Source organism: Salvelinus sp. IW2-2015, linkage group LG18, assembly GCF_002910315.2.
Source record: "Salvelinus sp. IW2-2015 linkage group LG18, ASM291031v2, whole genome shotgun sequence".
Taxonomy (NCBI): domain Eukaryota; kingdom Metazoa; phylum Chordata; class Actinopteri; order Salmoniformes; family Salmonidae; genus Salvelinus; species Salvelinus sp. IW2-2015.
This window is the reverse complement of record NC_036858.1, coordinates 22,453,142-22,525,230: the sequence shown is the minus strand read 5'-3', so window position 1 is coordinate 22,525,230 and position 72,089 is coordinate 22,453,142. Positions and strand designations below refer to the sequence as shown.

Below are 72,089 nucleotides of genomic sequence, written 5' to 3'. Positions count from 1 at the left end.
AACGCAACTCAGAGAGATTGTCAGAGATAGAGAGTTGGTCAACGTGCCTTTGCAAGATAATCCTGCATTAAATAAAATTGAACATCATGCACTCCCAATAATTTACTTTGTCCACATGCTGATTTCGCAGTGAAGGTCCAACATCTGTAATCGTGCGAGAAAAGTCTCTTAAATTAAACGGAATGCGTCTGCACAAAGAAATAAAAACATGCACATTAAGCGATACATTGGTTGGTTTTGTCATTAATTTCTTCTACTCACCTGGCCATAGATCCATCACTTAGGTTGTGAAAAAAACAGCTGCACTGTGGCGGGCACGCGCTCGCCGAGGAGGGTAGCGCACCTGTCGCCAGGTAGAGTCCCAAGACGAATGCGAGGAACATTTTGGCCCACTTTTATGCGTGCACTGCACAGCTAGCCTGCATGCACCCAGTCAGCACCCACTGAAGCCAAACAGACCTGCGTTTGTCATTTACCGAAATATCATCTGCACGGTTTTGTCCCACGGCTTCGCTGTCCCATAACGATCAGACTGCTATGAGTCCCGAGATAAGAAGGATAGACAAGGATTAGCGAAAGGACTGCAGTCTTTTCATCTGGATGCATATTTCATCCTGGAATCCGATAGGCTGCGCAGAGACGTCCCTATTTATTATCACACAAAATACTTCCGAAATTGTCATAATCCACTGTGATGTTGTTTGTCTTTTTTTCTCCCCCACAAATTCAGTTTGTTAATTTGAACCCTGCCGTGACTGGTAAACTATTGTTGGGCTGCGCTGGTTTTGTGCGGTACCAAGGTGTGGCACCGTGGTAAAATTGGTTTGAGATTCGATGTTGGCCAGACATTCGGACCTTTAAACTTCAATAGCTCGCAAACGACTTGACCTACATAACTCAGGTTAGGCTCTTTATGAAAGAAAAAAGGTGTACAGCATTGCACAGGTTTTATTTGACCGATTCCGACCCTAGTTTCACAATCAAAAGGCAGCGGTGTTTACTACACCGCTGCGGTTGGATTATGAAACTAGGCTCGGATTTGACGGGAATGCTAATAGTTAGGGACCATCAACAAAGTGCATGATCACAATATTCAAATTGCAATAGCTCCTCAACCGCGTCATTTAGCAACCTCATTTCAACTGTCAATTATTCCTCACATAGAGCGGCATGTTGCACAATCTTTGGTTTTCTCATAAAATGATTAAATTAAATATATATTTATAAAAAACACTTACAATTAAATATCCGGTTGATCACATGACCTAGGCACCTCAAAACAACTTTGTATTGTTCAAAGAGACACACAAAGTACGCCCTTTGGTCTCATTAAGTGCTTACACGGTTTTATGAATCTTTAGAAGTCCAATGGCTCACGTGACTTAGCAACCTCATTTAACTGCCTATTATTCCTTGTATAGAGAGACATTTTGCACTCCCTTTAGTTCTCATAAAATTATAAATTGTATTTATATATACATACAGTTGAGGTCGGAAGTTTACATACACTTAGGTTGGAGTCATTAAAACTCATTTTTCAACCACCCCACAAATTTCTTGTTAACAAACTAGTTTTGGCAAGTCGGTTAGGACATCTACTTTGTGCATGACACAAGAAATTTTTACAACAATTGTTTACAGACAGATTATTTCACTTGTAATTCATTGTATCACAATTCCAGTGGGTCAGAAGTTAACATACACTAAATTGAGTGTGCCTTTAAACAGCTTGAAAAATTTCAGAAAATGATGTCATGGCTTTAGAAGCTTCTGATAGGCTAATTGACATCATTTGAATTAATTGGAGGTGTACCTGTGGATGTATTTCAAAGCCTACCTTCAAACTCAGTGCCTCTTTGCTTGACATCAAAGGCAAATCAAAAGAAATCAGCCCAAAAATTGTAGACCTCCACAAGTCTGGTTCATCCTTGGGAGCAATTTCCAAACACCTGAAGGTATTACGTTCATCTGTACAAACAATAGTACGCAAGTGTAAACACCATTGGGACCACGCAGCCGTCATACCGCTCAGGAAGGAGATGCGTTCTGTCTCCTAGAGATTAAGGTACTTTGGTGCGAAAAGTGCAAATCAATCCCAGAACAACAGCAACGGCCTTGTGAAGATGCTGGAGGAAACAGGTACAAAAGTACCTATATCCACAGTAAAACGAGTCCTATATCGACATAACCTGAAAGGCTGTTCAGCAATGAAGAAGCCACTTCTCCAAATCCGCCATAAAAAAGCCAGACTAAGGTTTGCAACTGCACATGGGGACAAAGATTGTACTTTCAGGATAAATTACCTCTGGTCTGATGAAACAAAAATAAAACTGTTTGCCCATAACGACCATCGTTATGTTTGGAGGAAAAAGGGGGATGCTTGCAAGCCGAAGAACACCATCCCAACCATGAAGCACGGGGGTGGCAGCATTTTGTTGTGGGGGTGCTTTGCTGCAGAAGAGGCTGGTGCACTTCACAAAATAGATGGCATGATGAGGGAGGAAAATTATGTGGATATATTGAAGCAACATCTCAAGACATCAGTCAGGAAGTTAAAGCTTGGTCACAAATGGGTCTTCCAAATGGACAATGACCCCAAGCATACTTCCAAAGTTGTGACAAAATGGCTTAAGGACAACAAAGTCAAGGTATTTGAGTGGCCACCACAAAGCCGTGACCTCAATCCCAAAGAAAATTTGTGGGCAGAACTGAAAAAGTGTTTGCGATCAAGGAGGCCTAAAACCTGACTCAGTTACATCAGCTCTGTCAGGAGGAATAGGCCAAAATTCACCCAACTTATTGTGGGAAGCTTGTGGAAGGCTACCCGAAACGTTTGACCCAAGTTGAACAATTTAGAGGCAATGCTACCAAATACCAATTGAGTGTATGTGATGAAAGAAATAAAGATGAAATAAATCACTCTACTATTATTCTGACATTTCACATTTTTWAAATAAAGTGGTGATCCTAACTGACCTAAGACAGGGACTTTTTACTAGGATTAAATGTCAGGAATTGTGAAAAACTGAGTTTAAATGTATTTGGCTAAGGTGTATGTAAACTTCCAACTTCAACCGTACTCATTCCATGGTTTTTCTATATTTGAACTATTTTCTAATAGTGAAGACATAGAAATAACACATATGGAAACAAGTAGTAACCAAAACAAATTAGCCACCCTTTGCCTTGATGACAGCATTGCACACTCTTGGCATTCTCTCAACCAGCTTCATTAGGACGTCAATGACCCAACACATGTCCCGGCTGTTTAAGGGCTATTTCATCAAGAAGGAGAGTGATGGAGTGCTGCATCAGATGACCTGGCCTCCACAATCACCCGACCTCAACCTAATTTAGATGGTTTGGGATGAGTTAAACTGCAGAGGGAAAGAAAAGCAGCCAACAGGTGCTCAGCATATGTGGGAACTCCTTCAAGACTGTTGGAAAAGCATTCCAGGTGAAGCTGGTTGAAGAATGCCAAGAGTGTGCAAAGCTGTCATCATGGCAAAGGGTGGCTACTTTGAAGAATCCAAAATAACATTTTGATATGTTTAACACTTTTTTGGTCACTAAATGTTATTTCATAGTTTTGATGTCTTCACTATTGTTCTATCATGTAGGAAATAGTAAAAATAAAGAAAAACTCTTGAATGAGTAGGTGTGTCCAAAATTTTGACTGATACTGTACAGTGCATTCAGAAACTATTCAGACCCCTTGACTTTTCCACATTTTGTTACATTACAGCCTTATTCTAAAATGGATTAAATTCTCATCAATCTACACATAATACCCCATACTGACAAAGCAAAAATATCACATTTACATAGTGGTAAGAAAAAGTATGTGAACCCTTTGGAATTACCTGGTTGTCTGCATAAATTGGTCACACAATTTGATTTGATCTTCATCTAAGTCATAACAATAGACAAACGCAGTGTGCTTAAACTAATAACACACAAATTGTTGTATTTTTCTTGTCTATATTGAATACATAATTTAAACATTCACAGTATAGGTTGGGAAAAGTATGTGAAAATCTCGGCTAATGACTTCTCCAAAAGCTAACCTGGAGTCCAATCAATGAGGGCTGCAGGTAACCTAGTGGTTAGAGCATTGGACTAGTAACCAGAAGGTTGCAAGATCGAATCCCTGAGCTGATAAGGAAAAATCTGTCCTTCTGCCACAGAACAAGGCAGTTAACCCACTGTTCCTAGGCTGTCATTGAATATAAGAAATTGTTCTTACCTGATTTACCTGACTAAATAAAGGTAAAATAAAATAAATGTGACTAGAGCTGCCTAGCCCTATAAAAAACAAATTGTGAATTTGCTATTCACAAGAAGCATTGCCTGATGTGAACCATGCCTTGAACAAAAAAGAGCTCAGAAGACCTAAGATTAAGAATTGTTGACTTGCATAAAGCTGGAAAGGGTTACCAAAGTATCTCTAAAAACCTTGATATTCATCAGTCACGGTAGGACACATTGTCTATAAATGGAGAAAGTTCAGCACTGTTGCTACTCTCCCTAGTGGTGGCTGTAAGGGAAAAATGACTGCAAGAGCACAGTGCAGAATGCTCAATGAGGTTAAGAAGAATCCGAGAGTGTCAGCTAAAGACTTACAGAACACGCTATTATCTCTGTTGATGAGTCTATGATACATAAACACTAAACAAGAATGGTGTTCATGGGAGGACACCAAGGAAGAAGCCAGTGCTGCACATCTGCATTTTGCAAAAGTGCACCTGGATTGTTGGGTTGAGAGCCCTGACACAAAGAACACAAATTTATTTTATAGCAAAGATAGTCTACATGACAAACAACAGATGTGTGGAATGGGTCACAAGGTGAGACTCGATATACGGGAAAGGAGTATCCCCCAGCATTTGCCGTGAAGACTGTTCTTATTGTACAGAAACTAGAGTTTGGCACCTAAGACAAGGTTCCTCTCATCATTATCCATACCCGAGCCATCTCTAGCCTGGTACCTTACAATAAACAAACACCAACTCATTCTATGAAATGCATGCTGTTGGTTTTGTCACCAACCCATTCATAAATCAATTATCAGCTTTTAATAATTAATAATTAATCAATAATTAATCAATAATAATTAATCAATTATCAACTATCTCGAGTAAAACCCATGTTCTTGACCACACGCCTAGACTAGCTGCAGGGAGCTGGAGTACTTTGCAAAAACACAGCATTAGTAGAACAGTGTCTTACTATTTGTTAAGTATATATAATTGTTAACTATTAATATTAAACAAAGCAGGTAAACATATTCATTTTCCTCTCACATCAGTCAACACATATTTAAAAATAAATAATGGAATATAACAGAACATTTTCGTTTCTCTTAGATTAAAAACCTTACAGTGTTACAACAGTTTTAGTACGTAATAGGCTACAGGCCAGTTACAGCTTCTTCGGAAAAAATAGAAACAATAAAACGTTTAGTTTTTTTGAGTGTGTAAAAAAGGAGGAAAAGCAATTCTTACACTATTGTTCTAAATTCAACACCCTTCTTCATCCTCATCATTCAGTTAATTCAAATTCAATTGCAATATATTTAGTACCTCCAGTTCAACAACTCCAAATTGCTTTTGCATGCGCTCCAAAGTAATAACTTGAAATAACATGATATAGTTTAATTATATAACCGAAAATAACAATTGTATTATTTATTAGCCTATTGGTTGTATCATGCTAATTAGACCTTGTAAAATTTTTGTCAAAAGCGGAAGAGATACTGTTACATGACAAACGTGCTGTTAGATTACAATATTATATTTCTGCCCGTTTGGAACAATGTAAACACTAAATAAATTATAAGTAACACCAGAGAATCTGTCCTAATGAAAAACTAATTGTGTCATTCGAAAGGATAAAGCCTCACCTAGAAATGGATTTGTGGTTTCAGAGAGAAGCCAACTGCGAGCCTGCAACCAGTCACTGTGGATGACATTCTTTTCCTGCACAGCAATTTGAAGAAATCGAGTAATGAATGGAATGCTTTCGAAGATACTGTTTTAGTATATTTATTTGCTGTCTAATATTAGAATTTGAGTTGTCAGCAATTTGAGTTGTCAATATGCCGCATTGCATTGTGAAAAAAATCTTTCGAAATTCATGGTATGGTTTATTTTTTAGCCAAATGCTGAATAGACATGCAGACAAATTAATAAATGCAGGAAATTAGGAATAATAGTCTGTCGTCATACAATTAGACTAAATAAATGTGTATTATTTTCTTGGGTAACTGACCGGGTCTCGGCGGCTTCTATCTTTAATATAATCATTAATTCAGAAGGTTAACTTCTAATTGGTCCCAATCCCGGATCCGGGAGCACCCCCCACAGTAAAAAAGCTGACTAGCATAGCCTAGCATAGCGTCACAAGTAAATACTAGCATCTAAATATCATTAAATCACAAGTCCAAGACACCAGATGAAAGATACACATCTTGTGAATCCAGCCATCATTTCTGATTTTTAAAATGTTTTACAGGGAAGACACAATATGTAAATCTATTAGCTAACCACGATAGCAAAAGACAACTTTTTTCCCCCACCATTATTTTCCTGCATAGGTAGCTATCACAATTTAGACCAAATAAAGATATATATAGCCACTAACCAAGAAACAACTTCATAAGATGACAGTCTGATAACATATTTATTGTATAGCATATGTTTTTTTAGAAAAATGTGCATATTTCATGTATAAATCACAGTTCTACATTGCAGCTGCAATCTGAAATAGTGCCGAAGCAGCCAGAATAATTACAGAGACCAACGTCAAATACCGAAATACTCATCATAAAACATTTCTGAAAAATACACAGCGTACAGCAAATGAAAGACCAACATCTTGTGAATCCAGCCAATATTTCAGATTTTTTAAGTGTTTTACAGCGAAAACACAATTAAGCATTATATTAGCTTACCACAATAGCCGGAAACACAAGCCGTTTACCAGTAGCAAAGGTTAGCGATCGTAACAATCCAGCAAAAGATATATAATTTTTGACTAACCTTGATATACTTCATCAGATGACAGTCCTGTAACATCATATTACACAATGCATATAGGTTTTGTTCGAAAATGTGCATATTTAGCAGCACAAATCGTGGTTATACAATCTGGCCGGCGCCATCTTGGAGAGGCACCTAATCTAATCGATAACTAATCGTAAACTTGACAAAAAAATACAGGTTGGACAGCAAATGAAAGACACATTAGTTCTTAATGCAACCGCTGTGTTAGATTTTTAAAATGAACGTTACTCGACATTCAGCGTGCGTTACAGYGAGACCATGCCTAAATCAATGGCGGACTAATAATTTKACATCTTTCCACAGATATACGAATTAACATCATAAATAGCTCTTACTTTTGGATGATCTTCCATCAGAATCTTGGGCAAGTGGTCCTTTGTCCAGAACAATCGTMTTTTGGTTGAAAGATGTCCTCTACTCCTGTAGAAATTAGCTGCTAAYGCCGATGTACCGGAGAGGTGCCCAACTCGTGATAACGCCTGACAAAGAAACTCCAGAAAATCGCAATAAACTGCTATAAACTGCTATAAGTCGGTTTAAATTAACTACCTTATGAAGTTTTTAAGACAAAAAACAAATTAAATCAGAGCCGGAGATATAGAACTGCTAAACCGAAAGCTTTTCAGGAAGCCATGCTTGGTGTCCCTCCTGCGTCAGGCCCCGCGTCGAAAAGGTCGGTACTTCCGTTCCAAGAGGTTTTATACTCCCCCAGATGGTGCTATCCACTCCATTCAAAGTCTCACCGCTTACTGACATCTAGGGGAAGGCGGATGCAATGCATGTAGCCCCATAGCTTATAAGGGAATTTATAAACTGACCCTGGAACAGAGACCTCAATTTCAGAAATCTCACTTCTTGACAGGAAGTGTGCTGTAGAATGAGTTCTGTTTCACTCAGAGAAATAATTCAAACGGTTTTAGAAACTAGAGAGTGTTTTCTATCCAATAGTAATAATAATATGCATATTGTACGAGCAAGAATTGAGTACGAGGCAGTTTAATCTGGGAACGAAAAATCTTCAAAGTGTAAACAGCACCCCCTATTGAGAAAAGGTTTAAACCCATAGGTCTAGGCCTGCAGTAAATTAAATTAGGTTACAAGGTTCATTTTTCATTAGGTTAAAATAATCCATGCCTTCTGGGAATGTTATATAGTCCAAACCTTATGGGCAGATAGAAAGTTGGCTGTCAGAAGTATTACAATGGAAATAAACTTTTAATCTGTCTGTCTGCATATTTCAAGACATTTCATATAAGGGTTCAGTGATATCCTATAGGTTGGATGATACTTTTCTTGTCAAACATGTTGACAAACTGTATTCTTAAAAACAGGATATCAACCAATGTCCCCCTTTAAATGCTTTATTATCCAAATGTTGAATGTGCGTGGGCGACAGAGAAACAGTTGTCGTTTCTATGTGTGTTTTGTATTGTCTAAAAAATAAATAAATACAAAGGAAAAATGGCAAGCTTGCAACATCTGATTATTCATTATGAATAGGATTTATTTTGTTTAAATTCTTCATTGTAACTATAATGTCACAAATAATTGAACAAACACACAACATGAACAGATTCACTTGGTTAAGACATTTCTTTGTTAAAGATGATCAGAAAGATTGTTGGTACTTACTTATTTTAATCCAAAGCCACGAATGAGTAAGTCACTCAGCTTTATGATGACACATCAAATCAAACTTTATTTGTCACATGCGCGGAATACAATAATTGTAGACCTTACTTACAAGCCCTTAACCAACAGTGCAGTTCAAGAAGAGTTAAGAAAATATTTACCAAATAAACTAAAGTAAAAATAATAAAAAGTAACACAATAACGAGGCTATATATACAGGGGGTACCGGTACCGAGTCAGTGTGCGGGTACAGGTTAGTTGAGGTAATTTGTACATGTAAGTAGGAGTGTAGTGACTATGCCTAGATAATAAACAGCGAGTAGCAGCGGTATACAAAACAAATGGAGGGGGAGGGGGGGGGTGGCAATGTAAATAGTCCGGTGGCCATTTGATTAATTGTTCAGCAGTCTTATGGCTTGGGGGTAGAAGTTGTTAAGGAGCCTTTTGGTCCTAGACTTGGCGCTCCGGTACCGCTTGCCGTGCAGAGAAAACAGAGAAGCAGAGAAAACAGTCTATGACTTGGGTGACTGGAAACTCTGACAATTTTATGGGCTTTCCTCCAACACCGCCTATTATATAGGTCCCGGATGGCAGGAAGCTTGGCCCCAGTGATGTACTGGGCCATACGCACTACCCTCTGTAGCGCCTTACGGTCAGAAGCCGAGCAGTTGCCATACCAGGCGGTGATGCAACCGATCAGGATGCTCTCGATGGTGCAGCTGTAGAACTTTTTGAGCATCTGGGGACCCATGCCAAATCTTTTCAGGCTCCTGAGGGGGAAAAGGTTTAGTTATGCACTCTTCACGACTGTTTTGGTGTGTTTGGACCATGATAGTTCATTGGTGATGTGGACACCAAGGAACTTGAAACTCTCGACCCGCTCCACTACAGCCCCGTTGATGTTAATGGGGGCCTTTTTCGGCCCATCTTTTCCTGTAGTCCACAATCAGCTCCTTTGTCTTGCTCACATTGAGGGAGAGGTTGTTGTCCTGGCACCACACTACCAGTTCTCTGACCTCCTCCCTTTAGGCTGTCTCATCGTTGCCGGTGATCAGGCCTACCTCTGTTGTGTCGTCAGCAAACTTAATGATGGTGTTGGAGTCGTGTTTGGCCACGCAGTCGTGTGTGAACAGGGAGTACAGGAGGGGACTAAGTACACACCCCTGAGGGGCCCGAGTGTTGAGGATCAACGTGGTAGACGGGTTGTTGCCTACCCTTACCACTTGGGGGCGGCCCGTCAGGAAGTCTAGGATCCAGGTGCAGGGGGAGGTGTTTAGTCCCAGGGTCCTTAGCTTAGTGATGAGCTTTGTGGGCACTATGGTGTTGAACGCTGTAGTCAATGAACAGCATTCTCACATAGGTGTTCCTTTTGTCCAGGTGGGAAAGGGCAGTGTGGAGTGCAATTGAGATTGCGTCATCTGTGGATCTGTTGGGGCGGTATGCGAATTGGAGTGGGTCTAGGGTATCCGGGAGGATGCTGTTGATGTGAGCCATGACCAGCCTTTCAAAGCACTTCATGGCTACTGACGTAATCATTTAGACAGGTTACCTTCGCTTCCTTGGTTACAGAGACTATGATGGTCTGCTTGACACATGTAGGTATTACAGACTCGTGAGGGAGAGGTTGAAAATGTTAGTGAAGACTCTTGCCAGTTGGTCCATGCATGGATTGAGTACACGTCCTGCTAATCCATCTGGCCCCGCAGTTTTGTGAATGTTGAACTGTTTAAAGGTCTTGCTCACATCAGCTACCGAGAGCGTTATCACACATTCATCCAGAACAGCTGGTGCTCTCGTGCATGCTCCAGTGTTGCTTGCCTTGAAGCGAGCATAAAAGGCATTTAGCTCATCTGGAAGGCTCACGTCACTGGGAGTCTCGTGTCTGGGTTTCCCTTTGTAGTCCGTAATAGTTTTCAAGCCCTGCCACATCCGACGAGCGTCAGAGCCAGCGTAGTAGGATTCAATCTTAATTCTGTATTGACACAGCTTGTTTGATGGTTTGTCTGAGAGCATAGCGGGATTTCTTATAAGCGTCCGGTTTAGTGTCCTGCTCCTTGAAAGAGGCAGCTCTAGCCTTTAGCTCGATGCAGATGTTGCCTGTAATCCATGGCTTCTGATTGTTGCAAATATAATTCTCAATGCCTTTGGGTGAATCCCGGAACATATTACAGTCTGTGCTAGCAAAACAGTCCTGTAGCGTAGCATCCGTGTCATCTGACCACTTCCGTATTGAGCAAGTCACTGGCACTTCCTGCTTTTGTTTTTCTTGTAACCAGGTCAGATCTGCCAAATGGAGGGCGGGCGAGAGCTTTGTATGCATCTCTGTGTGTGGAGTGAAGGTGGTCTAGATTTTTTTTCCAATGGTTGCACATGTGACATGCTGGTAAAAATGTGGTAAAACTGATTTAAGATTGCCTGCATTAAATTCCCCGTCCACTAGGAGCGCCGCTTCTGGATGAGCATTTTCTTGTTTGCTTATGGCCTTATAGAGTTGGTTGAGTGCGGTCTTAGTGCCAACATCAGTCTGTGGTGGTAAATAGACGGCTACGAATAATATAGATGAGAACACTCTTGGTAGGTAGTGTGGTCTACAGGTTATCATAAGGTACTCAAATCAAATCAAAATCAAATCAAATTTTATTTGTCACATACACATGGTTAGCAGATGTTAATGCGAGTGTAGCGAAATGCTTGTGCTTTTAGTTCCGACAATGCAGTAATAACCAACAAGTAATCTAACCTAACAAATCCACAACTACTACCTTATACACACAAGTGTAAAGGGATAAAGAATATGTGCATAAAGATATATGAATGAGTGATGGTACAGAACGGCATAGGCAAGATGCAGTAGATGGTCTAGAGTCAGTATATACATATGAGATGAGTAATGTAGGGTATGTAAACATAAAGTGGCATAGTTTAAAGTGGCTAGTGATACATGTATTACATAAAGATGGCAAGATGCAGTAGATGATATAGAGTACAGTATATACATATACATTGAGATGAGTAATGTAGGGTATGTAAACATTATATTAAGTGGCATTGTTTAAAGTGGCTAGTGGTACATTTCTACATAATTTCCATCAATTCCCATTATTAAAGTGGCTGGAGTTGAGTCAGTATGTTGGCAGCGGCCACTAAATGTTAGTGGTGGCTGTTTAAACAGTCTGATGGCCTTGAGATAGAAGCTGTTTTTCAGTCTCTCGGTCCCTGCTTTGATGCACCTGTACTGACCTCGCCTTCTGGATGATAGCGGGGTGAACAGGCAGTGGCTTGGTGGTTTGTTGTCCTTGATGAACTTTATGGCTCTTCCTGTGACATCGGGTGGTGTAGGTGTCCTGGAGGGCAGGTAGTTTGCCCCGGTGATGCGTTGTGCAGACCTCACTACCCTCTGGAGAGCCTTACGGTTGTGGGCGGAGCAGTTGCCGTACCAGGTGGTGATACAGCCCGACAGGATGCTCTCGATTGTGCATCTGTAGAAGTTTGTGAGTGCTTTTGGTGACAAGCCGAATTTCTTCAGCCTCCTGAGGTTGAAGAGGCGCTGCTGCGCCTTCTTCACAACGCTGTGGGACCAATTCAGTTTGTCCGTGATGTGTACACCGAGGAACTTAAAACTTTCCACCTTCTCCACTACTGTCCTGTCGATGTGGATAGGGGGGTGCTCCCTCTGCTGTTTCCTGAAGTCCACAATCATCTCCTTTGTTTTGTTGACGTTGAGTGTGAGGTTTTTTTCCTGACACCACACTCCGAGGGCCCTCACCTCCTCCTGTAGGCCGTCTCGTCGTTGTTGGTATTCAAGCCTACCACTGTAGTGTCGTCCGCAACTTGATGATTGAGTTGGAGGCGTGCATGGCCACGCAGTCGTGGGTGAACAGGGAGTACAGGAGAGGGCTCAGAACGCACCCTTGTGGGCCAGTGTTGAGGATCAGCGGGGTGGAGATGTTGTTACCTACCCTCCACACCTGGGGGCGGCCCGTCAGGAAGTCCAGGACCAGTTGCACAGGGCGGGGTCGAGACCCAGGGTCTCGAGCTTGATGACGAGTTTGGAGGGTACTATGGTGTTAAATGCTGAGCTGTAGTCGATGAACAGCATTCTCACATAGGTATTCCTCTTGTCCAGATGGGTTAGGGCAGTGTGCAGTGTGGTTGCGATTGCGTCGTCTGTGGACCTATTGGGTCGGTAAGCAAATTGGAGTGGGTCTAGGGTGTCAGGTAGGGTGGAGGTGATATGGTCCTTGACTAGTCTCTCAAAGCACTTCATGATGACGGAAGTGAGTGCTACGGGGCGGTAGTCGTTTAGCTCAGTTACTTACTTTCTTGGGAACAGGAACAATGGTGGCCCTCTTCAGGCATGTGGGAACAGCAGACTGGGATAAGGTTTGATTGAATATGTCCTTAAACACACCAGCCAGCTGGTCTGCGCATGCTCTGAGGACGCGGCTGGGAATGCCGTCTGGGCCTGCAGCCTTGCGAGGGTTAACACGTTTAAATGTTTTACTCACCTCGGCTGCAGTGAAGGAGAGCCCGCAGGTTTTGGTAGCGTGCCGTGTCAGTGGCACTGTATTGTCCTCCTATTTAGCCTGTCTGGGAGCAAGACATCCTGGTCCGCGACAGGGCTGGTTTTCTTTTTGTAATCCGTGATTGACTGTAGACCCTGCCACACACCTCTTGTGTCTGAGCTGTTGAATTGCGACTCTACTTTGTCTCTATACTGGGACTTAGCTTGTTTGATTGCCTTGCGGAGAAAATAGCTACACTGTTTGTATTCGGTCATGTTTCCGGTCACCTTGCCCTGGTTAAAAGCAGCGCTTTCAGTTTCACGCGAATGCTGCCATCAATCCACGGTTTCTGGTTTGGGAATGTTTTAATCGTTGCTGTGGGTACGACATCGTCAATGCACTTTCTAATGAACTCGCTCAACGAATCAGCGTATTCGTCAATATTGTTGTTGGACGCAATGCGGAACATATCCMAATCCACGTGATCGAAGCAGTCTTGAASCRTGGAATCAGATTGGTCGGACCAGCGTTGAACAGACCTGAGCGAGGGAGCTTGTTGTTTTAGTTTCTGTTTGTAGGCTGGAAGCAACAAAATGGAGTCGTGGTCAGCTTTTCCGAAAGGAGGGCGGGGGAGGGCCTTAAATGCGTCGCGGAAGTTAGTATAACAATGATCCAAGGTTTTACCAGCCCTGGTAGCACAATCGATATGCTGATAGAATTTAGGGAGTTTTGTTTTCAGATTAGCCTTGTTAAAATCCCCAGCTACGATGAATGCAGCCTCAGGGTGTGTGGTTTCCAGTTTACAAAGTGTCAGATAAAGTTCGTTCAGGGCCATCGATGTGTCTGCTTGGGGGGGAATATATACGGCTGTAATTATAATCGAAGAGAATTCCCTTGGTAGATAATGCGGTCGACATTTGATTGTGAGGAATTCTAGATCAGGTGAACAGAATGACTTGAGTTCCTGTATGTTGTTATGATCACACCACGTCTCGTTAATCATAAGGCATACACCCCCGCCCCTCTTCTTACCAGAAAGATGTTTGTTTCTGTCGGCGCGATGCGTGAAGAAACCAGCTGGCTGCTGGCTGGCTACTCTACCTCAGGCGAACAATACCTTGAGACTTCTTTGGTATTAGACATCGCTCACCAGCTGTTATTGACAAAAAGACACACACCCTCACCCCTCAACTTACCAGACGTAGCTTCTTCTCTGTTCTGCCGGTGCATGGAAAATCCCACAGCTCTAAATGATCCGTGTCGTCGTTCAGCCACGACTCGGTGAAATATAAGATTTTACAGTTTTTAATGTCCCGTTGGTAGGATAATCGTGATCGTAGGTCATCAATTTTATTTTCCAATGATTGCATGTTAGCCAGTAGAACAGATGGCAGTGGGAGTTTACTCGCTCGCCTACGGATTCTCAGAAGGCAGCACAACCTGCACCCCCTTTTCCTTTGTCTTTTCTTCACGCAAATGATGGGGATTTGGGCCTGTTCTCAGGAAAGCAGTACATCCTTCTCATCTGACTCGTTAAAGGAAAAAGCTTCTTCCAGTGAGTGATCGCTGTTCTGATGTCCATTAGTTATTTTCGGTCATAAGAGATGGTAGCAGCAACATTATGTACAAAATAGGTTAAAAAAATAAGTTACCAACAACGCAGAAAAACTAACAAAATAATACAGTTGGTTTGGAGCATGTAAAACGTCAGCCATCCTTTTCTGCGCCATATAGCTTTATGCTGCAAAATAGACTACTAAATAGGACAAGTCTAAACAAATATATTAAATTGCCTAAATAAAGTAGTACATTTCATAAATAAAATACATTAATTAAGTAGCTCAGGTCTTGAAAATATGGGCAACCTTCTTCCCTTTCGCATCCTCGCTGGACTCGCTTTCATTCAGTTTCTTCTTCACATCAGCAAAGAAGCACTTCGTGTTCCAGAAACTCACTTTATATAGAGGGGCTATCACTCTTTCACACTGTGGCCAATAAAGACAGTTTGTTATATACATATTTATTCATTTCTGCTTTTATAGGGAGAAACCAAAAGCATAATCAGCATTCTAACTCCCCCTTGTGATAGTGTGGCGAATGACAGAATGACTCAATTTACCACAATCTGCCACCATCTACACAAACTATTGCGGCATAAGCTTGAAACTTTTAATTGAGTAACCACTGTACACTGGACACACCTTCAAATTAGTGGATTCGGCTATTTCAGCCACACCCGTTGCTGACAGATATATTATATATCTAGATAGCCCGTACTGAAGAGCTCAGTGTCTTTCAACGTGGTACCGTCATAGGATGCCACCTTTCCAACGAGCCAGTTTGTCAAATTTCTGCCCAATTACAGCTGCCCGGTCAACTGTAAGAGCTGTTATTGTGAAGTGGAAATGTCTAGGAGCAATAACGGCTCCGCCGTGAAGTGGTAGGCCACACAAGCTTGCAGAGTGCTGAAGCGCGTACAAATCGTCTGCCCTCGGTTGCAGGACTCACTACCGAGTTCTAAACTGCCTCTGAAAGCAATGTCAGAACAAGAACTGTTCGTCGAGAGCTTCATTAAATGGATTTCCATGGCCGAGTGTGTTCTTATACACTTGTATAAGATCATCAATGCTAAGCGTTTGCTGGAGTGGTGTAAAGCTCTCCGTCATTGGACTCTTGAGCAGTGGAAACGAGTTCTCTGGAGTGATGAATGACGATTCACCATCTGGCAGTCCGACGGACGAATCTGGGTTTGGCGGATGCCAGGAGAACACTAACTCCCCGAATTTCATAGTGCCAACTGTAAATCTAGTTGGGGGAGCAATAATGGTCTGGGGCTGTTTTTCATGGTTCGGCTAGGCCCCTTATTTCCAGTGAAGGAAAATCTTAACGCTGCAGCATACAACTTTGTGGCAACAGTTTGGGGAAGACCTGAGCTACTTCATTTATTTATGAAATGTACTAGTTTATTTAGGCCTTTTAATATATTTGTTTAGGCTTGGCCTATTTTGTAGGCTAATTCTCAGCATAAAGCTATATTTGTCAGCATAAAGCTGAGTGACTCACTCATTCGTGGCTTTGGATCAAAATAAACAAGTACCAACATTCTTTCTGATAGTCTTTAATAAAGAAATTATTTGACCAAGTTAATCTGCTCATGTTGTGTGTGTTCAATTATCAAATCAAATCAAATTTTATTTGATGACAATTATTTGTGACATTGTGGTTACAATGAAGAATGTAAATGACATACACTACCAATCAAAAGTTTTAGAACACCTACTCATTCAAGGGTTTTTCTTTTTTTTTTCTCGATTTTCTACATTGTAGAATAATAGTGAAGACATCAACACTATGAAAGAACACATATGGAATCATATAGTAACCAAAAAAGTGTTAAACAAATCAGAATATATTTAACATTTGAGAATCTTCAAATAGCCACCCTTTGCCTTGATGGCAGCTTTGAACACTCTTGGCATTCTCTCAACCAGCTTCATAAGGTACTAACCTGGAATGCATTTCAATTAACTTCTTTGGGACAGGGGGCAGTATTTTCACGTCCGGAAGAAAAGTAAACGTGTCCAAAGTAAACGGCCTGCTACTCAGACCCAGAAGCTAAGATATGCATATTATTTGGATAGAAAACACTCTGGAGTTTCTAAAACTGTTTGAATCATGTCTGTGAGTATAACAGAACGTATTTGGCAGGCGAAACCCCGAGGACAAACCGTTCAGATTTTTTTTTTTTAGGTCACTTTCTTTTCAATGCGATTTCATTGGGAATCCAGAATTCTAAAAAACTTTCCTGCAGTTCCTATTGCTTCCACTGGATGTCAACAGTCTTTAGAAATTGGTTGAGGTTTTTCCTTTGAGAAATTAAGAAGTAACACTGTTCAGAATGAGGATATAGGGAAGTGTACTCTTTGTTAGAGGCTCGTGACCTGAAAGCACGCTCCACTTTGTTTTCCTCCGGTATTGAACACAGTATATCCCGTCTTCAATTTTATCGATTATTTACGTAAAAAAATACCTAAAGTTGTAATACAAAAGTCATTTGAAATGTTTGGACAATGCTTCCAGGTAACTTTTGAGATATTTTGTAGTCATGTCGCGCAAGTTGGAACCAGTGTTTTTCTGGATCAAACGCGCCAAATAAATTGACATTTTGGATATATATCGACGGAGTTAATCGAACAAAAGGACCATTTGTGATGTTTATGGGACATATTGGAGTGCCAACAGAAGAAGCTCGTCAAAGGTAAGGCATGAATTTTATTTTTATTTCTGCGTTTTGTGTCGCGCCTGGAAGGTTGAAATATGATGGTCTGTGTTTGTTTACTGGGGTGCTATGCTCAGATAATAGCATTGTTTGTTTTTCGCCGTAAAGCATTTTTGAAATCTGACACATTGGCTGGATTCACAACAAGTGTAGCTTTAATTTGGTGTATTGAATGTATGATTTCATCAAAGTTGAATTTTTATAGTAATTTATTTGACTTTGGCGCTCTGCATTTTCACTGGATGTTGGCCAGTTGGGACGCTACCGTCCCACATATCCCAGTGAGGTTAACAGGTGTGTCTTCTTAACTTAATTTGTGGATTTTCTTTCCTTCCTAATGCGTTTGAGCCAATCAGTTGTGTTGTGACAAGGTAGTCGCAAAAACCATCCAGCGCTATGATGAAACTGGCTCTCATGAGGATCGCCACAGGAATGGAAGACTCAGAGTTACCTCTGCTGCAGAGCATAAGTTCATTAGAGTTACCAGCCTCAGAAATTGCAGCCCAAATAAATGCTTCACAGAGTTCAAGTAACAGACACATCTCAATATCAACTGTTCAGAGGTGACTTTGTGAATCAGCCCTCATGGTCGAATTTCTGCAAAGAAGCCACTACTAAAAGACACCAATAAGAAGAATAGACTTGCTTGGGCCAAAACTCGACCAATGGACATTAGACCGGTGGAACTTTGGCCTTTGGTCTGGAGTCCAAATTGGAGATTTTTGGTTCCAACTGCTGTGTCTTTGTAAGACGCGGTGTGGGTGAACAGATGATCTTTGCATGTGTAATTCCCAACGTAAAGCATGGAGGAGGAGGTGTTATGGTGTGGGGGTGCTTTTCTGGTGACACTGTCAGTGATTTATTTAGAATTCAAGGCGCCCTTAACAGCTTGGCTACCACAGCAGTCTGCAGCGATATGCCATCCCATCTGGTTTTGGTTTAGTCTGACTATCATTTGTTTTTCAACAGGACAATGACCCAACACACCTCAAGGCTGTGTAAGGGCTATTTGACCAAGAAGGAGAGTGGTGGAGTGCTGCATCAGATGACCTGGCCTCCACAATCCCGTGACCTCAACCAAATTGAGACGGTTTGGGATGAGTTGGACCGCAGAGTGAAGGAAAAGCAGCCAACAAATGCTCAGCATATGTGGGAACTTCTTCAAGACTGTTGGAAAAGCCTTCCAGTTTTATTTGATATTTTTAGACAATACAAAACATACACATACAAATGAAAACTACATCACACCTGCCCAGACCCACCTGTTCAAACCCCCATCTCCAGCGCCTGCATCCCGCCACATGGCCTCAAACTGCACCATTTTGTTTCTCTCTGTCATCCACACACACACATTCAACATTTGGATAATAAAGCATTTAAAGGCTGACTTTGGTGGATTTTCAATTTTTCAGTATACATTTTGTTTGATGAGAAATGAAAACGTTCTGTTATATTCCATTATATTATTTTTTTATTTAACTCGGCAAGTCAGTTAAGAACACATTCATATTTACAATGACGGCCTACACCGGCCAAACCTGGGCCAATTGTGCGCCGCCCTATGGGACTCCCAATCACGGTCAGTTGTGATACAGCCTGGATTCAAACCAGGGTGTCTGTAGTGATGCCTCTTGCACTGAGATGCAGTGCCTTAGACCGCTGCGCCACTCGGGAGCACGGAAATGTTACCAAATAGATAATAACAATAGAAAGAATAATCTGGTGGCATGGCTAGAGAGTTAGGCGGAGAATTKAGTGAAAGTGCACTGTACAATAAGTTCGCAACAATAGTGTGGGCCAGGTTTAAATTGTTTAGCAGCCTTTCCAATAAATTGGAATACAAAAGTAGCCAACCACCCTTGATAGGCTATCAGTAGGACAATATACTATTGCCTTGTTGAAGGACTTTAACTTCTTATGGCTGCAGCCCGACGCCGGTACACCTAAGAGCGTCTGCTAAATGACTTAAATGTAAATGTAAATGACAACATCCAGCTCAAGTGCAGGGCGCGAAATTCAAAATCTTTTTTTTTTTTTTTATTTAACTTTCACACATTAACAAGTCCAATACAGCATTTGAAAGATAAACATCTTGTCAATCCAGCCAACATGTCCGATTTTTTAAATGTTTTACAGAGAAAACACCACATATATTTATGTTAGCTCACCACCAAATAAAAAAGAGGACAGACATTTTTCACAGCACAAGTAGGATGCAAGTAGCATGCACAAGCCAACCTAACTAACCTAGAACCAACCTAAATAACCTAGAAAAAACTACCTCAGATGACAGTCCTATAACATGTTACACAATAAATCTATGTTTTGTTCAAAAAATGTGCATATTTTAGCTATAAATCAGTTTTACATTACTGCTACCATCATAGCTACAGTCAGAAATCGCACGGGAGTAGCCAGAGAAAATACAGACACCAACGTCAACTACTAATTACACATCATAAAACATTTCAGAACAATATATGGTGGATAGCTAATGAAAGACAAAGATCTTGTGAATAGAGCCAATATTTCCGATTTTTGAAGTGTTTTACAGCGAAAACACAATATATCGTTATATTATCTTACTACAATAGCTAGCACACAGCAGCATTGATTCTAGTCAAACGGTAGCATAGCACAGTTCGACAGATATATGAAAAAGCATCCCAAATTGGGTCCTTATCTTTGTTGATCTTCCATCAGAATGTTCTCCAAGGGGTCCTTTGTTCAGAAACGTCTTTATTTCGATCCAGAACGAACGATTTCCCTCTTGAATTAGCAAGCACACTGGCAGTGCGGCGCTAACCTCTCCATCTTGACAAAATTCTTGCGTCGCATCACGTCTAAAGTCCAGAATAAATTTCAATAATATAATTAAACTATATTGAAAAAACATACTTTAGGATGATATTGTGACATGTATCAAATAAAATCGAAGCCAGAGATCATATTCACCTTTAACGAGTGTTTTCCAGGAGCCGAGTCCAGGTCCTACTTCGCGCCCAGAAAAAAAAATAAAGTGCGTAAGTCTCACTCCAAGAGGTTGTGTTCAATCCCAGGACGAGATAATCAAGTCATTTCTGCTCTCACTTCCGCATGACACCCAGAGGAAGGCGTATGACGTGTTTCTACAGTCCTAAGTGACATGCCCTTTTATAGACAAGGTCTTGAAGAGCGACATCGATTTTGGAAATCTCACTTCCGGATAGGAAATGGGCTGTAAAAATAGTTCTGTTCCACTTAGAGAAATAATTAAAACGGTTTTAGAAACTAGAGACTGTTTTTTATCCAATAGTAATAATAATATGCATATTGTAAGAGCAAAAATTGATTCAGAGGCCGTTTGAAAATTGGCACATATTTTCCAGTTTTTCCTGCAGCCATAACAAGTTAAATTTATTCATGGATGTTTGTGAGACATCTCTTTGCATAGCCCAMCACATGCATTGTTTTCTAACCACATCTGGATAGATCCATATTGAATTACTATGGGAATCAATATATCTGAATGACAGAAACATTGGAATAAATTAGGCTCAAGCAACTGAATGCAACAAAGTGTTGCTTACTGAAACACCCAAAGTCATCCAATTGTTATAATAGCATTGGAAGCATTAGCCTAACCACGTGTGATCAACTATTTCAGCACTGTTTCGCGCTGCTTTGAGGCAAGCATGGGGACTGATCTTGATAAATCAATCAGATTTTTATTTTCACTGAATCTTCATTTGGGTATTGGTTAGCCGACAATTAGGATGTGGAAATGTTAGGATTATTTTGCCCTTCACTCGCAGTTGCTTTGTAGCCTAGGCCTACTCCCGACCGGTCACGTTTTACAGAGCCATATTTCCCAGACGGAAACCCTGAGGACTACATAGGCTACTGCAAAATGCATTTAAATTTTTCTTGGAATAGAAACACCATAATACTAATCAATTTAATTAAGCTACATTTATAACAGTATAAACAGTACAGTAAATACAATAAGTATTTACAAACAAATTATAATCAATCCAATATAATCTGTTCTAACAAAAAAAGGTTTTAAAGTCTCTAGTACAGCCAACATTAAACTGTCAAATGCATTACTAAATTCAATCGCTTTAGCGATTTATTCATTGTTGAATTCATTGTTATTCATTGTTGAATTATTCGAGGCTCCCTTATTTCATTTTATAACTAAAATGCTTGACTGTATTTAAAGACATGGATGACTTGTATGCTGTGTGATGATTGATAGATATACCGCATATTGAAGTAGGCCTTTCCAATCAAATCAAATGTTGTTGGTCACATACACATGTTTAGCAGATGCGATTGTGGGTGTAGCGAAATGCTTGTGTTTCTAGCTCCAATAGTGCAGTAATATCTAAAGTAATATCTAACAATTTCACAACCATACACACGCATTTAAAGTAAAGGAATGGAATTAAGAACCTATAAATATAAATATTTGGACTAGCAATGGCAGAGCGGCATAGACTAAAATACAGTAGAATAAAATAGAATACAGTATATGAGTAATGCAAAATATGTAAACATTATTAAATTAAAGTGACTAGTGTTCCGATTATTAAAGTGAACAGTGATTTCTAGTCTTTATGCTAATAAATAAGTTACGCTAAAACAGCTACAGTAAATAGGACTCTAGGGTCATACAGCTCCATGTCATTTCAATAACTTAGCTTCTCAAAGATGCCCACTAGTGGTCAAACTAGCATTAATGGCAACAATGGCTGACAGTAAAATATTATGACGTCATGCACTACTAAGGACATCTAGCCAACTTGACACAACTGTGGGCTCAGCATCCCTGTGAAACGCTTTCAAGACCTTGTAGAGTCCATGGCCTGACAAATTGAGACTTTTCTATCAAGTGTGTCTTAAAATTGTACCTTATTCAAGCTCAATGAGGAAAATATTAGCCAGATAAATTAGCCAGATACAATTTGACATATTTTGGGCAGATTCACAGTCCAGAGACATTTGGCATATTTTTATAAATATATATACATGGAAAATATAAAAATGTTAAGTGCCCAACAAAATTGCATAGGTTCAAAATGATCAGTGATATATTTTGACAGAGTCAAATGTTGGAAATACATTTTATTTGTGGGTCAGATATAATTAGAGGAAAATATTGTTGGAAAATATTGTTGTTTTATCATGAAAAGTATGTTTTTCCATGACAGCCAAAAACCCATGTGCAGATGGCAATTTCTCTGTACACCTAAAGCCAGCCATACTGAGGTCAGCAATGGACAGATGGATTTGTGAGCTTGGCTTTAATATTAGAGACAACTAAGAGCTATGCTATAAACAGATCAGTTCATAATAACACAAATCTGTGTCAGACAAGTCATATTAGAGACTCATACATAGCCTAGTTTTTATCACAAATTCCATAGCCTCGGATCTGAATAAACATGCATTAAAACATGTAGTGTATTTATAATGGTCACAGACCAAAACAGAAACCGAAAGCACACATCTAAATCAGTTTATTAAAATACACAATACGTGAAACATTACAGAATCCTAAATGACCTCATTTAGTAATGATGATTTGTGTGGTCATATACAGCCATTTTTATCTCAATATGTAACGGCAGATTTCCTCCTCTTCGTCTGAAGAGGAGGTGTAGCAGGGATCGGACCAAGACGCAGCGTAGTTAGTGTCCATGTTTTAATAATAATCAACTGAACAAGACACAATACAAAATAACAAAAGTGAATCTAACCGAAACAGTCCTATCTGGTGCAATGAACACAAAGACAGAAGACAACCACCCACAAAACCCAACACAAAACAGGCTACCTAAATATGGCTCCCAATCAGAGACAAACGACTAACACCTGCCTCTGATTGGGAACCATATCAGGCCAAACACAGAAACAGGAAAACTAGACACACAACATAGAATGCCCACTCAGCTCACATCCTGACCAACACTAAAACAAAGAAAACACAAAAGAACTATGGTCAGAACGTGACACAATATCAAATCCATTCTGGGTAAAAATGAAGTATCTTACTTTGATTGTTTTCTATTATTATTWTTTTTTTTAACTCTTCTTAGCAAAGAGCAATTTCTCAAGCAAGAATTTTGCTAGGACTGATCTAATTGGGGACGAGAACTTAAAATTAGCTTTTATTGGCAGAGAGGTTTGAAACTCTCTTTCTAATCAAAACTCCATCCCACCAAAACAGGCTTAAATTTCAGGCAGTCTTTTCAAACAGCTCTTACACTAAAAAGGGAATTATCATAATTTTCACAATTTCACAGTATTATTCCAACCTCATAGTGTGGAAATAAATATATATAAAATATGATAATCTGATAATCCAGTTTTGTAGGCAAACAATATGACCATTGTTCTCCCCTCTAACCCTATGGTATGAAAAGCTGCCAATTAGGATGTTGCAATTATAGCATGTTCCACTAAAGAATAGATGGTATCATTTATGGCAAGTTGTGGCTTTTGTATCTCTCACACCTTTGTCAGAAAGCATCTCGTCATCTCGCTCAACTAAGCCTCCTTTTGTATTACAGAACTATAGCAAAGTTTACAGAGTTGACTTTCCCATTAGATTTGTTTATTCATGAAGTTATGAACATAGATCTCATACCTTTAAAAATCTTGCAGTTCCAGTTATTTGATTCTCCTGCTTTGTTCCAGTCAAATCTAAGAATAGTTAATTGTCTTTCAGTTTTGCAGTGAGGTCAGTGTCTCACACTGAGATAAGTGTCTGAAGTGTGTGTGTGTGTGTGTGTGTGTGTCAGTTACCATTTTTAAATGTAAGGGAAAAAATGAATTACTTAATGATGCACAAAATAATGCACAAAAACACTTACATAATTCATATAACTTGCATATGAATGATTGTGTGAACAACTCTTGCAGTCAGTTTACCTAAACATGAATCCAATGATTTGAGAAGATTTGACACTATACGTGAATCATCACATCATTTGTGGAGTGCTCCAGTCTTACTCACCCACTTCATCTCCTGAAGTGGATTTATTTTGAGTGATTCTCGCCTTTGTTTGTGCTATCAGACCCAAAGAAGGGGACACCTATAATTATTATAATGCAGAACTTTAACATGACAAATAACTAAATGACTAACTAATTCTATATGTTTTAAACATGTGGCCTATTTTTACCTGCTAGCTAGCCTACTAGCTACGGCTAACACATTCACGGCCACATTTCCACTGCCGTAATACATTTTACAGACACAAAATATCCCACCATATGGAACAAATAAATTATGATTTTTATACAGTATGACTTTACAAACATAACTGGATGGAAACCTGAGTGAGTCTGACAACCAGTCAGAGACCACTATGATGACACACCAAATATGTTTGACGGATCCTTTTTGTCTTCTTCTAATGCCTCTTAAGGGGAAAGTAATCCAATAGTAACTGAAAGTAATCCGATTATGTTTGGCTAATCCAAAAGTTACGTTATTTTGGACAGGTAACTAGTAACTATAACAGATTACATTTAGAAAGTAACCTACCCAACCCTGCCTACGTTATACTGTTTATAGGCCTATACATGTTACGTAGCCTATATAGCTGTAAATGGTGCTGTATATTACTGCCATGCAAACACTTCAGTAGCCTACAAAAAGCATGAATGAATGGATGTATATGGCTGGGTGCTGAACATCCTTTCAACAGAGTTGTAAAGACTACACCAAACATTTGCATTTGACATTAAGGTCATCCTTCTCCAGACGGTGGTCTTACACAGACAGAAAGGCTTGTTGTGTAACTAATAGAGAGCTTTAGAGTAGCGGTGTGTAAATACGTATTAGGGGACAGCGGGTTGTGTTGTTATGTTCATTAATACATTCTTGTGCGGATTGGGGCAAGAGAGTGAGAGAGCTTTACATAATTGCATGCATGCTTTTTCACGTGAAATGCCCCTTTAAAAGTGGGATCAGTTAGGTTAGAGGCACATTGTAAAGCAAGCGGACAGTGAAGAGTAAGTAGATCTGTGATTTCTGCACTTTACTGGTGTGAAAAATCGGATTGAAGATGGTGTCTTCCTACCCTTTACCGGATGGTTTCTCAGACTTCGATGTATTCTCTTTGGGATCTTGTCTGCTAGTGGAGGGTGAGTGATGGAATTCATCCATAAATGCGGTAGCTATGCTTCTATATGCTATGTTAGACCTGATGATCTGTGTTCAGGGTTGGTGGCCTGTTTACGCACTCTTTAACAAAGAGTGGTAGCAGCGCAGTTACGTGACCTGATGCAATATGGATGAAATGCTGATTTTGTCCAGACAATTGCATGATATATCCTATAATTTCACATTCAATAGTCTGGAATAACACATTATTATTGTTTAAACAGCCTTTCAAAAGAAAACTTTAAATTTTTACTTCAAATCTTGGAATATGCGCTCTGCTATGCACACTGCCACTGTGTTTATAACCTATTCTGTGTTATGTCCCTTAAAGGTCTTCTGGGATTCTTCCTGAATGCTGTGACAGTCGCTGCTTTCCTCAAAATAAGAGAGCTGAGAACCCCCAGCAATTTCCTAGTCTTGAGTTTGGCATTGGCCGATATGGGCATCTCTGCGAACGCAACCATTGCCGCTTTCTCCAGTTTTCTGAGGTGAGTGACATAGCATACTAATCCTCCCCATCGCCTTATTCACTTTTTACTCACACTGACTCATTGTTGCAACGTTTTGCCACTGCAAAATACCATTAATTGAATATGGAATATTATATACTGGGGGTTCTCAATACCATAGCGGACCAACTCAAAGGAGAATATGTGTCTCTCTCTCTGACATATTCCAATCAATTGGCTAATCAATATCTCTGCATAGTTTTAGAGTAGTACACCAACGAGGTAGGGTCATAACAGACCTTCCGGGGACTATGCTGTGATGCATAAAGGCGGAGGATTTAGAACTCTTTAATCGGGGGGATGAACGATGATGCTCTGGGTTGGCGTCTAGGTGGTTTAGGATTAAAACAGGCACCAGATTCACTTCAAATTCAAATGGTTATTAATAGATGACCATGGCCAATGCAAAATATCATAAACAGACACTGGCCTTCCCTGCAGTCTAGTTCTATGCACTGTAAAGTGTTTGCCATTAATTTGACAGTATCTTACAGGCATCTCGGTGGTGAGTAAAATTCTGTATTTCATATTGCTGTACACCTACTGTAATATAAATACAGTATCAAAGCAAGTACTGTGTAATGACACACACTACACTACCGCAAATTGACTGACGATATTATACTATAAAAATGTAACTGCTACCGTAATCGGAATGAATTAATTAATTAATTAATGGATGAATGAAATTCATTGAGGGGAGGAGTTTGTATTTCACTGTAATTACAAGTGATTAGTGCAAGCAGGTTGGCTGCTAGTATATTACAGTATATTAATTCATGTTTCGTGTTTTATATCACTTGCACTTCTAGAGGCCTTCTCAAAAGCTTCCAAACTGACAGAGACTACAGGGTAGAACAGACCAAAAGGACATGACATAATGCTCAACACTTAAAGCTTTGAGACTTGCTGACATTTCAATCTGTTGACTATACATTTTAAATTGACAGAGTACTATAACTACATATGAGTTAAATTGGTACAGCATTCTCACTAATGGGTGCAACAAATATAGCTTCTTACAAGGTACGCCTCAAAATATGTTAATGAGCCAGAAACAACCATACCATGCATCTCCTAATGGTCAAAAGGTTTTTAGGGCTCAAACGACACAATACGGTACGGTACTGCATTCTGTGGGGTGGAATTACAGTACCATTTGAAATTTGCCAATTTTCCCACAATGCACCATCATTTACAGTATGCTGCAGTAAAATGTTTTAAAGTTTATTTTTACTGTTGATAATACTAAAAATGACCATATAAATTACAGTTTTCTGTTACATTGTGCTCTACCAGTCTATCAATTCATTGTTGAACACAATAAAAATAATAACATAGTGTTAAGGCCTAATGTATTGTCTTTCCCCCTCTTTACTACTGTATGCCCTTCTCCAGGTACTGGCCCTATGGCTCAGATGGCTGCCAGACTCATGGCTTCCAGGGTTTCGTGACAGCTCTCGCCAGCATCCACTTCATTGCTGCCATTGCATGGGACAGATACCACCAGTACTGCACAAGTAAGTGGCATGAGTCTCATAGGTTTCTTAGGTCTCATACATCTCCATACGACAACACGATGCACACCACACCACCACACACACACACACACACACACACACACACACACACACACACACACACACACACACACATCCATCCCCAACAATAAATGTACACAACACACACACATCCATCCCAACAATAAATGTACACACACACACACATCCATCCCCAACAACAAAATGCACAAACAAACACACACTAAACAGGACTAATCTTTGTGTGCAGCTGTTCTTGGGGCCTCACAGCATCCTAAAAGCCATCTGGCCTAAGAGTCTATTGTCTGTTATGAGGTCACTCATCTATATGGTTTTAATGACCTCTCACAAAGACATAATCTGCAGATTACACCCACACTGACACAATTTCTATTGTGTTTTGACCTTGTCAAACTATACATTGAGTGTACAAAACATTAAGGACCCTGCTCTTTGCATGACATAGACTGACCAGGTGAATCCAGGTGAAAGCATGATCCCTTATGGATGTCACTTGTTAAATCCACTTCAATTAGTGTAGATGAAGGGGAGGAGACAGGATAAAGAATGATTTTTAAGCCTTAAGAATATTGAAACATTGATTGTGTGTGTGTGTCCATTCAGAGGGTGAATGGGCAAGACAAAATATTTAAGTGATTCGAACGGGGTATGGTATTAGGTGCAAGGTGCACCAGTTTGTATCAAGAACTGCAACGCTGCTGGGTGTTTCACGCAACAGATTCCTGTGTGTATCAAGAATGATCCACCACCCAAAGGACATCAGCCAACTTGACACAACTGTGGGAAGCATTGGAGTCAACATGGGCCAGCATCCCTGTGGAACGTTTTTGATATATATAAGTTGAAGTCGAGAGTTTACATACACTTCAATCCATCAATCAATCAAGTTTATTTTATATAGCCCTTCGTACATCAGCAATATCTCGAAGTGCTGTACAGAAACCCAGCCTAAAACCCCAAACAGCAAGCAATGCAGGTGTAGAAGCACGGTGGCTAGGAAAACTCCCTAGAAAGGCCAAAACCTAGGAAAAACCTAGAGAGGAACCAGGCTATGAGGGGTGGCCAGTCCTCTTCTGGCTGTGCCGGGTGGAGATTATAACAGAACATGGCCAAGATGTTCAAAATGTTCAAAATGACAAGCATGGTCAAATAATAATCAGGAAAAATTCAGTTGGCTTTTCATAGCCGATCATTAAGAGTTGAAAATAGCAGGTCTGGACAGGTAGGGGTTCCATAACCGCAGGCAGAACAGTTGAAACTGGAACAGCAGCAAGGCCAGTGGACTGGGGACAGCAAGGAGTCATCATGCCCGGTAGTCCTGACGTATGGTCCTAGGCTCAGGTCCTCCGAGAGAGAGAAAGAAAGAGAGAAGAGAGAATTAGAGAGAGCATACTTAAATTCACACAGGACACGGATAAGACAGGAGAAGTACCCAGATATAACCAACTGACCCTAGCCCCCGACACAAACTACTGCAGCATAAATACTGGAGGCTGAGACAGGAGGGGTCAGAGACACTGTGACCCATCCGATGATACCCCGGACAGGGCCAAACAGGAAGGATATAACTCCACCCACTTTGCCAAAGCACAGCCCCCGCACCACTAGAGGATATCTTCAACCACTTCAACTTACAATCCTGAGACAAGGCCGAGTATAGCCCACAAAGATCCAGTAACTTTCTAACTTACCATGTTTCATTGAAATGTACAGCGGTGTGTCATCCGCATAGCAGTGAAAGTAACATTATGTTTTCGAATAACATCCCAAGAGAAAAATATATAGTGAAAACAATAGTGGTCCTAAAACGGAACCTTAGGAACACCGAAATGTACAGTTGATTTGTCAGAGGACAACCATTCACAGAGACAAACTGATATCTTTCCGACAGTAAGATCTAAACCAGGCCAAAACTTGTCCGTGTAGACCAATTTTTCCAGTCTCTCCAAAAGAATGGGTGATGCGATGGTGTCAAAGGCAGCACTAAGGTCAGTAGCACGAGGACAGAAGCAGAGCCTCGGTCTGACGCCATTAAAAGGTCATTTACCACCTTCACAAGTGCAGTCTCAGTGCTATGATGGGGTCTAAAACCAGACTGAAGCATTTCGATTGTTTGTCTTCAGGAAGGCAGTGAGTTGCTGCGCAACAGCTTTTTCAAAATTTTTGAGAGGAATGGAAGATTCGATATAGGCCGATAGTTTTTTATTTTCCGGGTCAAGGTTTGCTTTTTCAAGAGAGCTTTATTACTGCCACTTTTAGTGAGTTTGGTACACATCCGGTGGATAGAGAGCCGTTTATTATGTTCAACATAGGAGGGCCAAGCACAGAAGCAGCTCTTTCAGTATTTAGTTGGAATAGGATCCAGTATGCAGCTTGAAGGTTTAGAGGCCATGATTATTTTCATCATTGTGTCAAGAGATATAGTACTAAAACACTTGAGTGTCTCTCCCGATCCCAGGCTCTGGCAGAGCTGTGCAGATCCAAGCTAAGCCCTGGAGGATTACGCAGATTTAAAGAGGAGTCCGTAATTTGCTTTCTAATGATCATGATCTTTTCCTCAAAGAAGTTCCTCAAATTTATTACTGCTGAAGTGAAAGCCATCCTCTCTTGGGGAATGCTGCTTTTTAGTTAGCTTTGCAACAGTATCAAAAAGAAATTTTGGACTGTTCTTATTTTCCTCAATTAAGTTGGAAAAGTAGGATGATCGAGCAGCAGTGAGGGCTCTTCGATACTGCACGGTACTGTCTTTCCAAGCTAGTCGGAAGACTTCCAGTTTGGTGTGACGCCATTTCCGTTCCAATTTTCTGGAAGCTTGCTTCAGAGCTCGGGTATTTTCTGTATACCAGGGAGCTAGTTTCTTATGACAAATGTTTTTCGTTTTTAGGGGTGCAACTGCATCTAGGGTATTGCGCAAGGTTAAATTGAGTTCCTCAGTTAGGTGGTTAACTGATTTTTGTCCTCTGATATCCTTGGGTAGGCAGAGGGAGTCTGGAAGGGCATCAATGAATCTTTGTGTTGTCTGAGAATTTATAGCACGACTTTTGATGCTCCTTGGTTGGGGTCTGAGCAGATTATTTGTTGCGATTGCAAACGTAATAAAATGGTGGTCCGATAGTCCAGGATTATGAGGAAAAACATTAAGATCTACAACATTTATTCCATGGGACAAAACTAGGTCCAGAGTATGACTGTGGCAGTGAGTAGGTCCAGAGACATGTTGGACAAAACCCACTGAGTCGATGATGGCTCCGAAAGCCTTTTGGAGTGGGTCTGTGGACTTTTCCATATGAATATTAAAATCACCAAAAATTAGAATATGATCTGCTATGACTACAAGGTCTGATAGGAATTCAGGAAACTCAGAGAGGAACGCTGTATATGGCCCAGGAGGCCTGTAAACAGTAGCTATAAAAAGTGATTGAGTAGGCTGCATAGATTTCATGACTAGAAGCTCAAAAGACGAAAACGCCATTTTTTTTTTTGTAAATAGAAATTTGCTATCGTAAATGTTAGCAACACCTCCGCCTTTGCGGGATGCACGGGGGATATGGTCACTAGTGTAACCAGGAGGTGAGGCCTCATTTAACACAGTAAATTCATCAGGCTTAAGCCATGTTTCAGTCAGGCCAATCACATCAASATTATGATCAGTGATTAGTTCATTGACTATAACTGCCTTTGAAGTGAGGGATCTAACATTAAGTAACCTTATTTTGAGATGTGAGGTATCACGATCTCTTTCAATAATGGCAGGAATGGAGGAGGTCTTTATCCTAATGAGATTGCTAAGGCGAACACCGCCATGTTTAGTTTTGCCCAACCTAGGTCGAGGCACAGACACAGTCTCAATGGGGATGGCTGAGCTGACTACACTGACTATGCTAGTGGCAGACTCCACTAAGCTCGCAGGTTGGCTAAAAGCCTGCTGCCTGGCCTGCACCCTATTTCATTGTGGAGCTAGGGGAGTTAGAGCCCTATCTATGTTGGTAGATAAGATGAGAGCACTCCTCCAGCTAGGATGGAGTCCGTCACTCCTCAGCAGGTCAGGCTTGGTCCTGTTTGTGGSTGAGTCCCAGAAAKAGGKCCAMTTATCTACAAATTCTATCTTTTGGGAGGGGCAGAAAACAGTTTTCAACCAGCGATTGAGTTGTGAGACTCTGCTGTAGAGCTCGTCACTCCCCCTAACTGGGAGGGGGCCAGAGACAATTACTCGATGCCGACACATCTTTCTAGCTGATTTACACGCTGAAGCTATGTTGTGCTTGGTGACCTCTGACTGTTTCATCCTAACATCTTTGGTGCCGACGTGGATAACAATATCTCTATACTCTCTACACTCGCCAGTTTTAGCTTTAGCCAGCACCATCTTCAGATTATCCTTAACGTCGGTAGCCCTGCCCCCTGGTAAACAGTGTATGATCGCTGGGTGATTCGTTTTAAGTCTAATACTGCGGGTAATGGAGTCGCCAATGACTAGGGTTTTCAATTTGTCAGAGCTAATGGTGGGAGCCTTCGGCGTCTCAGACCCCGTAACGGGAGGAGTAGAGACAAGAGAAGACTCGGCCTCAGACTCCGACTCGCTACTTAATGGGGAAAAGCGGTTGAAAGTTTCTGTCGGCTGAATGAGCGACACCAGTTGAGCATTCCTACAGCATTTCCCTCCAGAAGCCATGAGAAAGTTGTCCGGCTGTGGGGACTGTGTGGGGGGGTTTATACTACTATCTGTACTTACTGGTGGCACAGACGCTGTTTCATCCTTTCCTACACTGAAATTACCCTTGCCTAACGATTGCGTCTGAAGCTGGGCTTGCAGCACAGCTATCCTCGCCGTAAGGCGATCGTTCTCCTGTATATTATGAGTACAGCGACTGCAATTAGAAGACATCATGTTAATGTTACTACTTAGCTTCGGGTGTTGAAAGTGCTGACGAACCATGTCCAGATAAAGCGTCCGGAGTGAAAAAGTTGAATGAGGGAAAAAAGTTGTGATGGAAAAACTAAAAATATAAATGGTAATTAAAAAGTAAAAAGAAAAAAAACGTAAAGTTGTCAGCTAGCAGAGTAAGGTTGGCAACAAAACGCACAGCAACACGTCTGCAAAAAAAAAAAAAAAGAAAACTTAGGTTGGAGTCATTAAAACTCGTTTATCAATCACTCCACACATGTTTTGTTAACAAACTATAGTTTTGACAATTTGGTAAGGACATCTACTTTGTGCATCATTTTTACAACAATTGTTTACAGACAGATTATTTCACTTATAATTCACTGTATCACAATTCCAGTGGGTCAGAAGTTTACATACACTAAGTTGACTGTGCCTTTAAACAGCTTGGAAAATTCCAGAAAAATATGTCATGGCTTTAGAAGTTTCTAATAAGCTAATTGACATCATTTGAGTCAATTGGAGGTGTACCTGTGGATGAATTTCAAGGCCTACCTTCAAACTCAGTGCCTCTTTTCTTGACATCATGGAAAAATCTAAAGAAATCAGCCAAGACCTCATAAAAAAAACTGTAGACCTCCACAGGTCTGGTTCATTCTTGGGAGAAATTTCCAAATGCCTGAAGGTACCACGTTCATCTGTAGAAACAATAGTACGCAAGTATAAACACCATGGGACAACGCAGCCGTCATACCGCTCAGGAAGGAGACGCATTCTGTCTCCTAGAGATGAAGGTACTTTGGTGCGAAAAGATCAAATCAATCCCAGAAAAACAGCATAGGACCTTGTGAAGATGCTGGAGGAAACAGGTACAAAAGTATCTACATCCACAGTAAAATGAGTCCTATATCAACACAACCTGAAAGGCCGCTCAGGAAGAAGCCACTGCTCCAAAACCGCCATAAAAAAGACAGCCTACGGTTTGCAACTGCACATGGGGACAAATATCGTACTTTTTGGAGAAATGTCCTCTGGTCTGATGAAACAAAAATATAACTATTTGGCCATTTTGACCATTGTTATGTTTGGAGGGAAAAGGGGACGCTTGCAAGCCAAAGAACACCATCCCGACCGTGAAGCACGGCGGGGCAGCATCATATTGTGGGGTTGCTTTGCTGCAGGAGGGACTGGTACACTTCACAAAATAGATGGCATCATGAGGGAAGAAAATTACATGGATATATTGAAGCAACATCTCAAGACATCAGTCAGGAAGTTAAAGCTTGGTCGCAAATGAGTCTTCCAAATGTACAAATACCCCAAGCATACTTCCAAAGTTGTGGCAAAATGGCTTAAGGACAACAAAGTCAAGGTATTGGAGTGGCTAACAAAAAGCCCTGACCTCAATCCCATAGAAAATGTGTGGGCAGAACTGAAAAAGCATGTGCGAGCAAGGAGGCATACACACCTGACTCAGTTACACCAGCTCTGTCAGGAGGAATGGGCCAAAATTCACTCTATTGTGGGAAGCTTGTGGAAGGCTAACCGAAACGTTTGACCCAAGTTAAACAATTTAAAGGCAATGCTACCAAATACTAATTGAGTGTATGTAAACTTCTGACCCGCTTGCAATGTGATGAAAGAAATAAAAGCTGAAACAAACCACTCTACTATTATTCTGACATTTCACATTCTTAAAATAAAGTGGTGATCCTAACTGACCTAAAACAGGGAATTTTTACTTGGATTAAATGTCAGGAATTGTAAAAAAAAAAGTACGATTTTAAATGTATTTGGTTAAGGTGTATGTAAACTTCCGATTTCAACTGTATATATATACAGACAAGGTGGGGGGGGTATAGAAAAGATAGTATACAGAAGACCAAGTCTATATTATGGCAAGGATAGCTCAAATAAGTAAAGAGAAATGACAGTCCATCATTACTTTAAGACAGGAAGGTCAGTCAATATGGAAAAGTTCAAGAACTTTGAAAGTTTCTTCAAGTGCAGTTTCATCAAGTGCTATGATGAAACTGTCTCTCATGCGAATCGCCACAGGAATGTAAGACCCAGAGTTACCTCTGCTGCAGGGATAAGTTCATTAGAGTTACCAGTCTCAGAAATTGCAACCCAAATAAATGATTTACAGAGTTCAAGTAACAGACATGTCTCAACATCAATTGTTCAGAGGAAACTGTGTGAATCAGGCCTTCATGATTGAATTGCTGCAAAGAAACCACTACCAAAGGACACCAATAATAAGAAGAGACTTGCTTGGGCCAAGAAACATGAGCAATGGACATTAGACCGGTGGAAATTTGTCCTTTGGTCTGGAGTCCAAAACCTCCCTGTCTTTGTGTGTGGGTGAACGGATGTATTTCCCACCGTAAAGCATGGAGGAGGAGGTATTACGGTGTGGGGGTGCTTTGCTGGTGACACTGTCAGTGATTAATTTAGAATTCAAGGCACCCTTAACCAGCATGGCAACCACAGCACTCTGCAGCGATACGCCATCCCATCTGGTTTGGGCTTAGTGGGACCATCATTTGATTTTCAACAGGACAATGACCTAACACACCTCCGGGCTGTGTTAAGGCTATTTTACCAAGAAGGAGAGTGATGGAGTGCTTCATCAGATGACCTGGCCTCCACAACCCCTCGACCTCAACCAAAATGAGATAGTTTGAGATGAGTCAGACCGCAGAGTGAAGCAAAAACAGCCAACAAGTGCTCAGCATATGTGGGAAGTCCTTCAAGACCATTGGAAAAGCATTCCAGGTGAAGCTGGTTGAGAGAATGCCAAAGCTGTCATTAAGGCAAAGGGTGGCTATTTGAAGAATCTCACATGTAGAATATATTTTGATTTGTTTAACATTTTTTGGGTTACTACATGATTCCATATGTGTTATTTCATAGTTTTGAAGGCACTATGTATATACAGTGGGGAGAACAAGTATTTGATACACTGCCGATTTTGCAGGATTTCCTACTTACAAAGCATGTAGAGGTCTGTAATTTTTTATTATAGGTACACTTCAACTGTGAGAGACGGAATCTAAAACAAAAATCCATAAAAGCACATTGTATGATTTTTAAGTAATTAATTTGCTTTTTATTGCATGACATAAGTATTTGATAACCTACCAACCAGTAAGAATTCCGGCTCTCACAGACCTGTTAGTTTTTCTTTAAGAAGCCCTCCTGTTCTCCACTCATTACCTGTTTTAACTGCACCTGTTTGAACTCATTACCTGTATAAAAGACACCTGTCCACACACTCAATCAAACAGACTCCAACCTCTACCACTAGATAGCACAACCAGACCCACCCTGCAGCCACCTCCCTCCGTCCAAAAAACAATACACAGAAATAAAATTGTAAGACCTGCACAAGGCTGGGATGGCTACAGGACAATAGGCAAGCAGCTTTGTGAGAAGGAAAACAACTGTTGGACAATTATTTATAAAATGGAAGATAGTTCAGAAGCACGGTCAACTACCGTCGGTCTGGGGTCCATGAAAAGATCTCACCGTCACTGGTGAGCATCTATATTCATGAGATTAATGAGGGAGGCAGCGCCAGAAACTACAAACGGCAGACCTGTGAGATGAATGATGATGCTGGGTACCTACAGTTCTGCGAAACGGAAGAACCATTAGATGAACACACTGACGCCGAAGCATTGCATTAATGAATCCATGCACGCAGCTAGACAGAAGCGAGTCCCCCTGCTCAATAGCAGCGCATGTCGCACGGCCCGTATGTCTGAAAGTTTGCCAGATGACCATCTGCTGAGTTACCGAGAGGAATGGAGAGATAGCGAACTCATTGATCGTAGAATGCAGTACTCACATAATCCTATGTAGTAGCTATGTCTTCTTCTATTGGTGCTAAATCACTCGACCTGTGTTTTGGAGCACATATATCGTATAAGGCTGAGTTACCTAGACCCGAAGCATTACACCAATCCCAATCATGTGAATGGACCAACCATGAGTTAGACACAACATACATTGCTTTCTTTGATGAGAGATTTATACCCTTTTTCTGCAAAGGGGACAGGACGACTGCACCGTATTGAGGGGAGGATGGATGGGGCCATGTATCGCGAGATCTTGGCCAACAACCTCCTTGCCTCAGTAAGAGCATGGGTTTTCTAATGATCAATTAACCTTTTAAAATGATAAACTTGGATTAGCTAACACAACGTGCCATTGGAACGCAGGAGTGATGGTTGCTGATAATGGGCCTCTGTACGCCTATGTAGATATTCCATAAACAAATCTGCCGTTTACAGCTACAATAGTCATGTATTTCTATGGTTGTGCTTTTCATCAGGGACAAAGCTACAGTGGAGCAGTGCCATCACTCTGGCTATTTTCATCTGGCTGTTCACCGCCTTCTGGTCCGCCATGCCCCTCATCGGCTGGGGAGAGTATGACTACGAACCCCTCAGGACATGCTGTACCCTTGACTACAGCAAAGGAGACAGGTGACAAACACACCCACGTTTCAAGTTTCAGGTTTCAAGTTTTTAATGTCACATGCACAAGTACAGTTAAATGCCTTTCTTGCAATCTCTAAACCCAACTTTGCAGTAATCAATAACAATATAATACTACAAATAACAAGGTAGAACAAAAACACACAATATAAAAATAATAATAATAATAATAATAATAAAACAATTATGTAAGTAAGCATATTATACACACGGTCAGTTTCAGAACCATATTTACAATGTGCAGGGATACTGGAGTGATAGCGGTAGATATGTATAGAGGTAAGGTGACTTGGCATCAGGATACATGTAGAGTAGTGTGTGAAATCAATAGAGTTATATTTTCTGGGTGATTTTCTGGCTACTCACTCCAGAGAAAGCTTCAAACTGTAACTAGTGCCTGCAACCTGGTTCAGGTTATCATTCAACCAACCAGGGTAGTTACAAAAAGCACAGGAATGAAATCATCAACATGTATTGATCACATATTTACTAATGCTGCAGACATTTGTTTGAAAGCAGTATTCAAATCCATCGGATGTAGTGATCAAAATATAGTAGCCATATCTAGGAAAACCAAAGTTCCAAAGACTGGGCCTAATATAGTGTATAAGAGGTAATATTTGGGGCGGCAGGTAGCCTCGTGGTTAGAGCGTTGGACTTGTAACCGAAAGGTTGCACAATCAAATCCCTGAACTGACAAGGTAAAAAACTGTCGTTCTGCCCCTGAACAAGGCAGTTAACCCACTGTTCCTAGGCCGTCATTGAAAATAAGAATTTGTCCTTAACTGACTTGCCTAGTTAAATAAAGGTAATATATATATATATATGTTTTGTGGCTATTCCTATGTTTTTGAAAGGCAAACCCCACTCCATCATTCACTGAATCAGATGATTTATTCATTACAAAACCCACTGATATTGCCAACTACTTTAATGATTTTTTCATTGGCCAGATTAGCAAATTTAGGCATGACATGCAAGCAACAAATGCTGACACTTCACATCCAAATATACTGTATCTGACCAATTAATAAAAGACAAGCATTGCATTTTTGAAATCTGTAAAGTGTAAAGTGGTGAAAAAAATATTGTTGTCTATCAACACTGACAAGCCACCGGGGTCTGACATCTTGGATGGAAAATTACTGACGATAATAGCAGATGATATTGCCACTCCTATTTGCCATATCTTCAATTTCAGCCTACCAGAAAGTGTGTGCCCTCAGGCCTGGAGGAAATAAAAAGTTATTCCCCTACCTAAGGATAGTAAAGCCACATTTACTGGCTCAAATAGCCGACCTGTTACCAACCCTTCGTAAACTTTTGGGAAAAATGGTGTTTGACCAGATACAATGCCATTTTACAGTAACAGATTTTTAGCACGAAGGACATTCAACAAACATGGCACTTACACAAATGACGGCTGAGAGAAATTTATGATAAAAAGATTGTCGGGCTGTTTTGTTAGACTTCAATGCGGCTTTTGACATTATCGATCATAGTCTACTACTGGAAAAATGAATGTGTTATGGCTGTACACCAACTGCTATATTGTGGATAAAGAGTTACCTGTCTAACAGAACACAGAGGGTGTTATTTAACTTCTTGCAACTATAGGGGGTGCTGTTCCGCATTAGCATATTTGTGTCTCCAAATTAAACTGCCTCGTGCTAAATTCTTGATCGTACAATATGCATATTATTGTTATTATTGGACGTTCTTACAGACTGTTGACATCTAGTGTAAGGCGTAAGAAGTGCAAACAGATCCATATCTTCAGGGAATTGAATAGGCGATGAGTTGAACATTGCCAGTCTCAGAATTCTCACTTCCTGTTTGGAGTTTTTCTCAGGTTTTTGCCTGCCATATGAGTTCTGTTATACTCACAGACATAATTCAAACAGTTTTAGAAACTTCAGAGTGTTTTATATCCAATATAATAAATATGCATATATTAGCATCTGGGACAGAGTAGGAGGCAGTTCACTATGGGCACGCAATTCATCCAAAAGTGAAAATGCTGCCCCCTCTATCACAGAAGTTAAGGTAAGGAACAATAGGAGCCTAACAGGAGTGAAGGCATCATTGGCAGGGGGTATGTGGGGCGGAGAGTATGTGGGTTTAGATGGAGGGGGCTTTACAAACCCCAGTACCAAAGATGTCAGGACCTCCAGTGGAGGTTTCTTCATGACTGGCCACTAACAGCTGGTGGTACGGGTTGAACTGGGAATTGGGCAGGGGTGTCTTTCTGTGTTATGAAAGAAACTGTTATTCATGTGTTTTCTGTGTGCGCCAGGTTAATGCAATTAATGTCTCTGTTGGAACGTCTGTGTGAGAGGTTTGGGGTAGTTATTACTGTTGGGATGTTTATAATGGGTACAGGTATTCAAATAAGGAGAAGGCCAAATATCTTTTGTTGAATTTTCTGTTTGCTCAGGCTAAATTGGCTATTTGGCCAACAGAGGAAACAGGGTCAAAGGTGGGGATAACAGACCCTTTACTATTATTTAATGGGATGGTCTCTGCGCGCCTTAGGGTAGAATTTGAGTTCTATAGAATGATAAAAAGTGTGGAGATGTTTCAGGAGATATGGTGTGTTGGGGGGGGGGGGGGGTTGTCTGTATAGCTGGGGAGAATGTATTGGACATACGGTTGTAAAAGTGTTTTTTGGTTATTGTGATGTGCGTGTTTGTTTAGTATCGTGTGGTAGAGGGAAAGGTGAGTATGGTAAATGTATACAGCAGGATATATTTTTTTTTTTAAGGGGGGGTGAGTTTATGAAATGAGAATGTTTCATTAAGAAAGACAAAAGTCTCACTCACACTCACTCACTCACTCACTTCTCTTAAAAAAACGAATAGATTCAATTTGAGGATCGATATTTCTTAATTTGTCTTCAAAGTTCTTGATTGTGATTTTTTTCTTAAAGGGTTGTAAGGGAGATAAAGAACAGAACACGGGAAAATAGAGTTGTGGTTTATTTTTTTTTATTTTTATTACATCCAGAAAGATTGTGCTTTCGTGATCCGTATTAAGTTTTACAGAGAGTTAAAATGGCAATGCAGACAATTGCACTCTGTGATTTGAGCAGCGCTCTCCATAGACAGAATGGGAGAGCAGAGTGCAGACCACCCTACTTAACCTCTTGGTATGTGGGACGTCCCACCTCTTCAACAGCCAGTGAAACTGCTGGGCGCCAAATTCAAAAACAGAAATACTCATTATAAAAAAATTCAGAAAAACAAACACGTTTTACATAGGTTTAAAGATGAACGTCTTGTGAATCCAACCAGGTGTCAGATTTTAAAAATGCTTTACCGCGAAAGCATACCTTACGATTATTTGAGAACATAGCCCACTAGACAATTCATTACAAACAGTACACCAGCCAAGTAGAACAGAGTCAGAGTCAGAAATAGAAATAAAATGAATCCCTTACCTTTGATGATCTTCATATGGTTGCACTCAGCAGACATTCATTTACTCAATACATTTTTATTTTGTTCAATAAAGTATCTTTTATACACAAAACCTCTGTTTTGTTTGCGCGTTTTCTTCAGTAATCCACAGGCTCAAACACAGTCAAAACAGGAAGACCAAAAATTATAATTGTATCCGTAAAGTTCATAGAAAACATGTCAAACGATGTTTAATTCGATCCTAGGTGTTTTTAGTCTAAATAATCGATATATTTCAACCCGCACAATAACGTAGACAATTTAAAAGGTAAACAAGAATTGCTCTCTTCTGTTGAGCGCATGAAAAAGCTCTGCGACACTTTAGCGTCCAGTCATCCGAATGCTCTTATTCCTCATTCTTCAGAATACAAGCCTGAAACTATTCTAAAGACTGTTGACATCTAGTGGAAGGCATAGAAACTGCAGTTTGAGTCTAAGTCGATGGATACTGTAATGGCATTGAATAGAAAACTAAAACCCAAAGAAACTACTTCCTGAACGGATTCTCAGGTTTTCGCCTGCCAAACTAGTTTTGTTATACTCATATTTTAACAGTTTGGAAACTTTAGAGTGTTTTCTATCCAAATCTACCAGTTATATGCATATATTATCTGGGCCCGAGAAGCAGGCAGTTTAAATTGGCATGCATTTCATCCAAAATTCCGAATGCTGCCCTAGCCTAGTGAAGTTAGCCAAGGTTAGCAGAGTAAAAACGTCACTCACCTGATTCTTTCAGTGCTTGCCACAGTCTTTCCTGCTACCACTTCAGTCATTGTGATCTGCCGCTGCTGTGGTAACTGTTCTGACATTCTCATATGCTTTGCTGATTCAAAGTGACTGTTGATTGTCGACTTTTTCTAGTGTCCATAAACATTTGGAAATTGATTTGCACGGTCGTTAGCTGTTATTTTTGTTGGTAAATTTCTGTTCATTGTACTGCCTGTCAGCCATCAACAATCACACTCATCTTCGCCATGTGAATACGCTGACAGGCCAGGGGGGGAAACTTTGTTGACGTGTGGTTGAATTGAGCCCTTTCCACGGCAACAGTGCAGTAATTCGTCAAAATTACAAACCCGCTTTTTATTGGAACCTTTTATGCGCTAAAAGTGCTGGAATATATGCGCTGATTGGTTGATTTTGCATTGAATTATGCGATCACAGAATCGCGGAATCCTGGAGGGACTGAATTAATAATGTGGTAATTGAGCAAGTTGAGGAAACTAAACAGCTTGGAGTAACCCTGGATTGTAAACTTTCATGGTCAAAACGTGTTGATACAACAGTAGTTAGGATGGGAGAAGTCTGTCCATAATAAAGCGTTGCTCTGCATTCTTAACAGTACTATCAACAAGGCAGGTCCTCAGTCACTAGTTTTGTCGCACCTGGACTACTTTTCAGTCGCGTGGTCAGCTGCCACAAAGTGGGACTTCGGAAAAATTGAAAATGGCTCAGAACACGGCAGCATGGCTGCCCTTGGATGTACACAGAGAGCTAACATTAATGACATGCATGTCAAGCTCTCCTGGCTCAAAGTGGAGGAGAGATTGACTTCCTCACTATTGGTATTTGTGAGATGTATTGACATGCTGAATGTCTGTTTGACTACTGGGACACAGCTCGGACACCCCGCATACCCCACAAGATATGCCACCAGAGGTCTCTTCACATTCCCCAAGTCCAGAACAGACTATGGGACGCTCACAGTACTACATAGAGCCATGACTATATGGAACTCTATTCTACATCAAGTAACTTATGCAAGCAGTAAAAAAATGCACCTTATGGAACAGCGGAGATGGTGAAGCAACACAACATAGGCACAGACACATGCATACAAACACACAATTAACATACACATGGATTTTGTGTTGTAGATATGTGGTAGTGGGTAGGGCCTGAGGGCACACACTTAATATGTTATGAAATCTGTTATGAATGTATTATAATGTTTTTTTAAAATGCCTTAATTTTGCTGACCCCAAGAAATGGGGATCCAATAAAAATAAATTACAGAACTGTAACACACACACACACACACACAACTTCACTATTGCAAAAGACTGACTGATGACAGACAGGCACACACACACACACACACACAACTACTGCAAGCTGACTGAGGACAACAGCACACACACAACACACACACATCAAACACACATCAGAATACATCACATGATTGCCAAAACCTTCAACCCTGCCATGTCTAGCCAAACATCAACCTTAGTACAGTACCTGGTTTTACAGATACTCATCAGACATAGAGTGCCTTGCAAAAGAGTTCATCCCCTTGGCGTTATTCCTATTTTGTTGCATTACATTCAACCCTTTACGATGAAGCTCCTAAATAACATCTGGTGCAACCAATTACCTCCAGAAGTCACATAATAGTTAAATAACCTCACCTGTGTGCAATCTAGATGTCACAATGATCTGTCAATGATCTCAGTATATTATCACTTGTTCTGAAAGGCTCCAGAGTCTGCAAACCGCTAAGCAAGGGGCACCACCAAGCAAGTGCACCATGAAGACCAAGGAGCTCTCCAAACAGGTCAGGGACAAAGTTGTGGAGAAGTACAGATCAGGGTTGGGTTATAAAAAAGATCAGAAACTTTGAACATCCCACGGAGCACCATTAATCCATTATTAAAATGGAAAGAATATGTCACCACAAAAACCTGCCAAGAGAGGGCCACCCAGCAAAACTCACGACCAGGCAAGCAGGAATTAATCAGAGAGGAAACAAAGAGACCCCTGAAGGAGCTGCAAAGCTCCACAGCGGATGATTGGAGTATCTGTCCATAGAACCACTTTTGCCGTACACCTCACAGAGCTTGGGCTTTACGGAAGAGTGGCCAGAAGAAAAGCCATTGCCTTTTGTCATAGGGGGCTGGTTTTTCACTTTGTAAAAAATCGTTCCCTAGTGGTGTATTTTGCTAACGTGTTTAGCTAATAGATTTACATATTTTGTCTTCCCTGTAAAACATTTGAAAAATCTGAAATGGTGGCTTTATTCACAAGATCTGTATCTTTCATCTGGTGTCTTGGACTTGTGATTTAATGATATTTAGATGCTACTATCTACTTTTGAAGCTATGCTAGCTATGCTAATTAGTGTGTGGGGGGGGTGGGGGGTGCTCCCGGACCCGGGGTAGAGGCTCGTGAAAGGTTAATGGAAGCCTCTCCAACAAAATCCAGGTAGATTCAGGAATTGCCCAGGGTAGCTGTCTAGGCCCCTTACTTTTCTCAGTCATTACTAACGACATGCCACTGGCTTTCAGAATGGGTGGCAAGGAATAAGTTTGTCCTAAATATTTCATAAACTAAAAGCATTGTATTTGGGACAAATCATTCACAAAACCCAAAATCTCAACTAAATATTGTAATAAACAGTCCCTCCAGGATTTATCAACATTTTGTGATTTCTGCAGCCAAAAATGCTTGATTTTGCGGCAGCTTTTCTGAAATTTCTGCAATACATTTTGCAATTTTTTTTTTTACATAAAGCAATAAAAGTCAAATGTGCTAAATTTTAGGATGATTTTAAGCAGAATACATAATATAAAAAGTGCAAAAGGGCAAATGTTTATGTTTCTGAATAACAATGAGCAACAGCTAAATGTGCATTTTAAAGTGAGGCATGGGGAGGGGCTCTACACAGGGTTTGCCAGCACAGATAGTCTACGATATTTTGAGTGTGAGGATTTTGGGCATAAGAGCTTTGCGTGCCCACATAAAGGCCGTAGACAAGGTGAGGGCACAAGCGCCAGTGGGGGAAATCGAGGTCAACGTGCAGGGGGTAATGAGATGCAGACAGCAGAGGCTGGGCCTAGTCATGCCAGGGATGGTGGTGTTAATGAGGCTGGGCCTAGTCATGCAAGAGATGGTGGTGTAAATGAGGCTGGGCCTAGTCAGGCTAGAGATGGTGGGGTAGCTGAGGCTGGGCCTAGTCATGCTATGGATGGTGGTGTAGCGGAGGCTGGGTCTAGTCATGCTATGGATGGTGGTGTAGCAGAGGCTGGGCCTAGTCATGCTATGGATGGTGGTGTAGATGATGCTGGGCCTAGTCATGCTATGGAGGGTGGTGTAGATTAGGCTGGGTCTAGTCAGGTTATGCTAGTGGATGAGGAGAGTATAGTGAGGAAGTGTAAGAGACTAGGGGGGGAGGAGGAGGGTGTCAAGCGGAAAAGGAAAAAGGGTGTGGTCAAAGGCACCATGGAACCTTTGCCTGGTGCTGGCGGGAAGGCCCTGACCAAAGAGGAAGGACAGGTGGTCAGGATGGGAGATGGAGATGAGGAGGAAAGTGAGTCTGAGGAAGAGGATGAGGAGTTATTTTTTTCAGACTCCTCTTCAATGGGTTCGGAGCTGACAGCCAGTCAAGCAGAGGGGTCAAAGTACATGTTGAGAGAACTGACAAGGTTCCTGAATGAGACCAATGGGGAAAAAGTTCATCTTTAGGCTTTTTTTTCTGATCCGGGAAAGTTTGTAAGATCAGTACAAAATACTATAAAAATGAGGGGCATGGTGTCCTCACCCAGGAAACGGTTTAGGTTGAGGAAGTGGGTCACAACAGTGCGTAAGGGTCTACCTTCAGACACTGTTTAGATGTATAGTTTCTTTAACACTCCCACTGACACTGAATGAGGCTCTTCCCCATTTCTGTCTTTCATAAAAATCCATTGTACAGTTCCAGTCCCCGCCAACAACCAGCGTCTCCTCAGGCGCTACCTGTGAGAGTTCCTGTCTAAGACACCCAAATAGAACCCCCCTCTCTCTCCCTGTGTTAGGCGCATACACATTTATAAAGACAAAACCCATGTTGTTGATTTCTACTTTTACAACAAGCAGCCTACTCCTACACACCTCCTTTGAGGAGCAAATTTTTACAGACAGACCTGATACAAACAGGACTGCCACCACTGCACTAAAATTTGTCCCATGGCTCAACACGTTTGCCCCTTTCCACCAGAGCCGCCAATCGACTTATTCAACACATCACTATGCATCTCCTGCAGAAACGACACCAGTACTTTTTTTTGTTTTACATATTCACCCAACACACTCTTTCCCGCATCTCTGGCACCATTTATATTAAGCGAGCCTACCCGAAGAGTCTCCATAAGAAGTGAGAGAAAAGCCAGCAAAGAAAGAGACCAATAGCAAAGCTCAAAAAGCCCTTGTGTCTTAACAGGTCGAATAAACTGGTCAAACTAAGTAGAGAATCAATCTTCAGGATGTTGTTATCATAACTATCCAATAACCTTCCAACCGGAGAATTCCTTTGTGTCTCTAGAAGTTATGGAAAGCAAGACGTTATCGTTTGGAACGCGCATGACCAGGAACTGGCATTCTGCCAGACCAATGACTGAAACACCTCCCAACCGGCCCCACATCACACTAGAGGCTTCATTCTACGTTCTACAGACTGTTGACATCTAGTGTAAGGCGTAAGAAGTGCAAACAGATCCATATCTTACAGGGAATTGAATAGGCGATGAGTTGAACATTGACCAGTCTCAGAATTCTCACTTCCTGTTTGGAGTTTTTCTCAGGTTTTTGCCTGCCATATGAGTTCTGTTATACTCACAGACATAATTCAAACAGTTTTAGAAACTTCAGAGTGTTTTATATCCAATAGTAATAATAATATGCATATATTAGCATCTGGGACAGAGTAGGAGGCAGTTCACTATGGGCACGCAATTCATCCAAAAGTGAAAATGCTGCCCCCTCTATCACAAAGAAGTTAAGGTAAGGAACAATAGGAGCCTAACAGGAGTGAAGGCATCATTGGCAGGGGGTATGTGGGGCGGAGAGTATGGTGGGTTTTAGATGGAGGGGGCTTTACAAACCCCCAGTACCAAAGATGTCAGGGGACCTCCAGTGGAGGTTTCTTCATTTCTTCTTCATTTTTCCCTGGCCACTAACAGCTGGTTGGCACGGGTTGATCTGGGAATTGGGCAGGGGTGTCCTTTCTGTGTTATGAAAGAAACTGTTATTCATGTGTTTTCTGTGTGCGCCAGGTTAATGCAATTAATGTCTCTGTTGGAACGTCTGTGTGAGAGGTTTGGGGTAGTTATTACTGTTGGGATGTTTATAATGGGTACAGGTATTCAAATAAGGAGAAGGCCAAATATCTTTTGTTGAATTTTCTGTTTGCTCAGGCTAAATTGGCTATTTGGCCAACAAGGAGGAACAGGGTCAAAGGTGGGGGGATAACAGACCCTTTACTATTATTTAATGGGATGGTCTCTGCGCGCCTTAGGGTAGAATTTGAGTTCTATAGAATGATAAAAAGTGTGGAGATGTTTCAGGAGATATGGTGTGTTGGGGGGGGGGGGGGGGGGGGGGGGGGGGGTTGTCTGTATAGCTGGGGAAGATGTATTGGACATACGGTTGTAAAAGTGTTTTTTGGTTATTGTGATGTGCGGTGTTGTTTAGTATCGTGTGGTAGAGGGAAAGGTGAGTATGGTAAATGTATACAGTACAGGATATATTTTTATTTTTAAGGGGGGGTGAGTTTATGAAATGAGAATGTTTCATTAAAGAAAGACAAAAAGTCTCACTCACTCACTCACTCACTCACTCACTCTCTTAAAAAAACGAATAGATTCAATTTGAGGATCGATATTTTCTAATTTGTCTTCAAAGTTCTTGATTGTGATTTTTTTCTTAAAGGGTTGTAAGGGAGATAAAGAACAGAACACGGGAAAATAGAGTTGTGGTTTATTTTTTTTATTTTTTATTAAATCCAGAAAGATTGTGCTTTCGTGATCCGTATTAAGTTTTACAGAGAGTTTAAAATGGCAATGCAGACAAATTGCACTCTGTGATTTGAGCAGCGCTCTCCATAGACAGAATGGGAGAGCAGAGTGCAGACCACCCTACTTAACCTCTCTTGGTATGTGGGACGTCACCCTCTTCAACAGCCAGTGAAACTGCTGGGCGCCAAATTCAAAAACAGAAATACTCATTATAAAAATTCAGAAAACAAACACGTTTTACATAGGTTTAAAGATGAACGTCTTGTGAATCCAACCACGGTGTCAGATTTTAAAAATGCTTTACCGCGAAAGCATACCTTACGATTATTTGAGAACATAGCCCACTAGACAATTCATTACAAACAGTAACAGCCAAGTAGAACAGAGTCAGAGTCAGAAATAGAAATAAAATGAATCCCTTACCTTTGATGATTCTTCATATGGTTGCACTCAGCAGACATTCATTTACTCAATACTTTTTATTTTGTTCAATAAAGTATCTTATATACAAAACCTCTGTTTTGTTTGCGCGTTTTCTTCAGTAATCCCCAGGCTCAAACACAGTCAAAACAGGAAGACCAAAAAATTATAATTGTATCCGTAAAGTTCATAGAAACATGTCAAACGATGTTTATTTCGATCCTCAGGTTGTTTTTAGTCTAAATAATCGATAATATTTCAACCCGCACAATAACGTAGACAATTAAGGTAAACAAGAATTGCTCTCTCTCTGTTGAGCGCATGAAAAAGCTCTGCGACACTTTAGCGTCCAGTCATTCCGAATGCTCTTATTCCCTCATTCTTCAGAATACAAGCCTGAAACTATTTCTAAAGACTGTTGACATCTAGTGGAAGGCATAGAAACTGCAGTTTGAGTCCTAAGTCGATGGATACTGTAATGGCATTGAATAGAAAACTACAAAACCCCCAAAGAAACTACTTCCTGAACGGATTTTTCTCAGGTTTTCGCCTGCCAAACTAGTTTTGTTATACTCACAGACACTATTTTAACAGTTTTGGAAACTTTAGAGTGTTTTCTATCCAAATCTACCAGTTATATGCATATCATATTATCTGGGCCCGAGAAGCAGGCAGTTTAAATTGGGCATGCATTTCATCCAAAATTCCGAATGCTGCCCCTAGCCTAGTGAAGTTAAGCCAAGGTTAGCAGAGTAAAAACGTCACTCACCTTGATTCTTTCAGTGCTTGCCACAGTCTTTCCTGCTACCACTTCAGTCATTGTGATCTGCCGCTGCTGTGGTAACTGTTCTGACATTCTCATATGCTTTGCTGATTCAAAGTGACTGTTGATTGTCGACTTTTTCTAGTGTCCATAAACATTTGGAAATTGATTTGCACGGTCGTTAGCTGTTATTTTTGTTGGTAAATTTCTGTTCATTGTACTGCCTGTCAGCCATCAACAATCACACATCATCTTCGCATGTGAATACGCTGACAGGCCAGGGGGGGGGAAACTTTGTTGACGTGTGGTTGAATTGAGCCCTTTTCCACGGCAACAGTGCAGTAATTCGTCAAAATTACAAACCCGCTTTTTATTGGAACCTTTTATGCGCTAAAAGTGCTGGAATATATGCGCTGATTGGTTGATTTTGCATTGAATTATGCGATCACAGAATCGCGGAATCCTGGAGGGACTGAATTAATAATGTGGTAATTGAGCAAGTTGAGGAAACTAAACAGCTTGGAGTAACCCTGGATTGTAAACTTTCATGGTCAAAACGTGTTGATACAACAGTAGTTAGGATGGGGAGAAGTCTGTCCATAATAAAGCGTTGCTCTGCATTCTTAACAGTACTATCAACAAGGCAGGTCCTCAGTCACTAGTTTTGTCGCACCTGGACTACTTTTCAGTCGCGTGGTCAGCTGCCACAAAGTGGGACTTCGGAAAATTGAAAATGGCTCAGAACACGGCAGCATGGCTGGCCCTTGGATGTACACAGAGAGCTAACATTAATGACATGCATGTCAAGCTCTCCTGGCTCAAAGTGGAGGAGAGATTGACTTCCTCACTATTGGTATTTGTGAGATGTATTGACATGCTGAATGTCTGTTTGAACTACTGGGACACAGCTCGGACACCCACGCATACCCCACAAGATATGCCACCAGAGGTCTCTTCACATTCCCCAAGTCCAGAACAGACTATGGGACGCTCACAGTACTACATAGAGCCATGACTATATGGAACTCTATTCTACATCAAGTAACTTATGCAAGCAGTAAAAAAATGCACCTTATGGAACAGCGGAGATTGTGAAGCAACACAACATAGGCACAGACACATGCATACAAACACACAATTAACATACACATGGATTTTGTGTTGTAGATATGTGGTAGTAGGGTAGGGGCCTGAGGGCACACACTTAATATGTTATGAAATCTGTTATGAATGTATTATAATGTTTTTTTAAAATGCCTTAATTTTGCTGGACCCCAAGAAAATGGGGATCCATAAAAATATGTAATATGACATGTAACACACACACACACACACACAACTTCACATATTGCAAAAGGACTGACTGATGGACAGACAGGCACACACACACACACACACACACACAAACACACAAATCAGAAATACATCACATGATTGCCAAAACCTTCAACCCTGCCATGTCTAGCCAAACATCAACCTTAGTACAGTACCTGGTTTTACAGATACTCATCAGACATAGAGTGCCTTGCAAAAGTATTCATCCCCCTTGGCGTTATTCCTATTTTGTTGCATTACATTCAACCCCTTTACGATGAAGCTCCTAAATAACATCTGGTGCAACCAATTACCTCCAGAAGTCACATAATTAGTTAAATAAAGTCCACCTGTGTGCAATCTAAGTGTCACATGATCTGTCACATGATCTCAGTATATTTACACTTGTTCTGAAAGGCTCCAGAGTCTGCAACACCGCTAAGCAAGGGGCACCACCAAGCAAGTGGCACCATGAAGACCAAGGAGCTCTCCAAACAGGTCAGGGACAAAGTTGTGGAGAAGTACAGATCAGGGTTGGGTTATAAAAAAAGATCAGAAACTTTGAACATCCCACGGAGCACCATTAAATCCATTATTAAAAAATGGAAAGAATATGTCACCACAAAAAACCTGCCAAGAGAGGGCCACCCAGCAAAACTCACGGACCAGGCAAGCAGGACATTAATCAGAGAGGAAACAAAGAGACCCCTGAAGGAGCTGCAAAGCTCCACAGCGGAGATTGGAGTATCTGTCCATAGAACCACTTTATGCCGTACACTCCACAGAGCTGGGCTTTACGGAAGAGTGGCCAGAAGAAAAGCCATTGCCTTTTGTCAATATGGGGGCGCTGTTTTCACTTTGTAAAAAATCGTTCCCAAATTAAACTGCCTCGTACTCAATTATTGCTCGTACAATATGCATATTATTATTACTATTGGATAGAAAACACTCTCTAGTTTCTAAAACCGTTTGAATTATATCTGTGAGTAAAACAGACCTCATTTTGCAGCAAACTTCCTGTCAGGAAGTGAGAAATCTGAAATCGAGGGCTCTGTTCCAGGGTCAGTTTATACATTTGCATGGAATCTATGGGTCTACATGCACTGCATACACCTTCCCCTAGATGTCAGTAGGCAGTGAGAATTGGAATGGGGTGTCTAGCTAGATCTGAGGCCGAACAAGAGCTCTTGGAACGGAAGGTCTGGTCTTTTCATCGTCTGGCCTGACGCAAGATGGACGTCTGCATTGCGCTCTGAAAAGCTTTCGTTTTATAAGTTAGATATCTCCGGCTCTGATTTAATTTGATATATGTGTTAAAAATATCATAATGTAGTTATTTTAAACYGAGTTATATCAGTATATTGCGATTTTCGGTATTTTCTTTGTTCTGCGTTATGCTGAGTTGGACACTTCTGCGCCACMTGGCTAACGTTTGCTGCTAATTACACAGTTGAAGACGACCTTCTACAACCAAACAACGATTATTCTGGACAAAGGACAACTTGTAAAAGATTCTGATGGAAGCTCATCAAATAGTAGGAACAATTTATGATGTTAATTCGTATTTCTGTCAAAATTGTTTAGACTAATATTCCGCCATTAATTTCGGCGCGGTCTCGTTATAACGTAAGCTGTATGTCGTAGTAACGTTAATTTAAAAAATCTAACACAGCGGTTGCATTAAGAACTAGTGTATCTTTCATTTGCTGTCCAACCTGTATTTTCTAGTCAAGTTTATGATTAGTTATTGATTAGATTAGGTGCCTCTCCAAGATTTCTCCCGACATTTTGTTTGCAGTTTGGCTACTATTCACATTGTAAAACCACGATTTGTGCCGCTAAATATGCACATTTTCGAACAAACCATATATGTTTTGTGTAATATGATGTTATAGGACTGTCATGTGATGAAGTTTGTCCAGGTTAGTGAAAAATTATATATCTTTTGCTGGTTTTCTGCGATCGCTAACTTTTGCTGCTGATAAATGGGTTGTGTCTTTCGCTATTGTGGTAAGCTAATATAATGCTATATTGTGTTTTCGCTGTAAAACACTTAAAACATCTGAAATATTGGCTGGATTCACAAGATGTTTGTCTTTCATTTGCTGTACACTGTATTTTTCATAAATGTTTTATGATGAGTATTTAGGTAATTCACGTTGCTCTCTGTAGTTATTCTAGTTGCTTTGGTGAGAGTTGTGATGGTGGCTGCAATGTAAAACTATGATTTATACCTGAAATATGCACATTTTTCGAACAAAACATATGCTATACAATAAATATGTTATCAGACTGTCATCTGATGAAGTTGTTTCTTGGTTAGTGTCTATTTATATCTTTATTTGGTCGAATTTGTGATAGCTACCCATGCAGTAAAAATATGGTGGAAATATGCGGTTGGGTCTTTTGCTATCGTGGTTAGCTAATAGAAATACATATTGTGTCTTCCCTGTAAAACATTTTAAAAATCAGAAATGATGGCTGGATTCACAAGATCTGTATCTTTCATCTGGTGTCTTGGACTTGTGATTTCATGATATTTAGATGCTAGTATTTACTTGTGGCGCTATGCTAGGCTATGCTAGTCAGCTTTTTTACTGATGAGGGTGCTCCCGGATCCGGGATGGTGACTCGTGAGAAGTTAACGAAAAAAATAAGCAAACACGTTTGGTGTTTGCAAAAGGCATGTGGGAGACTCTCCAAACATTTAGTCAGATGAGACTAAAATTGAGCTTTTTGGCCATCAAGGAAAATGCTAACGTCTGGCGCAAACCCAACATCTCTCATCACACCGAGAATACCATCCCCATAGTGAAGCATGGTGGTGGCAGCATCATGCTGTGGGGATGTTTTTCATCGGCAGGGACTGGGAAACTGGTCAGAATTGAGGGAATGATGGATGGCACTAAATACAGGGAAATTCTCGAGGCAAACTTTTTTTGCAGTCTTCCAGAGATTTGAGACTGGGATGGAAGTTCACCTTCAGGCAGGACAATGACGCTAAGCAAACTGCTAAAGCAACACTTGAGTGGTTTAAGGGAAAACATTTAAATGTCTTGGATTGGCCTAGTCAAAGCCCAGACTTCAATCCAATTGACAATCTGTGGTATGACTTAAAGAATTCCGTACACCAGCGGAACCCTTCCAACTTGAAGGAGCTGGAGCAGTTTTGCCTTTGAACAATGAGCAAAAATCCCAGTGGTTAGATGTGCTAAGCTTATAGAGACATACCCCAACATACCCCAATAATTGCTGCAAAAGGTGGCTCTACAAAGTATTGACTTTAGGGGTTAAATAGTTCTTGTTTGTTTCACAATAAAAAATATTTTGCATCTTCAAAGTGGTAGGCATGTTGTGTAAATCAAATGATACAAACCCCCCCAAAATCTATTTTAATTCCAGGTTGTAAGCCACAAGATAGGAAAAATGCGAAGCGGGGTTAATACTTTCGCCAGCCACTGTAGAGTATTGTCTCTTTCTGTATTGTAAAACATTCATCTTTGCTCCCCAGGTGCACTTGTTTCATAACATCCTGTGTTCTTTTTTCTTCTAAACAGCAACTATGCATCCTACCTGATCCCCATGGCCATTTTCAACATGGCCATCCAGACCTTTGTTGTCATGTCCTCCTACCAGTCCATCGGCCAGAAATTCAAGAAGACTGGAAACCCCAGGGTAAGAAGCATGTCTACTATTATTTTCATTCATGGCTAAGCCCTGTTCCAATACTGTATTTTTTTTGTATTTATTATGGATCCCCATGCCAAGGCAGCAGCTACTGTTTTTATTTCCCCTTTATTTTACTAGGCAATTCAGTTAAGAACAAATTCTTATTTACAATGACAGCCTACCAAAAGTCAAAAGGCCTCCTGCGGGGATAGGGCCTGGGATAAATATTTAAAAAATAGGACAAAACACACATCACGACAAGAGAGACAATACAACATAAAGGAGAGATTGGTGGCAAATCTGATGTCCGAATGGTAAAGCAATCTATTCACTCGAGAGCACCCTTACCTGCCGATCTATAAATTGTGTCTCTGTAATCTAGCATGGGTAGGATGGTCATCTGAATCATGGTTAGTTTTGCAGGCGGGTGGAAGAGGAACGATTACGATAGAGGAAACCAAGTCTAGATTGAACTTTAGCTTGCAGCTTTGATATGTGCTGAGAGAAGGACAGTGTACCATCTAGCCATACTCTCAATTACTTGTAAGAGGTGACTACCTCAAGCTCTAAACCCTCAGAGGTATTAATCACACCTGTGTGGAAAGAGGCATTCTTCTTTCCCAACCACATGACCTTTGTTTTGGAGGTGTTCAGAACAAAGTTAAGGGCAGAGAAACCTTGCTGGACAGTAAGAAAGCTTTGTTATAGAGCATTTAACACAAAATCCGGGGAGGGGCCAGCTGAGTATAAGACTATAAATGGATGAGAGAGCTTTCTACTGCCTGAGCTATGTTGTTGATGTAAATTGAGAAGAGAGTGGGGTCTAGGATCGAGCCTTGGGGTACTCCCTTGGTGACAGGCAGTGGCTGAGACAACAGATTTTCTGACTTTATACACTGCACTGTTTGAGAGAGGTAGTCAGCAAACCAGCCCCAAGACCCCACAGAGACACCAACACTCCTTAGCCGGCCCACAAGACTGGAATGGTTTACCGTATCAAAAGCTTTGACCAAGTCAATACAAATATCAGCACAACATTGCTTATAATCAAGGGCAAGTGTGACATCATTGTGGACCTTTTAAGGTTGCAGTGACAAATCCATAACCTGAGTGGAAACCAGATTGCATACCAGAGAGAATACTATAGACATCAAGAAAGCCAGTCAGTTGATTATTGACAAGTTTTTCGAACACTTTTGATAAACAGGGTAAATTAGAAACAGGCCTATAACAGTCAGGATCAGCATGATCTCCCCCTTTAATTAAAGGACGAACTGTGGCTGGCCTCCAAGCAATAGTGTCAGGATTTGGCCAGGCTTGTTCAGGTTTTGGTCACTAGATGCCCCAATTGCGCCTTTTTGAACCTTTTGTTTTTCCCTTGTTCTAATTATTWTTTGCACCTGTGTGTCATTTCCTTGTTGGTATTTAAACCCTGTGTGTTCCTCAGTTCTTTGCTCAGTGTTTGTATGTTAGCACCCAGCCATGCTGTGAACATGTATTTCTCCAGTTGGATTTTCCTGAGGTACTCTGGTTTTGTTCTTGTTTGTTTTTGATTATTCTTTTGAGGTTTGTTTTTTCCCTGCTGTTCTTACCACTTTGTGGATTTTCTTTGTAGCTTGGTGGATATTCATTTTTTCTCTTGGCATTACTTTTTGACGTTGTGGATTTATATTTTTTGCCTGAAGACTTTTTTCCCTTTATTAAACCACCATCTCTAGTACTGCTGTGTCTGCCTCATCTTCTGGGTTCTGCCGACTATTAGTGACTGTTTCTCACACCGGGTCCTGACAAATAGAAAGAGAAGTGGGAGGCCCCGGTGCACAACTGAGCAAGAGGACAAGTACATTAGAATGTCTAGTTTGAGAAACAGACGCCTCACAAGTTCTCAACTGGCAGCTTCATTAAATAGTACCCGCAAAACACCAGTCTCAATGTCATTAGTGAAGAGGTGACTCCGGGATGCTGGCCTTCTAGGCAGAGATACAAAGAAAAAGCCATATCTCAGATAGGCCAATAAAAAGAAAAGATTAAGATGGGCAAAAGACACTGGACAGAGGAACTCTGCTTAGAAGGCCAGCATCTGGTTAGAGCCAGTTTGTGTTGTTCTGTGAAGGGAGTAGTACACAGCGTTGTACGAGATCTTCAGTATCTTGGCAATTTCTCGCATGGAATAGCTTTCATTTCTCAGAACAAGAATAATGACGAGTTTCAGAAGAAAGTTGGTTTCTATCCATTTTGAGCCTGTAATCGAACCCACAAATGCTGACGCTCCAGATAGTCAACTAGTCTAAAGAAGGCCAGTTTTATTGCTTCTTTAATCACTACAACAGTTTATCTGTGCTACCATAATTGCCAAAGGGTTTTCTAATGATCAATTAGCCTTTTAAAATGATCAACTTGGATTAGCTAACACAACATGCCATTGGAACACAGGAGTGATGGTTGCTGATAATGGTTCTCTGTATGCCTATGTAGATATTCCATAAAATATCTGCCGTTTCCAGCTACAATAGTAATTTACAACATTAAAAATGTCTACATTGTATTTCTGATCAATTTTATGTTATTTTAATGTACAAAAAAATTGCTTTTCTTTGAGAAACAAGGACATTTTTAAGTGATCCCAAACTTTTGAACGGTAGTGGACATCCAAGGGCAAGCCATACTGCCCTGTTCTGAGCTGATTGCAATTTTCCTAAGTCCCTCTTTGTGGCACCTGGCCACACGACTGAACAGTGGTTCAGGTGCAACAAAACTAGGGCCTGTAGGACCTGCCTTGTTGAAAGTGCTGTAAAGAGTAGTGTTTCATTATGGACAGACTTCTCACCATCTTAGCTACTATTGTATCAATATGTTTTGACAATGACAGTTTACAATCCAGAGTTACTCCAAGCAGTTTAGTCACTTCAACTTGCTCAATTTCCATATTATTCATTACAAGATTTAGTTGAGGTTTAGGGTTTAGTTAATGATTTTTCCCAAATGCAATGCTTTTAGTTTTTGATACATGTGACTCACCCCCTGGATTTAGTCTTATGTAGCAACGTTTGAATTTCTGTTTTTTTACATCGGATAAAAGTAGAGACTCAGAGCTACAAAGTGATATATCATACACTGCATTTGAGGAAACAATGGGAAAGTAATTCTGCTTTGAAAGTTGATCAACTTGTAAACTCCCTTTTGATAACTGTTTTTCAATGTTTTGGTACTGCTATTGGGAGAGCCCTTTGTGTCCACCCATTCAGCATTGTTCACACCCTCTTAAGCCTTAGCCCCACCCATCTCTTTAAGGGTTGATCCGAGCGTTCTGTACTAACTTGCCAGTTACTTCCAGACATTCAACTCTCTGGGATATGTGGGACGCTAGCGTCAACAGAATAAGTTCTGTTATACTCACAGACATGATTCAAACAGTCCAGGATGCGCCTTGAACGCGAAACGCTCTGCATTTACCAACGGACAATCTGACTGCACAGTTGAAGTCACCAACGCTCTGGATAACATAACAGCCTAACCAGCTCTGCTAGGGCGAGTAATGTTCAGTGAGCTGTTCTCTCTCTCTTAAAAACTTCTCTAGGATAGGGGGCAGCATTTTCACCGTTGGATGAAAAGCATACCCAAATTCAACTGCCAGCTACTCATCCCCAGAAGATAAGATATGCATAGTGTTAGTCGATTTGGATAGAAAACACTCTGAAGTTTCTAAAACTGTTTGAATCATGTCTGTGAGTATAACAGAACTTATTTAGCAGGCGAAACCCTGAGGACAAACCATTCAGATATTGTTTTTGAGGTCACTCTCTTTTCAATTATTTTCATTGGGAATACAGATTTCTAAGGGACCTTCTTGCAGTTCCTACAGCTTCCACTGGATGTCAACAGTCTTTAGAAATTGGTTGAGGTGTTTTCCTTTGTGTACTGAAGAAGTACCGCCATCCAGAACGAGGGTAACTTGAAGTGTACTGTTAGATAGAGGCGCGTGACCAGAAAGCTAGCTACAGTTTCTTTTCCTCCTGTATTGAACACAGATCATCCCGTCTTCAATTTTATTGATTATTTATGTTAAAAAATACCTAAAGTTGTATTACAAAAGTGGTTTGAAATGTTTTGGCAAAGTTTACAGGTAACTTTTGAGATATTTTGTAGTCACGTTGCACAAGTTGGAACCGGTGTTTTTCTGGATCAAACGCGCCAAATAAATTGACATTTTGGATATATATCGACGGACTTAATTGAACAAAAGGACCATTTGTGATGTTTATGGGACATATTGGAGTGCCAACAACAGAAGCTCGTCAAAGGTAAGGCATGAATTATATTTGTATTTCTGCGTTTTGTGTCGCGCCTGCAGGGTTGAAATATGCTTCTCTCTCTGTTTACTATGGTGCTATCCTCAGATAATAGCATCGTTTGCTTTCGCCGAAAAGCCTATTTGAATTCTGACACGTTGGCTGGATTGAAAACCAGTGTAGCTTTAATTTGGTTTCTTTCATGTGTGATTTAACTTCTTGCAACTATAGGGGGTGCTGTTCCGCATTAGCATATTTGTGTCTCCAAATTAAACTGCCTCGTGCTAAATTCTTGATCGTACAATATGCATATTATTGTTATTATTGGATAGAAAACACCTTCTAGTTTCTTAGAAGTTGGAATTTTGTCTCTGAGTGGTACAGAACAATTTCTACAGCACTTTTCATGACAGGGTTCAGATTTCAGAATTTTTACCTCTGATCTGAGGTCTGTTTTAAAGGCGACAGTGAATGCTTGAAGAAACCGACACTGCCTACGTCTCCCTCTGGGTGTCTGTACGTCATCACGTTTTCAATGAAATCGATGGGACGTTCACAGCCATTATAAAAGACGAAAATGTACAGAGAACCCCCTTTCTCATTGTGCGCCTGAAGCGTAAAGGACGTCGCACCTGCCTCGTTCCAAATCGTTTTCTAACCAGCAATATTTCTCCGGTCATGTTTTCAGTCGTTATAGTTGTTAAAAACATCATAATGTATTTAATTTGAACCGTTTTATAGCAATTTATATCCGTTTAGTGCGATTTTGAGGAATTTCTTTTGTTGTGCACTCTGAAAGTTTGGACACGTTTTAGGGTGTCGGTCGTTGTGTGGGACATTTCGAAGGACAGAGGACATCTATCGACCAAAAGACGTTTATAACATAGAAAGGATACATTGCCCAAGATCTGATGGAAGAACAGCTCAAAGTAAGCAATATTTAATATGATAAATCGTGTTTCTGTCGAAATATTTTAAACGCATATTTCGCCATTTTGTTTGGTTAGCTTCACTTGGCCAACCCTGTATTGAAAAGTAAGGATAATTTAAAAATGTAAATCAGCGGTTGCATTAAGAACTAATTTGTCTTTCGATTGCTGTCAACCCTGTATTTTTTAGTCAAGTATATGATTAGCTTTCAATTAAACTAGATCACTCTGATAGATGACGTCAGACATATTGAGGCTTGATTTCCTAGTATTTTTATTGTGTAACCACGGTTTTGTATGGCTAAATATGCACCTTTTCGAACAAACTGTATATGTATATTGTAAAATGATGTTACAGGAGTGTCATCGGAAGAATTCTGAGAAGGTTAGTGAAAAAATTAATATATTTGGCGGTGATTACGTTATAGCTCTTTGCTGGGAATCGATGCTCTGGTAATTTTCACATGTGGTATGCTAACTTATCGATTTATTGTGTTTTCGCTGTAAAACGCTTAGAAAATCTGAAATATGGTCTGAAATCACAAGAACTGGGTCTTTCCATTGCTATGCTTTGTCTATTCTTATGAAATGTTTTATGATGAGTAAATTGGTCATACACGTTGCTCTATCTAGTAATTCTAGTCAATTTGTGAGTGGTCGGTGCAATTGTAAACTGTGATTTCTACCTGAAAATGCACTTTTTTCTAACAAAACTATCCTATACCATGAATATGTTATCAGACTGTCATCTGATGGTTTTTTTTATAGGTTATTGGCTATCAATATCTTAGTTGAGCCGAATTGGTGATAGCACCTGAAGGAGTAAGAAACTGATGGAGTTAGAATAGTGGTGTATTTTGCTAACGTGGTTAGCTAATAGATTACATATTGTGTCTTCCCTGTAAAACATTTTAAAAATCTGAAATGGTGGCTTTATTCACAAGATTTGATCTTTCATTAGGTGGCTTGGACTTGTGATTTAATGATATTTAGATGCTACTATTTAATTGTGACGCTATGCTAACGATGCTAATCAGTGTGGGGGGGGTGGGGGGTGCTCCCGGATCGGGGTAGAGGCTCGTTAGAGGTTAATGAAAGTTTAATTTTTATAGTAATTTATTTGAATATGGCGCTCTGCATTTGCTTTGGCTTTTGGCCAAGTGAGACAGTAGTGTCCCGCCTAAACTCAGATTTTTGGATATAAATATGAACTTTACCGAACAAAACATACATGTATTGTGTAACATGAAGTCCTATGAGTGTCATCTGATGAAGATCATCAAAGGTTAGTGATTAATTTGATCTCTATTTCTGCTTTTTCTTACTCCTCTCTTTGGCTGGAAAAATGGCTGTTTTTCTGTGGCTATGTATCGACCTAACATAATCGTTTGGTGTGCTTTCGCCATAAATCCTTTTTGAAATCAGACATGTTGGCTGGATTCACAACAAGTGCAGCTTTAATTGGTTTCTTTTTGTTTTATTTCATGAAAGTTTGATTTTTATAGTAATTTATTTGAATTTGGCGCTGCATTTTACTGGCTTTTGGCCAAGTGGGACGTTAGCGTCCCACATATCCCAGAGAAGTTAACGCAGAGAATACAGACCTCACGTACTTGGAACAGAAGGTTATATTGTCGTCAAGGCTTTATATAGGAAGGGAGAGGAGGGCGTGTTTGAAAAGGTTTATCACCCATGTCTCTTCACAGGGGCGGGCCACTGATTGACCAGAGCCCTAACCTTATGAAAACCCAAATCTCTAGATTCTGGACAGCTAAAATTAAATTTCATCTCTTCACCAATAATTTTATATTCAAACATTTAAATTGAACAACAATTCCATGTGACTCCGATAACTACAATGTGCAGACTTTCCACTGTAAAGTTTATGTCATCCTATCATTGATGAGAATGTCTCAGATGACAACCGAACTGACATCATATTCATTAAGTACCACCGCATATGTTCAATTGGTCGGATTACCAGAATATAGTTAATTTCCCACCACCTTCGGATGTTCCCAGAATCTCTATGTTAACCAAAGGATTTTCAAATGTCACATCAGTAGGGTAGAGAGAGGAAAAAGGGGGGGAGAGGTATTTATGACTGTTATAAACCTACCCCCAGGCCAACGTCATGACACAGTGCTGCTGGCAACAATTGAATTACGCTTTGAATTACGTTTGCTGACACCAGACATTCAATGGGTGTTCAGCGTTAAAAAATGTAGCAGTTATTCTGCGCTCTGGCAAACTAAGATTAGTTTTTTGTTAAGAAATGTAGCTAGATAGCTAGCTAGGTAAACAATGAATCCCAACGCATTACATAATGTTAGTTAGCGAGCCAACCAGCTAATGTTAGCTAACTAACAGTACACTTTAACTTGAAATAAATACTTTGTCAAAATTAGAAACGCGTAAAATCTGAAAATGTAGCAAGCTACATTATCTTTTCCGTGGTCTGAAATTGGAGTAGATAGCCAGAGCGAATTTACCAGCTAGTACGTCTAACAACAGTTGCAGTGACATTGTACTGAAATGGATACTTGCATAGTGGACCATAATCACAACTCATGACGTTACTACCCTGCATGAATTGGCAGGTAGCTAACCAACCAGTTCTATGACTATAACTAGTCAAGCAAATGTGTCTGAGATACAAAGAATAAGATCACACACATAACATTAGCTAGCGACCCAGCCAGCTAACGTTAACTAGTTAACAGTACACTTGAAATTAAACCACTCTGTCAAAATTAGAAACGTGTAATATCTGAATGTAGCTAGCTAGACTATCTTACTCGTATACATCATGGTTGGATGCGTCTCCTGTCTGATGCCATGCATGGTTGCCCTTAGTTTGAAGATGTAATCCAGACTGGTGCTTTCTCCATCTCATTAGCTATCATACTCGAATTCCACTGATTTCAAAACTCAGTCCTCCAGAAAGCGGAGAGCATACACATAACAATAGCTAGTGAGCCAGCCAGCTAACGTTAGCTAGTGAACAATACACTTTAACTTGACATTATCAGTTCACATGTTCGAGAAAGCATTTCTGCCAAAAAAACGCATTTTGATAAAAACATTTTTTTACCTTCAAACGGCTCTCCTGCGAAGTCATTACTTGCAACATATGCCTAGTTTACTGAATCGGGTCACTAATTTAGGACTAACTTATTCCTTGCCACCCATTCTGAAACTAACTGCATCGCTTTGTTAAGTGTAGCAGTCATTTTAATCACTGTAGTACCTCCTGAGTGGCGCAGCGGTCTAAGGCACTGCATCTCAGTGCTAGAGGTGTCTTAACAGACCATGGTTTGATTCCAGGCTGTATCACAACCGGCCGTGATTAGGAGTTCCATAGGGCGGCACACAATTGGCCCAGCGTCGTTAGGGTTTGGCCGGGGTAGGCCGTCATTGTAAATAATAATTTATTTAGTTACTTAAAAAATGTGTATAGTGTTGAGTCATCCGCATACATAGACACACTGGCTTTACACAAAGGTAGTGGCATGTTGTTAGTAAACATTTTAAAAAGTAAGGGGCCTAGGCAGCTTCCCTGGGGAATTCCTGATTCTACCTGGATTATGTTGGAGAGGCTTCCATTAACCTCTAATTCCTCCCAAACCCGGATCCGGGAGCACCCCCCACAGTAAAAAAGCTGACTAGCATAGCCTAGCATAGCGTCACAAGTAAATACTAGCATCTAAATATCATTAAATCACAAGTCCAAGACACCAGATGAAAGATACACATCTTGTGAATCCAGCCATCATTTCTGATTTTTAAAAATGTTTTACAGGGAAGACACAATATGTAAATCTATTAGCTAACCACGTTAGCAAAAGATACCACTTTTTTTACTCCACCAGTTTTTTACTCCATCGGGTAGCCATCACTAATTCGACCAAATAAAGATATAAATAGCCACTAACCAAGAAACAACTTCATAAGATGACAGTCTGATAACATATTTATTGTATAGCATATGTTYTTTTAGAAAAATGTGCATATTTCAGGTATAAATCACAGTTCTACATTGCAGCTGCAATCTGAAATAGTGCCGAAGCTGCCAGAATAATTACAGAGACCAACGTCAAATACCTAATTACTCATCTGTAAAACATTCTGAAAATACACAGCGTACAGCAAATGAAAGCCCAACATCTTGTGAATCCAGCCAATATGTCAGATTTTTTAAGTGTTTTACAGCGAAAACACAAATATAGCATTATATTAGCTTAGCACAATAGCCAGAAACACAAGCAATTTACCAGCAGCACAGGTTAGCGATCGTAACAATACAGCAAAAGATATATAATTTTGGACTAACCTTGATATACTTCGTCAGATGACAGTCCTGTAACATCATATTACACAATGCATATAGGTTTTGTTCGAAAATGTGCATATTAGCAGCACAAAATCGTGGTTATACAATGTGATCAGTGCAACAGGTCATGCATTCTGGCCGGCGCCATCTTGGAAAGGCATCTAATCAATAAATAATCGTAAACTTGACTAAAAAATACAGGTGGACAGCAAATGAAAGATGCATTAGTTATTAATGCAACCGCTGAGTTAGATTTTTTAAATTAACGTTACTAGACATACAGTGTGCGTTACAGCCAGACTAGAGCCGCAATAATGGCGGACAAATCCGTTTACATTTTCCACATAAATACGGAATAACATCATAAATAGCTCTTAAAATCTAACTCAGCGGTTGCATTAATAACTAATGCATCTTTCATTTGCTGTCCAACCTGTATTTTTTTGTCAAGTTTACATTTATTATTAGATTAGTAGTGCCTTTCCAAGATGGCGCCCGGCCAGAATGCATGACCTGTTGCCACTGATCACATTGTATAACCACGATTTGTGCTGCTAAATATGCACATTTTCGAACGAAACCTATATGCATTGTGTAATATGATGTTACAGGACTGTCATCTGACGAAGTAATCAAGGTTAGTCAAAATGATATATCTTTTGCTGGATTGTTACGATCGCTAACCTGTGCTGCTGTAAATTGCTTGTGTTTCTGGCTATTGTGCTAATATAAATGCTATATTGTGTTTTCGCTGTAAAACACTTAAAAAATCTGACATATTGGCTGGATTCACAAGATGTTGGGCTTTCATTTGCTGTACCCTGTGTATTTTTCAGAAATGTTTTAAGATGAGTAATTAGGTATTTGACATTGGTCTCTGTAATTATTCTGGCAGCTCGGCACTATTTCGATTGCAGCGCAATGTAGAACTGTGATTTATACCTGAAATATGCACATTTTTCTAAAAAAACATATGCTATACAATAAATATGTTATCAGACTGTCATCTTATGAAGTTGTTCTTGGTTAGTGGCTATATATATCTTTATTTTCGAAATTGTGATAGCTACCCATGCAGGAAAATAAAAATGGTGGGGAAAAAAAGTTGTGTCTTTTGCTATCGTGGTTAGCTAATAGATTTACATATTGTGTCTTCCCTGTAAAACATTTTAAAAATCAGAAATGATGGCTGGATTCACAAGATCTGTATCTTTCATCTGGTGTCTTGGACTTGTGATTTAATGATATTTAGATGCTAGTATTTACTTGTGACGCTATGCTAGGCTATGCTAGTCAGCTTTTTTACTGTGGGGGGTGCTCCCGGATCCGGGATGCGTAGCAAGTAGAAGTTAAAGAACACCCTCTGTCAACATGCACAATACCTATAGTGCCAATGTTAATCTATTTAGCTTTTTTGCCCTGTAAGGTGTAGAGTATCAAGGCCCCCGGGAGAAGGGATTAGGTGAGTTGGTTGAAATGCAACCACTGTGCCGTAAAGGAAGCCACTATAAATACGTCCCGCGGGACTGGAGGGACTGAATCAGGTTGCCTCTCCCTTTTATATGTTGCATAAGACATTTACTCATGGTGCTGTAGCTAGGTCTAAGACCGCGCTAGTCTGAGCACAAAGGTGACTATGCTGCAGGAAAGCGTGAGCTCTTCTCACTAAGGCAGCACTGTTACTGTTATGTAACCTTCAAATAGCATCACTCACACACAGACATGCTCTCTCTGTGTCTCTCTCACACACACACAGACACACACACATCCAATACCTGAAATCCACACATCACCTCATCATTATTTTGGAAAACCAAAGGCCCCTCTCCTCTCAGACTCCCCTGATAAACAGAGTGTTGGGTTTCTACTAGAAATGTCTACAAAACTGTAAACTATGTAATTAACATTCCTTTATGGATACAAAGGTTGTACACATGGCAATCCAGTCTTTGTGTCATGTGTACTCAAAAAGAACACATACACAAACAAACCTGTTACCCCCAAGTATATTGCAGTATGATTATGAAACATGGGATAACTCAATGGTCAGTGAACAACGTTTCCCTGTGTACCTGTTTTGGTGCATGATGTCTTTGTTTACGAGCTGAACTCGGAATGTAGTTCATTATGAAATTATGGTAAGCTAGATATTGTGTTTCTATCCCAGCCGTTATCCCATGCTTGTGACCAGACCGTCACATGCATGTAAGCCCCATGATCCGAGATGTTTTTCTTTCTTTTTTTGTTCTCTTCATGGCTGAACAGTAACAATTCCTTCTCTCTCTCCCTCTCTCTCACCATCTCTCTGCTCTCTCTTTGTCCCTTTGCATGTTTTGGAATGTTTTTATTCTGTACAGGCTTTCTTTTCATTCTGTCTATTAGGTTAGTATTGTGGAGTAACTACAATGTTGTTCATCCAACCTGTATCTTTGTAGTGACTGGGTGTATTGATACACCACACAAAGTGTAATTAATAACTTTACCATGCTCAAAGGTATATTCAATGTCTGCTTTTTTTTAACCCAACCATCAATAGGTGTCCTTCTTTGCGAGGCATTGGAAAACCTTGCTGGTTTTTGTAGTTGAATCTGTGTTTGAAATTCACTGCTCCACTGAGGGACCTTACAGATAAATCTATGTTTGTGGTACAGCGATGAAGTAGTCATAAAACATTATGTTAACACTATTGCAAATAGAGAGTCCATGCAATTTATTATGTGACTTGTTAAGCAAATTTTTACTCATGAACTTATTTAGGCTTGCTATAACAAAGTGGTTGAATACGTATTGATTAAAGACATTTCAGCTTTTCATTTTAAATACATTTGTAAACATTTCCACTTTGATATTATGGGGTATTGTGTGTAGGCCAGTGACAAAAAAATATATTTAATCCATTTTAAAATTCAGGCTGTAAAACAACAACATTTTGTCAAGGGGATGTGAATACTTTCTGAAGGCACTGTAAGTAATATACTGTCAATCTCTCTACAGTTTAACACTGCCACTCCCCTGAAGACATTTTTGTTCTGCTGGGGACCCTATGGAGTCCTGGCCTTCTACGCTGCTGTTGAGAATGCCAACTTGGTCTCTCCCAAAATTAGGATGGTAAGGACAACACACACACATATGTGTCTAATCTGTCTAATCTGCATCTAATCTGACAGAAAACTTAATATAGATTTCTCAAGGTCATATGACTTTGTGTATGCCGACGGTCTTTTATTCCATTTACCAAATGCAATACTCAGGGTTTCTGTGTAATATAGTAGTCATTAATCGCACTGCTTGATTATATACAGTGCATTCAGAAATTATTCAGACCCCTTGACTTTTTCCACATTTTGTCATGTTAGTCTTATTCTGAAATATATTAACTTGTTTTTTCCCCCTCATCAATCTACACACAATACCCCATAATGACAAAGCAAAAATAGGTTTTTAGAAATGTTTGCAAAAAAAATAAAAAAAAATAAATAAAATGAAATATCACATTTACATAAGTATTCAGACCCTTTACTCAGTACTTAGTTGAAGCACCTTTGGCAGCAATTACAGCCTCAAGTCTTCTTGGGTATGACGCTACAAGCTTGGCACACCTGTATTTGGGGAGTTTCTCCCATTCTTCTCTGCAGGTCCTCTCAAACTCTGTCAGGTTGGATGGGGAGCGTCGCTGCACAGCTATTTTCAAGTCTCTCCAGAGATGTTTGATCGGGTTCAAGTCAGGGCTCTGGCTGTGCCACTCAAGGACAATCAGAGACTTGTTCCGAAGCCACTCCTGCGTTGTCTTGGCTGTGTGTTTAGGGTTGTTGTCCTGTTGGAAGGTGAAACGTTGCCCCAGTCTGAGGACCTGAGTGCTCTGGAGTAGGTTTTCATCAAGGATCTCTCTGCACATTGCTCTGTTCATCTTTCCCTCAATCCTGACTAGTCTCCCAGTCCATGCCGCTGAAAAACATTCCCACCGCACCGCAGGATGGTGCCAGGTTTGCTCTAGGTTTCCTCCAGATGTGACGCTTAGGATTCAGGCCAAAGAGTTCAATCTTGGTTTTATCAGACTAGAGAATCTTGTTTCTCATGGTCTGAGCATTTTTAGGTGCCTTTTGGCAAACTCCAAGTGGGCTGTCATGTGCCTTTTACTGAGGAGTGGCTTCCATCCATAAAATGATGCAGAGATGGTTGTCCTTCTGGAAGGTTCTCCCATCTCCACAGAAGAACTCTGGATCTCTGTCAGTGACCATTGGGTTCTTGGTCACCTCCCTGACCAAGGCCATTTTCCCCTGATTGCTCAGTTTGGCAGGGCTGCAAGCTCTAGGAAGAGTCTGGGTGGTTCGAAACTTCTTCAATTTAAGAATGATGGAGGCCACTGTGTTCTTGGGGACCTTCACTGCTGTAGAAATGTTTTGGTACCGTTCCTTAGATTTGTGCTTCGACACAATCCTGTCTCGGTGATCTACAGACAATTCCTTCGACCTCATGGCTTGCTTTTTGCTCTGACATGCGCTGTCAACTGTGGGACCTTATATAGACAGGTGTGTGCCTTTCCAAATCATGTCCAATCAATTGAATTTACCACAGGTGGACTCCAATCGAGTTGTAGAAGGATAATCAGTGAAAACAGGATGCACCTGAGCTCAATTTCGAGTCTCATAGCAAAGGGTCTAAGTACTTATGTAAATAAGGTATTTCTGTTTTGGATTTGTAATAAATGTTGAAACATTTTTAAAACCTGTTTTCGCATTGTGATTATGAGGTATTGTGTGTAGATTAATGAGCATTTTTTATATGTTTTATTCATTTTAGAATAAAGCTGTAACGTAACAAATGTGGAAAAATTCAAGGGGTCTGAATATTTTCCAAATGCACTGTAACTCATGGTCCTTTGGTTCCCAAAGCAATGTGCATTTAACACATATTGGTATAGTGTATTGCCCATTCAGGAATCAAACTCACAACTCTGGTGTGCCAAATGTCATTCTCCAACCAACTGAGTCATTCAACCCTCTATGTATATCTGTATTTTAACAAACTTGTTGTACAGTTTGACACAAATGTACAATTGTTTTTCTTCTTGAGCTCGTATTGAGACATTGACATTGCTCTGTTTGGTCTTCTGTTTGCAGTTGGCTCCTATTCTGGCAAAGACCTCTCCCACCTTCAACGTTTTCGTGTACGCCCTGGGCAATGAGAACTACAGTGGAGGCATCTGGCAGTTCCTCACTGGGGAAAAGACTGAAGTGCCTCAAATTGAGAACAAGTTCAAATAAACTAAGCATGTGATAATCACACACAAACTGTCCTCTTGGTTTTCCAAAAGGTACGAATGTTGTTGTAGATTCATTAAAGTCACTGGACCTGGACTTCATTGTGTGTGGTTGTGTGTGTGTGGTTGTGTGTGTGTGGTTGTGTGTGTGTGTGTGTGTGTGTGTGTGTGTGTGTGTGTGTGTGTGTGTGTGTGTGTGTGTGTGTGTGTGTGTGTGTGTGTGTGTGTGTGTGTGTGTGTGTGTGTGTGTGTGTGTGTGTGTGTGTGTGTGTGTGTGTGTGTTGGTGTATGTGTGCTGTGTGTGTGTGTGTGTGTGTGTGTGTGTGTGTGTGTGTGTGTGTGACATTTTAGTCTGGGGTTAACATGGAGTGTTGTGTTTGTTCTGGCATTGGGATATATTTATGTTCACTCTCTAGTTTAGGATGGGCAGTAGACACACGCCAGGCCAGACTGGTGAAAAACTATATTATTAGATATTAATATTATAAATTATGACATATAATGATGATTTCCTGTCCAGCTCAAATAGCCTAGAACTTATTTTCTCTAAATGGACTAAAATGCATATATATTTTTAAAACCTCTTTAGTCTACAGGTATAATGCTTCATCACTTTATGATGTCTTGTTATAATCTACAGACAATTCCTTCGACCTCATGGCTTGCTTTTTGCTCTGACATGCACTGTCAACTGTCAACATTTTTACAAACCTGTTTTCGCATTGTGATTATGAGGTATTGTGTGTAGATTAATGAGCATTTTTTAAATGTTTTATTCATTTTAGAATAAAGCTGTAATGTAACAAAATGTGGGAAAAATTCAAGGGGTCTGAATACTTTCCAAATGCACTGTAACTCATGGTCCTTTGGTTCCCAAAGCAATGTGCATTTAATATTATGAGATGCTAATATAATGGGTCATACATGTGTATAACAATTGTTGCTCTAACAATACATTATAACCACATTAAAATGCATCATACTTGCAGGCTTTAGGCAAAGTGTCACCAATATTTTCACTCATCAAACATGATACTACTTTGCATTCCTTTGAAGCTGGATAAGTTAATGTAAAGAGTAGAGAGATCCCCTGATAGAAATCCTTTATAGCTCCAGTCCCAGTAGAAGCCATATGGTCATCCAGAGATTGGGCATTCCAATCTTGCTTTGTAGGTTATTACAGGCAAAGGTCCTGGTTGAGCTACCAAGCAGAATTAGTAGAGCAGCAACACTCTGCAATTCTACCAAAAAGGGTGTTTTTCATGAAAACACATCCCTCCGGCCACCCTGAGATTATAAGAATGAAAGAAATGTATTATGCATGCTCTTCTCTCCTCCAGGCTTAGTTTCAAAGGCAGTAATGTAAAATGTTCTCCTATTTCACATAGAAGTATTTTTTTTGTTAACACATCATTCATGTTGGAAAGTAAACTACTAAAATAGATTTTCATTGTTGACAGGTGATAAATGGTCGGACAGGTTATAACTGGTCAGGAAAAGTAAACAATCGCCTTCATTATGATGCACCAAATGTGACATTAGACATTGCACGTCATTGATAAAGGTGATGTTACTAAGGTAAAGTTCCTTGACATTAATTGATTCGAATTAAAGAGCACAAGGTAGTGTTTGAGACCCGTTCATTCCATCCAACTCTTCGATTTTTATGTATGATTCAGTTTACGTGGAGAGAACAGTTTAGCAACCAGCATCGGTTAACATCTGTTTCCTTTTCAACATTATTACCACAACACTTCGTATGTACCTTGTCTGATGGTTGATGCTCAGAAAAGAAAGAATGTATACTATACTTTCATAGGAGAGTATTGGAGATAAGATAGATACAATAAAGAATAACAATGACAAGGTAGTAAGATATAAGGTGACGCCATTGATACAGTGGTAACACTTTACTTAAAGCCTTCTTTATAACATGTATGAGGCTTTCTAATGTCCTATAATATGTTATATCTCTATATCAACCTTTCAACTGAATAGAAATGGGTGTTATCTAGTCAAGTTTATTATGAGATGATAACAAGACATTATAAGGGATCATACATGTTTATGAAAAGTCTTACAATGTAATATAACTCCATTATGATGCACCATACCTCCAGGCTGATAGGGTAACATAGGTCAGACTGATAGAGAGAGGCAGTTACCATAGCAGATGATAATCAATGACAATGATGATAATCAAACATAAAATCCTTTTGTTATTATAGGAGAAACTCAGATGATCTGTTTTGCAATTGTAAAAACTCCTAATGCAGAGTGTAGGCCTACAATTATGGTATCTATGAGTCTCATTCAGGTATCTAGGGTGAGAAATGTAAGCAATGTGTAAGCATCAATACATAGAAACCACGTGAGATGTTCAACTATCTAAAATGCAGAGTGAAAACGGTCCTTCTTACCATTCCCGTCCTTGATTGACAATCATCTATACAATGTCACGTGTGTTATCAGTGACATCATCAGAATAGCACAGTCATTTGGAAATTCACAAACTCTGACCTTTCCAAATCAACCATGTAATCTTAATACGATTTAAGTGCTGTTGCATGTTGTTTTCTAATAAGATTGCAACTTCTTAGAATTCCAAAACATAAACAGCAACATTTATAGTAGCTGTATTTTTGTGTTTTGTGGGGAGGTAAAACTCCCTGTTATGTACAATTCAATCAAATACTTGCATCAGGATGTTTATAGCCTAGTGGTTAGAATGTTGGGCCAGTAAACGAAAGATTGTTGGAAGGTAAAAATCTTTCATTCTGCCCCTGAACAAGGCAGTTTACCCACTGTTCCCCAGTAGTTCATCATTGTAAATATGAATTTGTTTTTAACTGACTTGCCTAGTTAAATAAAGGTTAAATATCAATATATAGAATCACATTGGTATAAAGAAAGAGTAATTGCCATCAAACAGAGTCCATTTAAATTATTGAATGAATCAACTATAAAAATTATAGTTCTAAGAAATATTTAAGACATATTAGGTATTTGTGCATTGACATTTTAAATCACACAGTCTAATCAGTGAAAGGTGCAAGTGACTTGTGAACACCCGTGAGCTTTGTGGATGTCTCTGATCTATAGTTGTTCGTAATTTGAAACAGCTTCATATTAATTAATGTTGATGTATTATTGATACTTTTCAGTAGACTTCCCCAAGTGCTTCCCCAAGTGCTTTTTGTGACAAATCACTATTCTGTCAAAACTGTAAAACATACTGTGCAAGTTCTCAAAAAAAAAAAAAGGTTACTATTTGCATCAGCTTTTTGAATATTTCCAACATGAGGTATTCTTATGTATAATATACTTAACTTTTGTTGTTTCACAAACAATAATATACTAATTCCAGAATAAAAATATGGCTTATATCCAACTTGTTTTTTATCAATTACAAAACTGTTATTACTCATTAGATCAATTTACAGTTTTTGACCAGTTACTTTTAGTGATCATGAATTACTGAAATTACTTCCCATTTGAACCCCCATTATAATGTGCAGGCTTAAATCATCACAGAAAGCGAAACAAATGGCATCATGCTAGTTTCTAGGCCTTGCCGAGGTCAAGGAGATGCCCCACTTGACCTTAGCTCGCATGGTCTGACTGCAGAGACCGCGCAAATAGTAGTCCCAGAATGAAGCCTGACTAGTAGAGATTTAATGATACTTTGGACATATTGCGGCTGCTAGGTCACACAGAGACACGCCGTTTTCGATGGGCTCATCGGGGGGAGGTTGAGGTGGATAAGCCACAAAGGTATTCTAGCTGTA

At 40.2% G+C, this 72,089-nt stretch overlaps 2 protein-coding genes across 3 annotated transcripts in view; one reads left to right on the top strand and one right to left on the bottom strand.

Moving 5' to 3' along the window:
- The window catches only part of LOC111977692 (leucine-rich repeat, immunoglobulin-like domain and transmembrane domain-containing protein 1), a 17,560-nt gene extending 16,809 nt beyond the window's left edge, over positions 1–751 (bottom strand). The window contains exon 1 of the mRNA XM_024007240.2: positions 262–751. Coding sequence (XP_023863008.1) covers positions 262–383 — 122 coding nt within the window. The 5' untranslated portion in view covers positions 384–751. The remainder of the gene's footprint in view (positions 1–261) is intronic.
- Positions 752–25,429: 24,678 nt separating this feature from the next.
- On the top strand, positions 25,430–68,398 carry LOC111977600 (RPE-retinal G protein-coupled receptor). 2 transcript variants are annotated; one of them, XM_024007104.2, is made up of 7 exons: positions 25,430–25,619; positions 25,970–26,126; positions 27,546–27,667; positions 36,934–37,087; positions 53,379–53,496; positions 66,036–66,149; positions 68,162–68,398. In XM_024007104.2, the coding sequence occupies exons 1-7, from the start codon at positions 25,541–25,543 to the stop codon at positions 68,303–68,305; spliced, it is 888 nt and encodes a 295-aa protein (XP_023862872.1). In that variant the 5' UTR covers positions 25,430–25,540; the 3' UTR covers positions 68,306–68,398. The 2 variants fall into 2 exon arrangements, with proteins under 2 accessions (XP_023862872.1, XP_023862873.1); XM_024007105.2 differs by lacking the exon at positions 66,036–66,149.
- The last annotated feature ends 3,691 nt before the right edge of the window (positions 68,399–72,089 follow it).

What these genes read in the sequence shown, in the direction of transcription:
- LOC111977600 (XM_024007104.2), top strand. Translation starts at nt 25,541, where the DNA reads ATGGTGTCTTCCTACCCTTTACCGGATGGTTTCTCAGACTTCGATGTA. An exon ending in AGAAGACTGGAAACCCCAGG is followed by an intron (nt 53,497 to 66,035) that starts GTAAGAAGCATG and finishes ATCTCTCTACAG; the next exon opens with TTTAACACTGCCACTCCCCT. An exon ending in TCTCTCCCAAAATTAGGATG is followed by an intron (nt 66,150 to 68,161) that starts GTAAGGACAACA and finishes TTCTGTTTGCAG; the next exon opens with TTGGCTCCTATTCTGGCAAA.